Below are 62,513 nucleotides of genomic sequence, written 5' to 3'. Positions count from 1 at the left end.
AGCCGTCGCGCAGAGGAAGAGAACGACGGGTGAGAGTTTCGTTACGGCATATCCTGCAGACGAAGGAGACGAGGAGTTGCTTCAAGAAGAGCTGGCGAGACTGGAGGAGAAAAATATGGAGGAAGAAGTACATGAAGTTCTCTCCCATCCAATATGAAGACCATGACATTTGCAGTGTGTCTAAGGGAGGGGCATTGATGCAATTTACTGTAAAGCAGCTTAGAGCCGTATGTGGTTATTTCGAGCTGCCACGCAAATCTGGAGACAGAAAATCCACTTTAATTGGTCACGTCAACAATATGGTGAAGGAATGTGGCTGTTGAAAATAAGCACGTAGATCAAAATTCACGTAGTTTATACTGTGCTCAATTCTTCCTACCTGTTTACTGTTACATCTTTGACTACGGTAGTGACAACCCAAGAACAGTCCAGGCAGTAAATTCAACGTCTCTGTGTGACCCGTGACCCGTGATGAGCTTTGTGTAACGTATGTAATACTCTATTCTCGAACCCAGCACCGCCCCCCCCCCCCTCCTGACGCATGCGTAGAAGAAAAATTTGAAATGACAACTAACAAACAAATCTTGGTGTTATTTAGTTAGATCAGCTTTTGGAAAACCAGATAAAACTCATTTTATGTTACGCATGCGCGCTGTATCAGTCAATCAACGAAGGTCCTCAAATGGCTCTTACCAGAGGCTCCCCGGGGGGACTGAGGAGCGGGGACGCTCTGGGCTTGAGAGTGGCAAAACTGCACCCTGCGCATGCGTGGCATTTTTTATTTTCTTCTTAGTTTCTGGAGAAGATTACTGCAGAGCCCAATATTTCACATAAATATACGTAATACATGCTATCGCGTGCGCTGCACAGTGAGTAAAATTGCTAGCGGGCTATTATGGTTGCCAACAATATTTATCACATTGTTAAAACAAATTCCAAGTTAAGCAAAGAAGTACAACACTGTTTAACATTGTTGACAATTACGAACAATGTGTGCAGCACAGCAAAAAAGTTCAGGTTGATACAATACTGATGTAAACAAGATTGAACAATGTTTTTCTGCCTACATTGTTCATAATTGTCAACAATATTTACAGTATTGTTTTGCCTGAATTGGGTGTAACAATACTGTTTAATATTGTTGACAACTGTGAATTGTTCAATCATGTTTACATCAGTATTGCTACAACCTGATGATTTTTTGCTGTGTAGACAATAAACTAGTAAAACCACACAATACCCATCAGTAGGACAACTCTATTTTTTTTGCATCAGTGTGATTTGTCATTCTTTGCACCCATTAACCACTGTAAATAGAAGTAATCACCCCCTGCCATTGTTTAAAAACTAAGGGGGGTAATTCTTCTATTTATGGTATTTGGTGAGTGACAAACCATGATGAATCACACTCACACAAAAAACAATGCAGTTGTCTTTCTGATGAGTATTCTGTGATCAGCATTGAATTATTCAAGGCAAAGCTTGCAAGTGTTTATCAATTAAAGAATTTCAATTTGACTTCTTCCATTATGCAAAGCCATTAATTTTAATTGACAACTTCAGGAATTAAACCAAACTGTTATATCAAATCAAGTTAAGAAAAATTAAGAAAAAATGAATTGTAATAATGATAAATATTCTTTGATTCAAATTAATGCTATTAATAAAAGAAAGAAGGAAATTTTAGAAAGAATAACAAATATTATTGATATTGAATGGTCGGGAATTAGTGAGGGTTTTCTTTATGCTGAGATAAATATTTTTTCTGTACATGATATGCCTTGCAATACTTTTTATTTTATCACCCTTGTGTTTTTTTATTTTTCATCAGTTTTATATGTTTAAAATAAAATGGTTTACTGTTCTTACGAAAATAGGAATTCTTCCTCTGATATTACTCAAGAGGAATTTTATATTTTTGAGCAAAATTATTCCAATGATAAATTTGTTTTTGCTTTTAAGGGTGGACATATTGAAAAAGATTTGGGTTCTTATTATTCTCTTAAATGCATTAATCTTGAGTTATTTGGTTGTGAGAAAGATGAAATGCTATTACAAATTTTTGGGATGAAAAATAAATTGTGGTTTCATAAAAAAATTCAACATTCAATATTTGATTGTTAGGGTGGCCAATAGGGGACATGCTTAAAATTCTATATTATTGCTAATATAAACAATCTGTGACAATTTTATATAAAGTTGCTGCAATTTTATGACACTTGCTGCAATTTTAGTTATTGCTGCTGCAATTTTAGATATAACTGCTGCCATTTAATAAAAGTTGCTGCAATTTTAGTTATCACTGCTGCAATTTTAGATATCGCTGCTGCAATTTTATAAAAGTTGCTGCAATTTAAAAAAAATTTGCTGCAATTTTAGTTATCGCTGCTGCAATTTCGTAAAAGTGGCTACTGCAATTTGAAATATTGCCGCTGCAATTTTATAAAAGTTGCAACTGCTGATTTTAAGTACGCTTACAACTGTGCTTCCACTTCCATGAAACGAAAAATATAATTTTGACCCTTCTTTGGAACAAAATTTCCTTGAACCACATCAAAAACATGTTTTCACTTTTGGAATATGCTGCCACACTGTCATATGTCTAGCACACTGGTCTAGCATAACAAAGTAGCACTTACAACTAGACATTTTGTCAATTTCGTGCACAAGATTGATATGTGAGTTTGAAGGGTAGGTACAGGGGCAAAGCGAGTGTGATCGTTTTGGGGTGCTGCATGACTGCATTTTGCCGATAAAAGGGCGTGTCTAAGTGCGTAATTAGGGCGTGGTCGCAGGTGATATATAAGGCAATAACTCCCAAGTGAAATATTTTATTCATGTGACTCCTAAATTTAAAACTTCTAAAACATTGAAATGTGTGTGCATATATGCATATTTCTCACTACAGTATATACAGTTCTGGTCCAGTCTTCTCTATGGAATGGAAATGGAGACCCATCGTTGTTTTAAAGCTGCCCAAGCTGTGGCCATTCGGGAAATGCTTATTTTATCTGTGATATATTTTTCACAAGCCATTAGTAGCAGTTCCTCCAGTTGTTCGTCGTGCACTGGTGCGATAAGATTGATACCTGCATCATCTCTATACTCTTTAAGCGACGACACACGTTTGGTACTGCTTGTGAAAAAAATGTACAACTCCTCGAGAACGTTGAACAGCTCAGTTATAATAGTTATAATAGTACTTGATTCACAACTGTGTTCAATTACTGTATTTGAACTGTGTGCTAAGCATGGAAGCTGTGTAGTCATAGCTTTGGAAGCACAGATCGCTCAAATTAAACCCATGCTTATTTAGTGCCTCGATTATCTTCTCTAGCTCCTCAATCTCTCTCTTGCCTTTGGCTTCCGTCAGTGACATCAATTGTTCCCTTGGCTGACCGTCGGCATCCACATACTGACAAGCAAGTGCAAGGCGATCTTTGTGTGACACATCTGGCATTGTATTGGCCATAACCGAGTACATGTGGGCTTCTTTGGCAATCTGTTTTTGCAATTTGTGGCCAATTCATTGAATAAATTCATTTTGGGAGTGTGCGCTTAGATAGGTAACACAGTATGGTTGCACCTGGGTAGTGCTGAACCACCTCTTCAAATCGGGGCAATGTCTGGCCATCAACATCACAATCTGCTGGAAATTTCCTTCTTTGTCATTTCTGTGACCTCTAAACATGATACTTTGGCGTCTAAGTGTTTTCGTTACATCGAGCAATATCTCAACAATCTTCCTGTTGTGGATTAAATCTTCTTCCTGGATGAGAGCCTGGCATCTGGCCCTAGAAAGCAAGATATTGACATGTCCATACATTTTCACAAAATTTGCATACGCCAGGACCGCACTTTTGTGACTCGTAGATGAGAAGTGTGTTGCTAACTTCCAGGCTTCGCCTTCCCACAGCTCTTAAATTTATGCCATGTGCGCACTCCTACTGTACTCCAAGCACTTTCCGCTTTCTTTATACCTGGACTACTGCTAAACAGAGAACATGCAAAACAAAAGGCAGCATCTTTTGATATGTTATATTCCAGGTGAGATTAATATTTGTACCAAGACAGATTAAACTTGGACTGCTTGTGGCCTTCTCTCATAACATCGGAGGCACTTGGGTTGGTTGAGTATGCCTGTAAATGCGGTTGATTCAGACCGATTTGTATCAGGGTACATTTGTTGACTGTCTGTCAGATGCTTTGATCGCTATGCAGGATCGGGGAAAGATAATCTTTCTCATTGCTATCTTCGAGTGTCATCTTTTCCTTTTCAATGTTTTTGAGAACTTGAGATGATTTTGTAACAAGCTCACTTGCAGTTTCCCTAACTTGATTAGCAGTTTCGACTACTTTGCTCAGAAAATGTTCCTGATTAGGATTATCAGCCGTTGCAACTTCATCCATTATTTACAGTTTGAAACTTGAGATAATGGAGTAACCCTGCGCACTGAAGCCATGTGATGTTACTGTCGCCCTTGTTTACTTTGGTCTCTTCATTTTCGTCTTTGATGGTATAGCTCAACTGTTTCGCGCAATGGTGCAAGCCTGAATCTTCAGAGCTCCAGTCTGAACAAACAACTCATTTCTAGTTTTAGGTCTTTCCTGATGCATTCAAATTACTTGCAGGCGTACGAAATTTCAAATCAGTTAAATTCATTTTATTTTTGTGCCGACAATTGCCTTATTGTGCCGACAAGCATGGCATTGGGGGGTGGTACTTTTCCTTTTGCCCCTGGGTAGGTACTTTTCCTTTCTCCTCCTTAGCCCTCCATATGCCTCCTTTGCCCTCCTTAGGCCTGTTTAGACATCTTTAGCCCCCCCCTGACCCCTTAGCTTTCCTTAGGGTTTTTAGCCTTCCTTAGACCTTCTTAGCCCTCCTAAGGCCTCTATACACTTCCTTAGCACCCTTAAGCCTTCCTTGGACTTGCTTAGCCTTCCTTGGACCTGCTTAGGCCCTCCTTACACTTCCTTATAGTGCCTATGCAACGAAAAAGCGAATTAACTTTTTTCGTTTTAATTAGGAACTATGTAAATATTTTTTTCATAGAGAAAAAAGTTCTAAAAACGACATCAATCATGAGATTTTTTCACTTAAATTGCGATGATTATAGTGAAAATCATTAGACATAAAAATATCAAAAACCTGGGGCGAGTGATGTCATTGGTTGTGTATGCCTCAAGGCAAACGTCGTTTTGTTGTAATTTTGGTCGAAGTTTTCATCACAAAGACAAATAGACATCCGTATATTAATAATTTATAAGCGAAATGACAGAAAGCGATTTGGAATATTTTTTGTCACCATCTGAAGAAGAGCTTGATTTAAATAAAGGATTCGCAGGGATTCGAAGTAGAAAGAATTTGTATGCCATATCAAGATGAATCTATGGCAGACACAGAACCTATCCAAAGAGCATGACAAAGATGGTTTATCTCCTTTAACACTAGAGAGAAGATATGATAGAACCGACCCTGTTGAGTCATGGTATGTAAAATTATTTTTTGATTACTAGTATTGTGTTATTCAGCCGGATTGTCAGTATTAACAGTAGGTTTTGTGTTGTACATCTTGAGATTTTTTAACATGCTCACTGGGCAATAGAGTGCAATAGAGTCTTAAAAGCACCTTTGTATTATATGTTTGAAAGCAATATGTTTGTTGAAATTTTCTTTATAGACTAAAACAAAATCTTTCCTATATTTTATAACTATATGCAAATGTTCCATAAATAATAGAAAACCTTGTATTTAGGTTTTTGTGTGGTCATTGCAATGACCAACATTTGGGCAGTGCTCTTGAGTACAGATGCTGTTAAGAAGTTAATCCAGTTGTCCATTTACTAGGATTTGATGGTAGCTGTGAAAAGGTTAAATGTATCACACAACATCCTGATTTTGGGCCTTTGACCAATAGAGCAGTGCTTACAACTGTTGTACCCATGTTAAAAGATAAACAAGGGAGATGTAATCATCTTCAGTCTGTTAAATATGAGAATTAGTAAGTTACCTTTTGTCTTTCACTATCTTTGCAAGGACTGTGCATGCCCAACTTAGAAGTTTAAACCTTGCTACACAGCGTCAAGATTGTGTCAAGTATTTTTATGTTAAAATTGCTCCTTCTGGCCACAGCATACAGATGGCTGATAAGATGGTAATGTGGCTCTCTAGGGTGGGACAACACTCATGGACAAGAATACATACAGAGAACATAACAGGATATGCAACAGCACAAGCCGGAAGTGATGAGTGACATCACACTTTGTGTCATTCAATAACATATACATATGTATTTAAATTATGTTGTCATAAACGTTTTTACAAATTAAAATATGATGCATTATTATTCTGCATGTATATTTGGCCATTGCAAACCATGCTGAACACAACCAATGTGATTTACTATTGCTTGCCTTGTAAATGAGATACATATTTATTACTTGATCCTTAATATCATAATCTTCTTGGCCAGCTATAGTCATGAACATCGACCAGTACAATATACCATATGACTTACTTATCTAGTATAGTATAACTACATGTACATATAAGTTATTTACTAATTTCATCTGAATGTCTCTCAAGGCACTGGTTTCGGTGATGACACTTCATAGGTTGTTGGCACTTCCTACAATGTTGGGCCTTCTTCTTTGCAGGTAGACCTTCTCATGCATTGTTTTGTTCAATGATGAGCTGTGACTGGAGTTCAGTTTGCTTGTTGACTAGATAAAACAAAATGATAATTTCTAGGGCCAATTTACACTGTGCGATTAGTAGTATGTGGTTCGTAACTTGGCATGTGTAAACGAGTGCTGACGCCACATTCTTGCTCATTCACTGATGGTGAAATTTAAAATCTGACATTTGTATGTGTGTTTATTCAATCACATATGTAAGGTTATGAATCTCATTCAATTAATTGCATAGTGTAAATTGGCCTTTAGTCTATTTGTTATTGTATTTATATTTAATCAAAATACATTTATTACAGTTACCTCCTGGTAATAATTCTGTCTTAAGCTTACTTCTTTCATATCTGCGACATATAGCTTCATCCTTTGACACTCGATCATCAAATTGTCTGTTGAGGGGATCTGGTATCCTTGCCTGGTATTTTTTTAACATCTTCAAATGTTCTTTAGCTGAGTGATTGAGCATTACTTCTTTAAAAGTAGACACATATTCTGAAATGGTTAAACAATTCTATGTTAATAAGAACACAGCAAGAGCTACATTTGTAAAGGATGAGTCAAATGACAGTACTCTATTATAAATATAAAAACAGTCTTTGTATATTTATTATAAATAAAAAAACAGTCTTTGTATATTTCATTTCCAAACTACTTCCTATGTACAACAAATATATATATATAACAATTATAACTACCACGACTGAAGCTCAATTCGTCAGTTGACATTAGCCTGACTAATTGGATGGATTTATTATTAACTAATACTGATAAACATATCCCAAAGGTAACCATTCGTGATAATAGTGACAAGCCCTGTATTGATAAAGACGTCATTCGGCTAATGTGCAAGAAGGATAAACTGCCAAACAAAAAAACTGCTACATCGAAGCAAGACATCTGGGACAGAAAACGCATTTCAAAATGAAAGGTTTAGTTACCATAAAGCAATGTCTTTGCCCAATCCGGGATCATGACCAATGTGAATGTTGTAAGAAGCATGTCCTGATTTGCATGCCTATCAGAATTATTAACAACAGGCTGTACCAATTTGCTGACTTGATCTTCTGATTTTTTATCTGAAGCATTAGAATGCCCAGAGTTAGTAGTTGCACTACAATTAAGTGAAATTCTCAGAAAGTGTGTCAAAGTTGAGCATAATAAGAAGATGTATCTTATTGATATGCCTAATATGGTTGAGATGGAATAGTATGTATATATATATATATATATATATATTATATATATATTATATATATATATATTATATATATTATATATATATGTAATACTTCTTGTATAAAGTTGGAATAAATAAAGAAGATGAGATGAACCATGCCTAAAATAGTATACTACTCGAGCTAGTATGATTCTACTAAAGCCCTTTATATATAGTGTATATTGGTACAAAAACAATAGTTTTTAAAATACTTTAGTCCTTTAACTTTAAGATCAGTAATTACGCTCTTTAAGTAAGTTAGCTTGTAGATACACCACAGTATTTAATACTGCAAAGCTCTTGGTCAATTAACCTGGGCCTTCATCAGTGCAATTGAAAGATTTTGTGGTATGCAATTCTAATTAGATTTCGAGTATCTATCTATATATCTATCTGCGGCCAACGTTTTTGCAAATGGGTGTATATATATATATATATATATATATATACATATATATTATATTATATATTATATATATATATTATATATATATATTTATATATATATATATATATATTTATATATATATATATATATATATATTTTTTTTTTTTTTCATAAAACTATTGTTCTTTATGGTTATGAAACTAAAATACTAATTTTAATATTAGCTAATGGTAAAAATTATATTGTCTAAAATCAACTATAGTTTTCGAAAAACTAAAGTACCTGAATTATAAAACTGTAGTTTCTTTCAGACAACTATTGTTTTCCACCAAAAACTATAGTTTTCACCAACAAACTATAGTTTGCTTTTAACAACAAACACTTCCTACAAATTCACGGCACTGCTATGGGATCACCAATGGCACCTACCTATGCAAACATATTCATGGCAGCACTTGAACATATGGCGTGCCAAGATGGACAAAATAACCAAATGGTCAAATATATAATTCGAATTTGAAATATATTAGGCGAATTCCACATATAAAAAGCGAATTCCACATATATAAAGCAAATTCCGCATATATAAAGCGAATTCCACATATATAAATTGAACTGACTAAATGTTTAGTCAATTTCCCGTATGTAAAACGAAACTAAGATATATAAAACGAAATTCCAAATATATATACAACGAAATTTCACAGATGTATAGTAAAATTTTTGAAATATGTAAAACAAAACTCGGTAAATATATAAAATGAAATGTACTAAATTCATAAAACGAAATTTCGCAAATATATAAAACAAAATTTCCTAAATATATAAAACGAAATTTCCTAAATATATAAAACGAAATTTCCTAAATATTTCCCAAAGATTTTCACATAAAGCAATTTTATATAAAGAAATGTTATTTGCGAAACTAAAAAAATTAACACCGCACCAGAGTAGGTATATATCTACTCTTTAACCACACTAATTTACTGCCAAGATGGCGGCCAACAACAACAACAATTTCAAAGACACAATACATTTACTAGCTATCGGATTCACGTTGTTCGATGAACTTTCTCGCACTCTTTTACTTTGGATAGCCACCTTGGTGAAGTGTTAGTGTGTAGATCGGAAGAGTATGTAAGTGTGCTGGCTATACTTCTCCACATATATGCATGGCCTGACGACATCAGACTAGAATTTGTCACCGTTATAGAAATTGTTCAAGGCTAATCACCCATTTCAATGAACGGTTTGATGAATTTAAGGATGATACAGAATACAGATACAAATGCCCTTGTGAAACCAGAGTTGAGAATGCCGGGGCAGGAAGACCACATTTTTTGATACCACAAGAACAACTCGAAGACCTTCGTTCTTTACATTTTTCGTGGAGCAAGATAGCACATATGCTTTGTGTTTCTGAAAGAACTATTAGACCACAAAGGGAGGAATTTGGTATGACCGTAAGACAAAAACAATTGTACAGTGACATTCCTGATGATTTGGATGTATTTATTAAGATAATTCTAGATTTGTCTCCCCAGTTAGATGAACGAATGGTTATTGGTTCATTAAGATCTCAGGGTATTAAGGTGCAGAGGGAGAGAATAAGAAAATCTATTGGACAAGTTGACCCTATTAGGGGAGAGCTTAGAAAACGTTCAACTATCAATTGTCAGGTTTACAGTGTATCATCACCTAATGCATTATGGTGAGTAAAAGTTTTATACCCTTGGTACTTACCGTAGAGTTTATACCAGTGTTGTTTGCACTGTATATTCACAAATGGTAAATAGTAATGTTATTAGGTTTATTTCCCGTACCTTTTTATTTTTATGAATATTGTTTATCTTTACTCATTGCAATTTGGACTTTTATAAGCATATAGACGGCAACCATAAGCTAATACGTTGGCATTTTGTACTTCTTGGTGCTATAGATGGATTTTCCCTGGCAATAACGTACTTAGCCTGTGCAGACAAACAACAGGTCGACCACTGTCCAGGATCTATTTCTCAAAGCTATTCAGCATTTCCATGCTCGAACAAGAGTGAGGTGTGACTATGAAACCAAAAATGTTGCTGTTGCTCGTTGGATGTTAAGACGACGAGGTGTTGATGCAAAGCCAATTATCACTGGTCTTTCTGTTCATTAACCAATGTATTGAGAGACTTTGGAAAGATGTAAATATTTATATAGTCCAATATTTTAAAAACTTATTATATTATTTTAAATCGAATGGTTTGCTAGATCCAGTAAATGAAGCACATCTACTAGCATTGCATCTTTACAAGCCAAGAATAAACAGAGCACTGATTTCATTTATCGAGCAATGGAACAACCATCCACTTTCAACAGAGCAGAACCAAACTCCATATCAAGTTTGGATGGAAGGATTTTATCAGCAGGCACACTCAAGTCGAAGCATTATAAATGAGGTAATTGGAGGGAATGAGAACTATGGCATTGATGATGATGGACCAACACCTGAAATTCAAACACGGAACAATGTTGTTGTGCCTGAAATAAGAGTTGATCTCAGCAATGAGGAACTGTTATTTCTACAGTCATTGATTGACCCACTAGCTGCAGACAATGATCATGGGAACAAAAATATACATTACTTTCAACCACCCTAAGTAACATTTTAGAGGAGAGAGAAAACTGATTTTCTTATACAACGTAACAAACTATGTTGTCTAACATAGGTCCAGCAATGAAGTGCCACCCAATATAATTCAAATTTCAAACTGTTTCTAAAGTCAATGTTATAATTTAAATTTCAAACTGTTTGTAAAGTCAATGTTACACAATTCAATTTTCTTTAAATTAACCATAACATAATTGGAGATGAACACATTTTATCAGATGCAGTCAGATTCAGAAATGGAACATAAAAGTGAAATGACATCCATGAAGGACATTATCAAAGTCGCCTGAAAAAGTCGCCCGCACACAAGAGCAACTTGCTTATGCCAATGGCCACGAATGACTTTTTGCTAAGCACATAGCTCTAGTGTGCGCCGGCCTTAAATGTTCAACCACACGGATTAAATACATCTCAAATCAAACCACATGAACATGGTCACAGGAACGTCCAACGACACCTGACCCCAGTGACCTAACATACTAACGCGTTTTATGCACACATGTGTAATCCCTGACCCCTTTTCGATCAAGCTTTTTGAACGAATACAAGCTCTGCTGTTAAGCATTTTTAAGCCGATTTCTGGTAATATTCCACTCACTTACTTATTATGTTCCCCTTTTGCCCACATATACATAACATCCTAACCCTTTTCTCTAGTTCGTTTAATTCAGACAGTTGTTACAAATTAACCTATAACTATATAAGAACCACAATATGGTTCCAATTACCTATGTCAAAATATAAAATAAACATTTTGACCATGGTGTGAAGGATATGTTGGAATTTAATAGGCCTAGTAATTTTAGAAAAGGAATTTGGTTTGTCCTAAGTAGTTCAGAATAAACTACATTAAGAGCTTGCTAATGTAATACATAATGCCAATAAATTGACACTGCAGTATGCATTTTTGGATTCCACACAAGGATATTCATTATCTTCATCATCATCATCAGAACCCTCTATCAATTCCTCTTTAAAATTCCAGTCTGGATCTTCATTATCTGTACAACACTCCTCCTCTGTACAGGTATAAGGCTCACTTGCTGTATCTTCCTTTTGGCTCAAATAGTCATCACATGTTGGTTCAGATTCATCCTCTATCATTTCAGTTGTACCATTATACCTGTATAATTGAAGACCATTGAAAATGTTTCTGGCAGAAGCTTTCTCAAACAGTTCTATTACAATAATACTGTATTACATTATCTATTTCACTGCAATCATTTTTGTTACTCTTGGGTGGTATTAAAATAGATTAATCCAAAAACTAACAATGTGGTGGCTGAATGACACTGCATCCTACACTCCCATTCCTTTATTAACCCATTGTAGGTGGCAGTGCACCCAGATGTCCCTTCTAAATTCACTGTGTCTAAAACCAGACAATTTTAATTCTCAGTGGTAGGATACCGCCAGTTCATGGTTAATTTTAAAAATGACACATGTTCATTCTTACCAATTTCAGACACTCTCTTAGATTTTGTGCTGTTCTTCTCAGGTAGCTGTTGTTCTTCTGTAGTAGTCGTATAGCGAGACTTTTCTTGGGCACTTCTCACACAAAAGTGGTGTCGAAAGGGAATCTTTCTGATTATTTCTTGCATTGGGTTGGTCTGAAGTAATCTCTTCAATTATAATATCTGTTGTAGAATCTGTGTCCAGAACACTTGTTGTGGGGCATCCATATTTACCAAGTTGATTAAAGAACTCATACTAACATTGTTCGATGTAGGATTTGTATCATCTGGGGAATTGCACGCACTGTTCATACGACTAAAGCATAGCATTGACATTGGTCCGAGTACCTAAACATATATTGCAAGAATTATGTTATGTTAATTTGAAAAATAAAGTCTTGATATAAATCCGTTCAGAAGAAGCCATCTGACCGCAGGTCATAACTTATTTATTACAGGTATAAATAACTAAATATATTGGAAAATGACTTACCTGTCTCTTAATCATTCTCTTATCTCGAGTCATTAAATCTTGTATATCATCCTGGTTTACCTTTCAAGCCGTGTCAATTGTTGGAACAGACCCTTTGACCAGTCGTCTGCAGCCCTTTGAAATTTCAACATAAACACTTTCCTGGTCAAAGAAATCCAAGCGACAAGTAAAACAATGTTTTTCAAAATGAACCGAACACAACACAGACGTTTGAGATGGCTTAAATCTATAGCCTATGCCTCTGAACAAATTTAGTCCATTTTCGCTTTAAAACGTCATCTGATGGAAACGTATGCATGGATATACCTTCTGTTAAGCTAGTATTGTTAGAGCTTATATTTCCCAGCCCACCAGCGACAGGAAGTGTCTCGACATTTTGGACAAAATCAACAGTTTTTAACCATAAAACCCCTTCCTTACTTTTTTTTAACCGGTACCCCTAAAACTTTCAGCATTGAAAGAAACAGGTTTAAATGTTACTTTCATGTTATTTGATATACTTTGGAATTTTCATTGCATAGGCACTTTGAACCTCCTTAATGCGGATTTCCATTCAGTGCAAAATGTTGTGCGATCGACTTTTTGCAATCGACAATTTAGCTCAATTTCCACTCCTGATGTACAAAAGCGTGGGAAATTTAAAACAAAAATGCAAAAATGGTTGCCATTGACAGACGAGTGGTATTGCGTAGGGTGCGTAGTAGAAAAAAATACTGTTTATTTTACCCTTATGTTTGCCATTGAGAAAAAAGGAACAGAAGTATCAAAAAGACTTTTGGGTAAAAAAGATTTTCTAAGACAGGAGAGAGTACTACATACTGGTTCTGCGAAATGGTGATTTTTGATAAAGAGTATTTTTTTAAAACATTTGTTTGGGTCCAGAAACCTTCGAACGTCTGTTGTCATGGGTGGCTCCTTCATTAGTAAAGTCATCACTTAGACGTAGTGTGGCATCTCCTGCAGAAAGATTATGTGTCACCTTGCGTTTACTTTGCTCAGGTGAAGCTCAAATAACATTGGCGACATGCTACCAAATGAGTCCATCTGCTGTGAGTAGGGTGATTAAAAAAAAACAAGTAAAGTTATTTAGGACAAACTGCAAGAACGCCAACTGAACGTCATAGTTGGTTGCAGATTGCCAATGAATTCGATCACAAATGGAAGTTTCCTCATTGCTTAGGAGCCATTGACGGAAAGCACATCGTCATTCAAGCTCTGCCGCTGTGTGGATCAGAGTATTTTGTTTATAAAAAACACACAGCAGTGTACTACTAGCTGTATGCAATGCAAGTTACGAATTTATCCTAGTAGATATAGGTGATAATGGTCGACAAAGTGATGGTGGGGTTTACACAAACAGCAAGATCGGTTATGCTATTGACAAAAATCTACTACATCTTCCCTCTCCTGACATTTTTGAAAACTCCGGTTCATCAGTAAAATATCCTTACTTGTTCGCACCAGACAATGTGTTTTCATTAAAAACAAACATGCTTAAGCCCTATCTTGGTAGTATCACAGAATTTTCGCAGAGAATATACAACTACAGAATATGTAGGGCACAAAGAGTAATTGAAAACACGTTTGGGATTTTGGCAACAAGGTTTTGAGTATATAGAAGGCCAATAATTGCCAATGTTGACAAAGTACGAAATGTTGTTAAGGCCAAGGTAGTGTTACACAATTTTTTACTTATTACCCAACACAGTCAGATGCATACAATTACTGTCCTAGAAACTTTGCTGATCAAAATGGTTCAAGGGGAAGGGTTTTATTGGGATAATGGAGACAAGAGATGGACTCAATAGCTGGCTTATCAAGGCTTCAAAGACATGCTAGAGTATCAATAATTCTTCAAGATCTGCTCAACAAGTTTGAGATGAATTTAAAGATTATTTCAACTCAACTGAAGGTGCTGTTATCTGGCAAAATGATGCAGTTTTGGCAACAACTAATCCCTTTGATCCATATTAAACCTATTTAGCTTGTTCTGCACTAGTTGAATTTGTCCACACAAACATTTTTTTCGGAACCGTGATTGGCTAGCTTTAATGAAGGGCATTCAAGGGAACAAATTAGCTAATAGTGCATGGAGAACCTAAGGATCTACTTTCACCTAAGAACACGGATTGGCAACTATGATAATAACAATAAATAAAGGCATTAATGCAATTACAATGTTAAGTAGGTATTATACGTATGCAGGCCTAAAATGGTTCAAGCATTATCATCAGAGCCTTCAAGGTCAAACAAAACTTGCTGGATTTTCATTCATGTTTGTCTATTCTTTCTTTGAGGAAGCTTATTTAAGAAGGAATGCAAACTTTTTAAAAACAGAATGTTAGGGTCATCTTCTTTTTCAAGTAGTTGATTATTTTCTTTCTCTGATGATTTCATGTCATCTAGGTACTTCAGAGTTAGAGAATCCACACAATTTGACAACTCCTCACATGCTAATCTTTTTTGTTTAACTGAAGATACACCAATGCCAATCTTATCCTTCAGGAGTTGAAGATTCTGAAAATATTTGCATGTTGGGCAAGGATTGTGCACCTGACCAGATTTGGTCATGCGGTTTCTTTTATCGAAACATCTTTTAAACTTTTGATTTTTCCACTGACTCAACTAAAGCAAAATAAAACTTGTATGTGGTATACATACACTGAAGATGACTTTTAGTCTAGGACCTGTAAAGGAGTTTGTATGCTTTTCGTTTAGGACAGATTATCTCAACTGTTTTAGGGTAAAATGACCATGGCGGTCAACATGGCATATGTGCCAAAATGTAAATCCAGGACAAAAGTCCTGAAAATGACCACACCCAGAAACGACATAGTGGATATAGCTCTAAATCCTGAATTATCAAAGCTACAGTCTTTCTGAATTGTTTATATGGTTCAGAATGGTTGCTTTTAGGGCTGGTCACTAGAGGGTGGAATTAGCCTAAGTTTCATATTTTACAAGAAAATAAATGTTAACTATTCCAGATCAACTGCTAATTATGCATAAATTACAGATTCACCTAGCAAATTCTAATTTTCCCTATTTTCTAAATATTTTTGCCATATGATGAAAAAACATGCTTATTTTAATATATTTATTATAAATTTTCAAGGAAATAACAATGTTTTGTTGCGATACGACATATTTCATTTCATTAGAATCACGCTAAAGTACAATATTTGGATGGTGCTTGCGATGGACGACTTCATGTTTGTCACTCAAATGGTTTCCAAAAATGAGGAACCTACAGGAAGGTACCAGGGTTCTTTTGATTCGACAATTAAACCTCCTACTAAGCTGCCAACATCCTTGTCACATTGGCTGGCATGAGTAATTCATTATCTTATATTTTACATACAGTCGAACGACATGAGTTGTACAAAGTACACAAATATAGTCAAAATTACATAAGGTGTCTTTAAATTTGCATTGAATATGACTTACCGTCCTTTCCAAATTTCGCTGCAATAATACACCAGGCATTTTTCTTTTTTGTCTGGTCCTTATAAGGTCTGAAAGAAGTATTCCCATAAACATGGTTCTTCTTGTACTAGAGCAATAAATACTTCAACATTATACTCAATAGTCCCGGTTTCATTTTGATTATCGTTTGTACTATTTTCTCTCCAGCAGGTTACTGATATTTCACTTCCAACTTCGAAGTCCTGATTACTGCTTTTGCTGTGGTTCAATGTGCCGATATTTTCCATAGAAAACACAGTCTGTTCGTGTTCGCTACACATTTCACTCCTGTCATTGACAGCCATTTTTGTTTGTTTGTAGTTTTTTCAATCTGCAGTGTGATCGCAAAAGTAGAAAGCAATTCTACTTTATTTTAATAAGAGTGCGCAATCTTAAAGTTTGACGATTTTCCTACAACCATGAGTCCTGCGACCATGAATAGAAACAACCAATCAAAACACTAGAAATCTTACCTAAACAATCAAGATGGCCTCCTAGTTGAATCTTTCAGAAGTTCCAGGTAACAGTTTTTCTTGTGATTTTAACGAACAAATAGCTGACAGTCAATTTGAAATTGATGAAAATTTGGCAGAAGAGACCCTTGTCTCGGAAAATGTTGTAAATGCAGACCCTGATGAGGACAACATTGTTGAGTTTGATACAGGGATATTCATTGAGGAAATAAGACAATTGCCTTGCCTATGGAATACCTCCCTTGCAGTATACAAAGATAGAAACATCAAAGCGAATGCTTGGAACAGATTTTCAGTCATGTTCTGTAAAGAAGGTGAGTGCCCTATCTAATGTATATATACTTATAAAGCTTTAAGTAAAGTTATTGATAGCCATTTTGGCATAAGCCCTAACCTGCCTAGCCTTCTATATCATACCTTGTATTAAATATTAGGGACATTCCATTTAATATCTAAACCCCCTGTTCACAATATTTTCCAAGGGTATTCTAGGGTTTCAAAAAATCATAATTTCCTAGGAGTGATAAAATAATTTTGCAAATTTCGGAAGCCGAAGGTGACAAAAAATTGTAAGATCTCTTAAGGTTAAAAAAATTGTGTAAAAATTTCAGGGGTTAAGAGAGTTCAATATTAAGGGGGGTCAATATTTCATGACTTTGTTAACTGTACATTTCAAAGGGCAACATAAAATTTCACAGGGGTGACGTAAATTTCAAACAATTTTCTGAAGGGTAGTGACTTAAAAAAATATTTCCTAGGCGGTGAATAAATCAAGAGCTAGTGAACTGGGGGGTGTAGATATTAACTGGAATGGCCCTTATTGGATTTGGCTTTGCCATAATGGCCAGAGATGGATGCAATGATAGTTTTATTGAGTGATTAAACTATAGTTTTAGTGATTTTAAACATTTCATGACATAACATTGTAAATGGGGGAGAAGTGTACTTTATGGTAGTTTATAGAAACCCTTTCATGCCAAAACAGCCTTTAACATGTTATTCTCTCCAATGCCATATTACAATTAAAATATATGTTTCTATAGTTGAATTCCTAAAGACCCAGTTAAAGTATTCGAGGGATAATTTGAAAAGATTCTTGGGTAGACAAGCCAGGGCAACAAAGTCAGGTGCTGCACAATCCAAAGTTGCAATGTGCAAGTATTATAATGAACTTGCATCTCTTTGTGACAAGACAGTCAACAAGCCCACACAAAGCAATGTTAACATAATCACAGCCCCTGATGAAAGAGTGGACGTCCAATCGTCAAGTAGCAAACATACACAAGAGATTGTAACCCAAGTTGGAACAAAAAAGAAATTTTCAGGAAGTGGTTGATAATAGCCCCATCAACATGAAGTCCAGAAAATCTGCTAAGGAGAGGGCTGAGATTGGTTATGCTGTTGATACCATGCTAGTGAAAACACTGAAAGACATGGAGAAACCCAACATTCCTGCAGTAAGTGAAACAACAGATGCAGACACTCTATTTTGTAAGAGTCTTATCTCACTTTGAAGGGGCTTCCTGCCAAAAAAAATAGACAAGCCAAACACTTAAGATTCAGCAAGTATTGTATGACCTAGAATTTGAGGAATCAGATTAGTTATTGGTTGAAATGCATTTTGAGGTGTATTTGTAAACATCTGTTATAATTAGTTTACAAAATTTTTGTTGCAAAGTTTAATCAGTTTTTGTTGCAAAGTTTAACTCTTTTGATAATTATAGCATTTAGCCTGGGAGCCTCACTCTCATTAATGATGAGCCAATCACCTTGCATAATTTACTAATGAGAGGGAGGCTCCAAGGCCAAAAAGTAGGTCTATGTAATGTAATGTAATGATCGATTAAAATGGTGCTTTGAACATGTTATAATATTAACTGTTAAAATTAATATTGTATAAACATGTAATTTTATTACAAATATGTTTATTTTGTACATGATTAGTGAATCATTATTTATTATTATTATTATTTAAAAATATTTTAGAACGGTAGCTCTTCAGGGCCCTAACTCACCTGATTTTCAAGAGGCCATTCGTTTACAGGTTAAAAACACACTATACTATACAAATCTATACAAATAAGTTACCAGCCCCTTAAAGGAGCAGTGTCAGCCACTGCGCACTGTTTCTGCGCATACATGAACTTGAAAACACCAGGCTGGTCTTTTCAAGTTTTACTATAATAAATTATGGCGTCCAAAAGTGAATGTTAGCACGGCGGAAAGCGCGATAATTCTCGACGAAAACGAGTATTTACGCACAGACAACTGGACAAAGCAACAGAAAAGAATATATTTGTCATATAAAGTATTCTCGGCATGGAGGGATGCGAAAAACGACGCTGGTTACGGGCATATAAGTGACAGCGATTTCGCTGTCCATCTCCTGTCCTTGGAGTATCGAAGAAAGTAAATAGATTTACAGTAGTTTAATTCATGCCAAATCAGTATATCTTATTTATTAACGAGCTGATCTACATAATTCCCGTCAACAAAGTAATGACTATATTAAATTATATCGATTGACTTCAGGTCCTATTGTGATAATAGTGCGAAGGTACAAGGAAGAGAGGCTGAATCACAGCAACCAGCAAGTCAAACGACTAGCCAAGTCAATGTTGGCAAGTATAATTGTGAATATAGTAGATAAAAAATTAGCATGGTCTTGGTGATATGCTGTTATTGCAGACATTGTATAAACACTATTATATAATTGCCATATTATATAATTGTTTGTATATTAATGCCATATGTATAATGAATATAAATGTATTTGTTTAGAAATAGAAACGTCTACACCCTTGAAAGGCAGAGGCAGTACGCTTCTTCTTAACACAGTAACCGAGTCGCCAATCCAGCCAATGACAATAAATGATGAAACTGAAATTGATAGCAACTCATGCATGATGTTACAACCCTCTATGACTTCTCATGGAAGGTAGTTATAGTATACTTTTATGTTGTATATGTGTCTATTACTTTTACATATTTTTGAAACAATATGTCAGTGAATAACAGTTTGTGTGTTTTGAATTTATTGTTTGATTTATTCCTTATTTGTATTCACTTGTTTGAATGTAGTTTAACCATAACAGCTGACTCACTCAATTCATCTGTATTCACTGATGATGAGCCAGAAAGTAGTGATGACAACTGTTCTGACAAAGATAGCAGGTAGTATAAGCTTTCATAGATAATTTTATTATGAAAAAAAGTTTTGAAGTTAAAATTTCTGCTATTAATTACGGAATGAAATAATGCACACTTTATCTACAGTACATACATGCCCCGGGCACTGTGTTTTCTTTTGTATCACAAGTGAAACAAAGTTGTATCACAAGGCCTCTTACACTTCATGGTTCTGTTTTTCTGTCCTTTTATTTTAATTAGTAGATAATTTGTTGTTCAGCAACACACTTTCTTATAGAGACACCTCCCAGTTTGCTATTAGTATACTTGAAGAAAGGAGTAGTGAGTTGGATAGTGAAGATTCAGAAGGGGACATGTATGTTCTGCAGCTTTATTCACTTATAATTTTTATGTCAAGGTTTCAAGGTTTTATGTAGGTGTTATGTATAGATATGAATATTAATGATAGTTAATAATTAATGTCATCAATATTTATTTATAGGTCAATGGAATTTGATGCCATTATGAACAAGTGAGAATATAAAAACAAAAGAATTGTACTGTACATGCAAAATAAGTCATTCACACCTTTTTGTCATGCTACAAAGTATTTCATATAAGAGCTCATGTCATGGCATTTATTGATGTAACTTTTCCTTTATTTTTGTTGGCAGTTCAGCAGGTTCTAGTGATGACATGAGTAGTAATGAGAGTGATGAGGAAACCCATAATGATGAAGTGACCCATTGTCATACCATTTGTCATGGACCACACCGTAAATTGAGTCGTGGTGATAAAGTGTATTCTTTAGAAAGAGAGTTCAAGATGGTGAATGAAACAAAAGTTATCTGTGCTCTTGACTTGCTCATTCGTGTTTTTCAAACCCGTTGTCAAGAACCTGGTTGTGAAAAAATCCCAAGAACCAAATATCATCTAATTGGTACAACTCTCATTATTAATAGCGCATGTTCATCTGGCCACCAGTTTAGATTTTGTTCATCACATGAAGTGAATGGGATATATGCAAACAACCTCTTGGCAGCTGCATCCATTTTACTGTCTGGGAACAACTTCAGCAAAGTGGAACGTATGGCTAATTTTTATGGGCTGACATTTTTAAGCAAATCAAGCTATTACCAATATCAGAAATTATATTTGGTCCCAGAAGTCAATGAGTGGTGGTGTTGGATGAAACGAGAAATTCTTGGTGAATTTGTTGGAAAGGAGATAATTGTTGGTGGTGATGGTCAATGTGACTCCCCAGGTTTCAATGCCAAGAACCTTTGCTATTTTATGGTGGAGTCAACTACGAATTATATCATTGGCATTGAAATTCTGGACAAGAGGCACGTTGGCCTGATATCCACCAACATGGAAAGAGAAGCAGTGAAGAGGGGATTGGAGAACCTACAGGCTGACAGCGTAAAAATTGTGGAATTTGTTACAGATGCCTCCTCTTCTGTTAAAACGCTACTTGGTTAGTATTAGTGCTTATAAATTCTGTCATTTCTCGTTATTTCCACTTAAATCATTTCCAGTTCTTAACCTAATTGATACATTATGTGTGCAACGTCATTTAACTGTAATCATTGATGCAGGAAATGGGGGGATAAGGGGCTTGTGCATCCCAGTTTTTATCCCAGTTTTCGTCCAAGTGCCCTTTAATTTTTCAAGGTGAAAACAATGGTCCTTATGGCGTGGTGCTTTCCCCCCTGACTTTGCATTGCCATCACTATTATCACTTTTGTATCTTTTATTACAGAAATCCAATTTAAAAGTGTTACACATAGTCTTGACGTTTGGCATAAATCTAAAAGTATAAAGAAGTGTCTTGCAAAGGTAATAGTACTTAGCATATTTTGAGATTGTGTGTCTATGATTAACTCTTTTCATGTATATTATTTTGTTCTTATACTAGCTGGGTAAGCCCAAGCACATGAAGAAAATAAGAGATTGGTCCGCACATATCGTACAGCATTTCTGGCACTGTTCCAATATGTGTAGGAAGAATGACTCAACTTCTGACAAAGAAGCATTGAAAGTTATGAAGGTATCTTTATGATTATTCTATATCCATGATTATAGGCACTTTTATACTTGCTCCGCAAGCAACAAACTGGGCCAAATGATGTACTTATTAATATTTATCAAATTATTCTTTCAATTTTATAGGATATGTGGATCTCATTGTTGCACCATGTGTGCAACAAACATGAGTGGATTGGTGGCAAATGTGATCATGAAGATGGGGAACATAATGAATCATTACCCTGGTTTGACTGGAGAGATGAAGACTTTGCTCAGCTGCAAAAAGTCATTCTGAACCCAGAATTGCTCGCCAGTTTTAAATACTACACTCGTTTTAGGTAAATAAAAAATTGCAATTAAGGCAAATTAGTTTTGTTTAATTCATGAGGTGGATTAATGTTATTGATTTTTTTTGCATTTGCAGGCATACTGGTAGCATTGAATGTGCTAATAGCCTATCAAAGATATTGTCCAAAGAAAAAGCAGGTTTTCAAAGGACTTACAGTAAAATGGATATTGAAAACCACTGTGAATACTAATATTAACAAAATAAATATCAAAATAAAATGTACATTGTGAAACTAATATTGTCATATTGTTAACGATCTCTATATCCCATATATATCCCAGTTACAGAGGGATATCGTTCCTTTATCTTCAGCACAACACAAGATGGACAAACACGTCTGTTTCCCTTTCCTAAGTAGCCATATCGTGCTAATATGAACTGTCTGTAGGCAGCTTTCCTGAATGCCCTTGTGCTTGTGTCCTCCCTGTCATTCCTAATGTCTCCAGTATTTCGAATACAGAGTTCCAACACATCGAGGCATAACTTGGTAAATCTTGAAGACTGGGCTATACACTTTTTTTGACCACAGCACTTATTCTCCACTTCTTGTGGCATTGGTCTACATTGCCTACATTTGCACCAGTCTGGTACTTCTGCAGGTGAGTTGCTATCGTGGGATGGGTCTAAACTTGAAGGTGCAGTATCTCTAGAACCATGCATCTCATCAACATTTGGGCCTACATGTTCTGATGGTTCTCCAAACTCACCCATCCTACTATCATTTTCATCTTCGTCATCCAAATCATCCTCCATAATGAGTAAACTATCGATATAGTCCATGCTTCCAATCCCTCTACGAAGACTACGAATGGCTAACTTCCTTATCATCTTTTCATCCAGGGTGTAAATAAAGTCCTAATTTAATAGACATAAATAGTTAAATCCAAACAGGCTGTTTACATAATATTGTTTACTATGAACCAATTATTTCATCAATGTTTTAGGACAACAATTCTTAGGGTTGGTTTCCATATAATTTCGATACAAAACATATGAAGTATTATTCTCATTCAATGACATCATTTCACTACTTTTATATGGCAATCGAGCCAATTCTTGGATGTTTTAAACTATATACTACTCATATTGTTATGTGTATAATAATTCTTACACAAAATTGGGATATCTTTGAGAATAAATAATAAAAAAATGGCATTATATATAAATTCACAAATACAGACATACAGTATGAGTATAACTACAATTTACTGTTGGCTTTCTACTCACTCAAAAGATGGCATACTGTACAGTTTCAATAATTTCAAATACAACATATAAAGCTACCTTCACATCTTTGTGCTCTTTTTCTCTTTGCATGTCTTCTGTCAGTTGTGGCTTGTGACTTAGGCAAAGTCCTTGTTTTGTTTGCTTTTGCTTGTACATGCTGCAAGCTGACTTCCTTTGGCATTCAACGTCAACAGTCGCTCCCTGAAACAAACTCATGTAGACTATAAGCGTGCGAAGGAAGCTTCCGAAACGACGATCTTTATCTTTCCGGCTTCATATAATTACCTTTATATTTTTGCACGGTTTAGCTCGAGTACCACATCGACAACCTTCTCGGCATTCTACATTTCTGCCTTTGCAAGGGCATCCTCTTGTGCCATTTTGTTTCCTTTTCGAAGTACACAAACTCTTGCATTGACAATAGGAATCCTAAGTCAATTACGTAAAATTTAAGCATGTACATACAGTAAGGTCAAAAAGGTTAAAGAGATCCAATGACATAAGTATTTATAAATATGTAAATTTTTTCACTTACCATGCTTGTCATCACCCGTGTAAAGACGTGTATAATTTAATGTTCACTCCTTGAAAGGCAGATTGCAAGAGCCGATCAATTTCCGACAATTTCCGATTTATTTTTTGTTATGTGCAGAAAAAGTGCGCAAATGGTGACACTGCCCCTTTAAGTAAATACAATAGACATCGGAAATGTTCATCATTCTAGAGAATAGTGAGAATAGTGATCGAGAATTGATCTAAACTTCTTGCTACTCAAGCCTGGGTCTTTAGCCTCTGGGGGTAAATTATTCCAGGCCGAAGCAGCTGCATAGCTTATGCTTTTTTTCATGAAATTTGTATTAGGTTTGTCAAGGCTGAAATCTTGGTTTTGCTACGGAGGTTGCACCTTGAGTTTTAATATCAAACATATTCGTTGTGGTACTTGGCATTTTGTCATTCCTAATCTTGTGCGTAAAAATTGATTTCTTTCGTTTAAAGCGTTCTTTCAGGGGTTGCCAGTGAAGTTCTTTTAAAACATCTCGTGATCTCGTTTCGTATGTTTTACCAGTGATTACGCATGTTGCTCTGTTTTGCAATTTTTGTAATTCATCAATTAAATAATCACTGCAATTGTCCCATACAAGGCTACAATAGTCGAAATGTGGTAGAATAATGGCATTGTAGACTTTTGTTAATGTTGTTTTTGGAACTAATTTTCTCATTTTCCGCAACGTGCCAATACCTTTTGAAATTTTTGTTTGAATGTTTTCGATTTGCTTTTCCCAAGTAAGATGTTCGTCTATAACAACACCCAGAGTTTTAGAAAAACTTACTCCTTTGATTTTTGTTTCACCTACGTGGATTTCCGGTTCATTTGACATATTAGAGAGCTTTTGTCTAGATCCAGTTACCATGTATTTGGTCTTCTCCCTATTCAGAGTGAGCTTGTTAGTCAATAGCCACTGGTGTATGTTCTCTAGGTCGTGATTTAGGGAATCCTAAATTTCCATTGCCGATTTGCCTTGTATCGAAATGTTTGTATAATCAGCAAACATGCTAACAGTCGTCGATGTTGACAAACAATTTGGAAGATCGTTTATGTACAATAAAAATAGTAATGGTCCGAGGTTTGAACCCTGCGGTACGCCACATTTAACGATTCTTTTGTCAGATAATATTTGATTAACTTTACAAATTTGAGTCCTATTAGAGAGATAAGACTGGAACCATTTAAATGATTTTTCTCTTATTCTATAGTGGAAGAGTTTCTTTAGCAAAATACTATGGTCATCACAGTCAAATGCCTTTTTTAGGTCAAGGAAGATAACACCGTTCAAACTTCCCTTATCCATGTTGACAAAACCATTGATTTGTTATATTAAGGAGAGAGGTCTGAGTGCAATGTGATTTATATTTTATATAAATTATATAATTATTAATTATGTTATTAACAGATATTTTAATAATAATATTTATTATAAATTATATACATCAGTGTAATATAATATTATTTGTTTGTAATAAATATTGTTCATTTATAATGCAATAATGCCAAAAACATGTTATATAATACTTCTCATACATTTTCATCAAAGGGGATTGTACCAGCCTTAACACCATTTACACTTTCTTGATCAACATAGTTAAATGGGCAATAACTATGGCTGTCGTCCGGTAATATGTTCCGCATTAAGAAATTGTGTAGTCCAACTACAGCCTTTGTAATTTTGTATAACAGTGTCAACTCTAGCAATGATTGGCTTTCTCAGAACTTGAAATCGTGAAGCTGCAATACCAAATGTATTTTCTATTATCCTTCTATCTTGAGGGAGAGATAGTTGAAAATTCTTTGGTCTTCTGGTACATTCTGACCAGGATAAGGCTTCATTAGGCAGGTTTACAATCCAAAGGCATCATCTGCCAAAAATACATAGGGAAATATCTCATCTGAATTTCCAATCTTCTCTGGGTTGAGAATATTTAAGAGGTTATTGTCAATAGCATAACCAAAATGGCTGTTTGTATAAACACTCCCATCACTTTGCCGTCCTGCATCACCAATATCCACAAGCAGAAACTCGTAGTCTGCATTACATACTGCCATCAAGACTATGCTATGAGTTTTCTTGTAATTGAAAAAGTCTGACCCTCCACGAGCTGGGGCTTGCATGACAATATGTTTTCCATCAATAGCTCCAAGAGCATGAGGAAAATTCCACTTTTCTTAAAAAGTATTAGCAATTTTCTTCCAGTCTTCTCCACAATTTGGGACACTAAGAAAACCTTTCTCAGTTAGTGTGTCCCATATGACTTGGCAAGTTTCCCTTAAAATACGACCAACAACAGAAGGGCTTATTCGATAGCTTGCAGCTATGCTAACTTGAGCATCTCCAGAAACTAGGTACCTCAGAGTCACACAAAGTCTTTCACTAGCCCCTATTGGCTCATGCATTCTTTTGTGTGATTAAAGGGCCAACCCAAGACAGTAGCTTTTCATATGTGGTAGTGGTCATCCTGAAGCACTGGAAGAAATACAAGATGTCGAATAACCTGAGGTCTTGCACAAACAAATAGTATTCACCTTTTGAGGTTTTTTCTTGAAATATCTTCCGAACCCAAAAGTCTTTCTTGTACTTCAGCTCCTTTCTTTTAATTCTTCTTCTAAGCAGCAGAAGTATCAAAAGCTTTCTCATCAGAAATCGTTTGTTTACTGCCGCCATTTTGAATGGTTTTTCCACTGCAGAACAATGCCCAAGTGGAAATTACCATTGATTTACGAGTGGAAAATGTTGCGCGGAAAATGTCGCTCTGCGCGCAAATTTCCGCCTAGTGGAGAACTGGCTTTAAGGAGGACTAGTGAGGTCTAAAGAAGCCTAAGGGTGGCTACGGAGGCATATGGAGGGCCAAGGAGGTCTGAAGAAGCCTATGCGGAGCATATGGGGCCAAAAGAGGGCAAAGGAGGAGTAATGAGAAGTAAGGTGTTAAAATATATGTGATACACAACAAAAAATAGGGTGTCACATAAAGTAACTACTATTTCCTTTTGGAATGCAGTTTCCTTCCAAGTGGAAGCCCTGGAAGAAATTCTGTTTTCTGTATCAAAGATTGTTCTGTGACTTTTATTCACAAATCTTACAAGAATGTTTTGTTCAAACTGCGGGACTCCTTTTCATTTGGAATCTTATTATTGCCATTTGTATGGGAGGAATCTTCAGGACGAGCGTGCTGGTTTGTATGGTGAAAATGACAATATAACTGACATTATTGCAAACAATTTTCATCATGGCTATCCATATACCATAATAGTAGAGTTGTTGAATAAGCAAGGTATTGTCATGCACCTGCGGACACTTAAGCAAAAGCTGAAAGATATGGGTTTGTTGAGAAGAGGGAACCGTGTAGATGAGGGGATGTTAAGGAATCGTATTGAAGAAGAAATGCAAGGTGCTGGAGGGCTCTCGGGCTATCGAAGTATGTGACATGCACTTCATTTGAGACATCACATTCATATGCCAATAAATCTAGTTGTTCCTTTAGTCAAGGAAATAGATCCAGATGGTGTTGAAGAAAGAAAGTCTTGGCGTTTATCTAGACGTAGATATTTATCACTTGTTGGCATATCGATGTTATGGTTGATTTATTTATTTATTTGAAAAAATTCTGTCTTCCTGTGATATACTTAACCCCATGTTGTGGGCTATGGCCACTTTCTCTCAAATGCCATCACTCGCATTTCTGTATATGTGGACTATATATGAACTTTACTTTTAGGATATGACAAGCTCACGTCCTATGGCTTTCCTATACATGGCTGTATTTGTGGATTTTGCCAAAAAATATTGTGGCTAGAAGTAGTCAAAAGCAACAATGATCCAAAAATTCCTGGCAGGTTATTCCTGGGTGCTGTTTCCAAGGAAAAAGGTAACAGACTGTGGTACAGAGAATGTTATTCTGGCAGCCACCCAATGCTATTTAAGGTCTACTGGTACTGATTCCTTTCCTGGACAAAAGTCTCATATATATGGTTCATCTCATTCAAACCAAAGAATCGAGGAGTGGTGGTCTTTTTTGTAGCATCACTGAGCTGGTTGGTGCATTGACTTTTTTAACGACATGATAGAATCAGGTGTTCTTATCTTAGGAAACGAGTTGCATATGGGATTCCTTTGGTTTTGTTTTGCTCATATAATTCAAGCAAACCTGGACAAAGTTAAAGAACATTGGAATAGTCATTTCATCAGGAAGTCGCGATTTGACATTATTGCTGGTGTTCCTGACATTTGATAGAACAATAATGTTTACAACTACGTATTCAGTGCAGAATATTTAAGTTCACTGATTCACAAGAGATAGATAAAAGAGTGTTATTTAATTTCACTCGACTTATCCTGTGCTCAAGCTAAACAGGCTTGACGTAACCAACCCCTGGACTGTAATTATGTACTATAGCAATAACAGAAACATTACCATACTACCTGTAAGATGGGCTTACATTTTAGAAGTGTGGTCCAAAGTTAAACTGGTTGTTTAAAGATCTCCTAATCCATGGGAGTCTCTAATAGCTGAGAACAACATATCTGTTATGACGCTTTCACTATTAATGTGGACAAGGATTTTGATCAATAGATCACATGTGGTAACAGTTGGCCTGCACTTGCATCCGCTTGGACAGCCATGAACAAATGCTATGCGAAATTTCTGTGAAAAACCCAGAAACTGGCATAAGATTTTTACCTCTTTCAACTCAACAAATTGCTGGAACTCCTTAAAAGATTCTGTTCTCTTACTGGAAAGACTAAAGTGAGAAAATATATTTCTACACAGGTCTTTGGCTGATTTCAGGAGGGTCTTTGAGGTGTGTTAAACTACATAGGTGAATTAAATGATAGGAGCATTTGATTGCGATAATCCATAGGTAGTCCTTAACCAGAAGCTGGAAAACAGAGTGATTAGCTCCAAACATAATGTTACAGGTATCCGAACAAAAGCCAGCGCAGCAAGTTGTGAGGTAGTTGACTTGTCTGTTGTTTCGTTGATGATCAGAGAAAATTTGTTTGCTTTTAGCTTAGCAACACATTCGTGGATGGAATAAAAACCGAGAACCTGGCGAATCACATTTGTTGCTTTTTGTTTTCTCAAGGTCACTTCATGAAGTGACACTAAATCGTCCACAATGCTAATCGGTAGGTTATTTTCTGCGATTGAATGAACAGAGTTTTATTTCAGTTTGTGCTGCATATTTCACTTGTGATCCTAATAACAATGTTATTGACGAGCTTGCTTGATGCTGAATCTTACTCAGTTCTTTGTGTTTTTTATTTTTTTATGCTGTTTCAGTGCTGTCTTTGCACAAGATAACTTACACTCGCAAAGCTTGCAGTAGAGCACATAATATCTCTTTCGAAGCCAATCCACAAACTCAGGATCAGTCAGCCAAGCATTTAGAAACTTCTGGTCATACTTCTTTTTTTTTCGGGTCAAGTTTACTTTCCTGGTCAATATTAACATCGTTTGCACGCTTCATGAATAATCCATTTCACAAAATTTCACAATAGACTGAAAAGTATGTATGTAAACAATCAAACATGTGGCTTGCCTGCACACAGGCGGATTGTGGCCTTGAAATTTCTGGACGGATTTTAGTCCTAAAAATACACGAGAGCTGCAAAATGTTTGATCTTGCAATAATAGGACCTCATAATTTCGAAGTTTTCCTTTAAACCCATTTCTTGAGTAAAAATTTCTCTAAAAAGGAAATTTCCTTGAAAGTGGAAACCCTGAACAAGATAAACCATGAACATTTGATGGCTTTAGATGTAAATTTTTGAGGTTTACAACAGAGGCTAATGTTGTTGGTATCAGCCGACATACGTAAATATTTTTGCTCCAATTATGTGCCCAACACAAACCCTATATTTTACCCAATTACCAGTTGTGTCTTTGTCACTATGGCAATAACAATTGAAAGTTTTCAAATTTTGTATGAGCTTTCATACTTTGCTTAAAGATATTAAAAAATAGGTACGCAATGCGTACATGTGGGTAGCCTGTAAAACATTATTGATGCGATAAAGCTACTATAGTGGCGAGTAAATATCAACTGATGCAATAAAATATTAATTTCTAGTCTTATGTTGTATTGCCATAGACAACAGAATAAACGCCCTATAGTTAGCTGGTTGAATACAGTTATAACAAAGTCGATTTATTACACAATCTATATATAATATTTTATTGTATTAAATACATTTTACGACAGATCAAAACATATATAAAAGCATTTTTACAAGAGATAGGAAATGAATTTTTTTAAGCAGAATAGGTGAACAGAACAAAAAAAGAGAGTAAGGTTCCCAGATGGTGGCACACATTGTCTGATAACATAAAGCTTAGTTTAGAAGGATAAAGATCTTAACAAAGATTTCTTTGAGGATAAACTACTTGATTTACCAGATCATTTTCAGTCACATAACAAAGAGTCCAAAATTGTTTCAAATGTTTCAAATTAACAATCTTTCAGGACTTATCTATGTATCTGAACAATATTTTAAAGATTTTTGATCAGTTGAAATGCACTTTTGTTAACAGTTTTGTTTTTTGAACTCCAAAGCATTTGGTTTAATAGCTGCATGTCCACAAGTAAGAAATTGAGAAGTGAAATATTGCATTATAATTTATAAAACAGGGCAACTTGTTACTACCATTTGCAATAAGGTAATGTATTTGGTTTAATAGCTGCATGTCCACAAGCAAGAAATTGACAGGTGAAATATTGAATTATAATTTATAAAGCAGGGCAACTTGTTACTACCATTTGCCGAATTATGATTTATAAAACAGGGCAACTTGTTACTACCATTTGCAATAAGGTAATGTATTTGGTTTAATAGCTGCATGTCCACAAGCAAGAAATTGACAGGTGAAATATTGCATTATAATTTATAAAACAAGGCAACTTGTTACTACCATTTGCCGAATAAGGTAATGTTTTATTCATTTTCTATTAGTGTAACTTTGTAGTTGTAGATTCAACGCTCACCGATCACCGCTTTTTCGTCTTTAAAGTACTCAACTTCGCTTTAAAATTTGACAAACGTATTAAATACAACTTCGGTTGCTTCCGTCCTTCGAAAACAACGAAATTTTCCGGAAGTAGAACGTACCGTTCGTCATCTTTCGTATATCCGACGATTGCCGAAGATGTGGCACCCACACAGAAACATACATCCGGACACTTTTTCGACTACATAGTGGTTAGCCGCGCATGCGCAGGCTACCCACAAAAAAGTATTTCTTGTCCAAGACCACCTTAATAAGTATCTCTCCTACTTCTCATTCTACGAGAAGAATATAATTGATGCTTTTATACACGTTGTATAATTAATTATTATTCTAATAACTTTTCAGGATAAATTATGTTAATAACTTTCCGTCTATTTACGGAGGGTAACACTTGTCACCTAAATGTGGATTTTGGTGAGGGAACCTGGAGACCCTATTGACATATTGGGCGGGCACATATATTACAGTATGGTCATCCGTGCATGTACGAACCATCCCCGACTGGACCAACGGTGAGCGGTACCCACTCGCGTACCACCTGTTCTTAACCTTTTTTCAATAATTAATGACATTTTCTTTCAAAATAGAGACGAACAGAACATCCCATTGACAGGGCAACAGTTGCATACAAATGCAGTGAATGTTTTTTGTGTAACATCACTTTAAAGTTGGTTCAATTCCAACTTGCAGTTGAGAGTTTGTCTACAAAGGATTTTTTTTCCAATTATAATTTTTAAAATTCTGCTAAATAAGCGGAATGAACCGACAATCATTCCAATCACGTTTAATTTTATGAAGTAAATTATAGAAATATAGTATATATAGTATATTCCCTCATTTTTGAACTGGCCTTAGGCTGTCAATATGTATCATGCAATAAAACAATGTGAATGTGAATACAAATAATGATTATAAAGGTGAATGAGAATGGAATGGAATGTGAATAGAATGGAATGAGAATGAGTGTAAATGACAGTTTAAAAAAATGTGAGTGTGAATGCAAATGTGTTTGTTCTCACTGACTTGTGGGGACAAGAAACAGAACACACACCGACTGTGGGGACACATATACTTGGGGGGACACTTTTGGTGTCCCTGCAAGTTTAAGAGTCTAGAAAGAGATGAAAGGCATCTGATAAGTTCATTTTTAAATGTTTTGAACATTTAAAAATGGGGTAGTGTTGAAATAAGGGAATTCACATAAAAAAGCATTTTAACCCTTCGTTTACCAGCGGGACTTTAAAGTCCTGCTAATTAAATTAATAATTAGTTGGTCATTAGTGGTCCTCATAGAGCATAGAGGGACTTTTGAGTCCGGCGTGTGATGCCTGTAAAAGTCTGAAGACTATTTTAGGACAAAATTGCTGTATCAGCGGATTTGTTGATTCTTTCAAAGTGGCGTCGTTTCAAAACATCGCATGGTGGACAAGGTCAGTTTTCTTTCATTAATTTAGTAAGTTTAGCGAAAGATTCAAGGAATGCGAATTTTTCTGTATGTAGCTTGAGGTGTAAAGGACATATTCATTTACTTATTTCTTATGTAAAATTTTGTGACAGGAAGCAATAATTCGTCTGGGACTTTGAGGTCTCGCTCTGCTTTTTTGGCCCCTTATAGTAAATTTTGGTAGCTTGAAATGTTACAATATGTTAGAATTTTTAATATTTTTTTAGAATATGGTGCTTTTTATTAGAGTGAAACGTAACAGAAAATTAAATCTAGATGATGTTTTTAAGAATTGGGATACAACACAGATGGTACTTGTGAAACTAATGAATCATCTTCTGAAGAAGAATATATTCCCTCAGATCATGATGTATTCTCAGATATTGAGCTCTCTGCTGGTAAGAGTGATGATACACCTATTGCTGAACAAGCAGACTGTGTTGCTGCTTCAGAGCCTTTGAGCAACAACAGTTCGAGACAGCAAACACAGAAAGGATCAAAGAGAAAAAGAGGTGTTAATATGAAGGAAATGGCTAATGTTAGTCAAGCAAAACTGATTGAAAGTTTTATGTTAAAGAATGGCTTAACTATTCCACTTTCACAAGAACAAGTGAAGCAGATACAGAGACATCTTCTTGAAAGTGACACAGAAAGTGAAAAACCTACTGTTGCAAAGGTCCACCAATAATCAGAAACTGCAAGCCGACAGTGGAAAAAGAAGGAAAAGCCAATGGAAGAAAAACCATTTGAACTTCCTGAGGGTAAGTGGAGTTTTTCGTAAACCTTCAAAACTTAACATCTTATAATCTTTTATTGGTGAAAGATTTTATTCATTCATTATATAATACAAATGATTTCTGTGAGACACTCTGAAGTATATATACATAAAGGCCTTTTTAATTTCATTGAGTTAGATTGTGCATGTACTCAGATGACAGTTTGCCTTGGCTTTATTTCAGGGCCAGCTGAGGAACACTTCACAAATTGCTCTACATCAGCTGATGTATTTATTCAGTATTTTGACATGCCCATAATTGATAACATCTTGTATCGGTGAAATTTGTATATCAATCAGAAGAATCGTTCAATCTCACCTATAACAAGGAGCGAATTTTATGCTTTTCCTGGCATAAATATGGTGATGTCCTACCATAAATTGCCCTCTTGGACAGATTATTGGAAAAGCAATGAAGAATTGCATATTCCTTTCATATCCACAGCAATAACCTGGAATAGATTTGCTCTGATCCTTAGCAACCTGCATGTAAATGACAATGCAAGTAGTGGTGGGCGATACCGATGATACCAAAATATTGATACTTCCGATACTCAGAACTCAAAAGCTAGTATCGATACTTTTGTAAAATATCAATATGTTTCAGTCTCAAAAGTCATACCTATTGCGAGATCTCTGCAGCGTGTTACTGTCGGAATTAGCACCACTATGCTGCTAAAGAAGGAGCTGGTCTCTCAGATGAATCATCGATTTCTTAACATTGAAGTGAATCTGCATCTTGCTAAGTCTACAGTTCTTGATCCTCGTTTCCAGAAATTGGCGTTTCGGACGAATGGAGAGAGACATGGAGTGCAGTCTCTAGTACAAGAGATGGCAGCAATATCAAGCTCAGCGGAAGAGGTGCAGGAGCAGAGCCAAAACGCCACAGATGCACCAGTGGTTGATATCTTATGGGGAGAGTTTGATTCTAAGGTGGCAAGCTCAGCCAGCACAAGCATCAGTGATGAAACGAAAACTAGTGAATATTTCAGGGAACAGTTATTACCAAGAAAAAGCCCACCACTAACTTGGTGGCAGGAACATGAGAAGAAATACCCCAAACTGAGCAAACTTGCTTGGAAATCTCTGTGTGTGACCGCTAGGTCTGTTCCTTCCGAACGAATTTTCTCAAAAGCTGGAGAACTTGTGTCCAATAAAAAAAGCTGCTTGAAGCCCACCAATGTAAATATGTTGCTTTTTTTAAACCAGAACATGTAAATTTAAAACTAAACACAACCTGGGATTAAAAACTTATATCCGTATTGTTGTTGTAAGAATACATTACATTTACTGATAGTATGTGTAATTTTGTGTCTAATGACAAGTATCGGTATCGATACCAGTGGTATCAATGAAAAAGTACTTGGTATCGTATCGAAATCGATACTCACGGTATCGCCCACCACTAATGCAAGCATCCCTGAGAATAACAAGGACAAACTGTACAAATTACGTCCACTCATTAGTGCTTTGAATGAGAACTTTGTGAAGTTATACAATGTGTCAAGAAAGGTCAGCATTTATGAAAGTATGATTCACTTCAAAGGGCGTCACTCTATCAAACAGTGTAACCCAATGAAACCTATCAAACGCGGTTATAAGATGTGGGTTTTGGCAGACATGGGTGGCTATATTTTTAAATTTGATGTATACCAAGGTAAAACTGGTACAAAGACAACAGCTGGGTCGCAGCTTGGTCGCAGCTCGATATGACCAATAGTTTTTGAGATACGGCTTTTTCGAAAACCGGAAGTGGCGTCATCAAGCCCGGAACTGACGTTATTAAACCGGAAGTGACGTCATCAAACCGGAAGTTGATCTCAAACGCCGTAGAATCGCGCTCTGAACATTTTAAGCTTGGTCCCAGCTCGATACAACCAATAGTTTTCCAGATACGGCCTTTTCGAAAACCGGAAATGACGTCATCAAGCCCGGAAATGACGTCATCAAACCGGAAGTGACGTCATCAAACCGGAAATTGATCTCAAACGACGTAGAATCGCGCACTGAACATTTTAAGCTTGGTCTCAGCTCGATACGACCAATAGTTTTCGAGATACGGCTATTTCGAAAACCGGAAGTGATGTCATCAAGCCTGGAACTGACGTTATTAAACCGGAAGTGACGTCATCAAACCGGAAGTTGATCTCAAACGACGTAGAATCGCGCGCTGAACATTTTAAGCTTGGTCGCAGCTCGATACGACTAATAGTTTTTGAGAATGACCCTCTAATGAACCACTAAGTATACTTTGATAACTTCTTTACATCAGTTCCATTGCTTGAGTGTCTGAAGGTAAAAGGTGTGCATGCTTGTGGGACAGTTCGTTCAATTCGTAAAGCATTGCCTGTTGGAATGGAAAATAATCTAACTCGTGGTGAAGCTGATTATCGAGTGTCCTTAGACGGACTCATAATATTTAAATGGCAAGACAACAAACCTGTTTTGGTATTATCTAATTTCCATGGAGCTGAAATGTCTACTGTACACCGAACTCAGAAAGATGGCTCAAAACTTAAATTGCCTTGTCCTGTTGCTGTGAGAGACTACAAACAACATATGGGAGGGGTTGACAAAGCAGATATGCTTTGTGCAATACAAGGTCTAAACAGGAGGTCAAAGAAGTGGTAGCACCGCCTATTTTTTGGAATCCTGGATTGCACAGTGGTAAATGCTCAGATTGCCTACAGAAGGGCAATCTTTGTCAGTTTTGAACTTCAGGAGACAAATTGCCTACGCACTTATTCTACTTGGACGTTCCCCACAGATTGGCAGACCAAAGAGTATTCTGTCGCAAGAGCAGCACGTTCGCCAAACAGAGGTGTGCATTGGGTCACATTTGAAAAGAAACATGGCAGATGTCAGGTGTGCCAAAGAAATGGCGTTGAATCACGGCCGCATAGCAAATGCTCATCATGCCATGCCTTTTTATGTTGTAATGAACGGAAGAATTGTTTTGCAACTTTCCACGAACTATTGTAGCAATGCCCTACAGCTTTAAACAGTTTGAGCAATCTATGTGCATATTTTATTGCTACAACAAGGCTTATTTGCATATATCTATTTTTAATTTTTTCTTGTTGATAGTTTTTAAATTGTTAGTAAATTAATTGTGACTTTTTAAGCATTTACTCGTTTTATTCAAGTGACACTAAAACCCTAGCGGGACTTTAAAGTCCCAGTTTTTGTATTTTCAAGAAAAAAAATGTAGCAAAAAAATTTTTTTATCTATTGATATTTGTGGTCTTATATGGCAAATATAATTTAAATCTGAAAAAATTATCACAGCCTGTTAAAAAAGGGTTAAAGAAATTTCTGTGAATTTTTTCACGCTGTCCCCACAAGTTGGTTGAATGTCAGTGTAAAACTGTCCCCACAAGTGCAATATCAATAGTAAGCACAAAATCAATAGTAATTTAAAATTAACACATCTGTGTTCTGAATGTTTAACTTGACAAACAATTGACCAAAAAGATAAATGTAGCAAATCTTACTATTTTTTCTTCTCAATATATTGGTGTCCCCATAAGTATTTACACACCGTCCCCACAAGTATCGCACACATGAAATGTCCCCATAAGTATTGCACACATGGAATGTCCCCACAAGTATTGCACCATGCACATGGAATGTCCTCACAAGTATTGAACATATATAGATAACATGTGATACAGGTATTTAATGGTGCATGAACAATAACAAACGTTTAAAAATTCAACAAATCCAGAGTACATTCGAGAATATATCTTAGCCTACCCATACACGAACACCACACAATTCATGTACAAGATTTGGAGTGTCGCTTATCGATAATGGTGGAATCATGCACTATGTTGTCAAGCTCGAAGATATAACAGGTACTGGCAGAATCACCATAATACTTCCATGAACGGCAATAAACAATAGCTTAAGTAAATAAATCAGCATTAGTGGCACATTTCAATGCTATAAATCCATTTAAAATCACTTGCAAAAGTCAGTGGAATACAGATTCAAATTCTTATGCCTCATCTTATTATACTAAGTTGGAAACACAACTACTTAAACAAAATACAGGTCATTGAAACAAATGTATGGGCAAAGGACTAAGTTGCCAAGGCAACAAAATATTTAAAATATGTACTGTATCAGCGGACAATTTTGTTTTTCTGTCCAACCTAAACATGGAGCTTGTTATGAAGAAATTCACATGGAGGTATTCAAACAAATAACCGTTGGAAAGGCAAGGAGTTCTAGGAGACTTGGTTCATTGTAATGTAAACAAAGAGAATGTGCAAAAGCTTCTGCGAAACCGAGATTCTTGGTACAAAATCAGACATGGTGTGCCTTTACCGGGAAATAAGAAACAGTTAAGGGCTAGGCTGGAGGTAACATCAATTTAAGGAAGGTGTTCAAAACTTGAAATCCTACCGGAGAAAGGTTGAACAATTTTTGCAACTCAGACCAGGAGAGATCAGAAAATGATCTTAGGATCATCATGGAATAAGACACAGTAGGCATAAGCATATTATCATGTCATCACACATCAGCATGTCTAAATGTTTGGGCACCCATCACGAAACGAGAGGTGACAACAGTGATCAACAGCATGTATGATATCATTGGATTATTGCCTCAAATGATAGTAATTGTAAGGGTGAAGTTCAGAAAGGTTTGTTAGCTAAAGTTTTACCTTTAAATTTTACCTTCTGGCTCCAGGTATTGTGCAAACGTGTCGTCTTTGATCAAAGATTTAGGATGAGAAGTTTTATCACCATGCCCTTTGAGAACCATGGCTTCTCAGATGTGAGCAAAATAGCTGTATGCGCCATAGTGGAGAGCATCAACTATATGAACCAACGCTGGTTCATCATTGCTTAAGCCAAAATCAAGAATTGCCCTTAGACACATATTCCAAGATTGAAGTCAATTTCAGCTTTGAGCCAAATCATTGAAGAGTAAGATGTTGCTCATCGTTTTTCTTAAAGGATTCCAGAATTGCAAATGTGCAATTCTTCAGCACAGTCTATTTTCAAAAAAACAAAAAGTCAGAGCTAGAAAGGCAATTATTGACAATGTCAATGGCGGTTTATATGAGCCAATTCTTTTCTTGCTATTAAGAATGTATGTTAGCAAGGATGATAGTGAGAAGTCAGTTGAAAGAAACTGGAAGAACGACCAGCAAAAATGCATCCAGGCTGAAGAAACCTCCATAGACCAAATGGTGCATTGAGTGTACTACATTAGTAGTCAGACAGCAATCTAGACAGCAAAAAGTAATTTTGCAGAGCAATGCTGTGAGGTGATCGACTCTTATTTCTCATCGATCTCACTGTTCAAAGATAACTCAAGCCCGAAAGTTTTAGTCTGTTGAATCTAATAGTTGCAATCATGAGTTGCATTGCTGCTGGTATTGATCTTGGTGGCATGTGCAGTAGTAATATTCAAACGCTCACCAACATTACGACCGGCGTTAATTCCAGCCAAGGAACTGTGCAGAAATTGTTGTTATATGTTGTCTTTTCTTAATATTATTATTCTTATTATTCGCACCCAACTTGTTCATTTTTCTAACGAATGAATATTCTTTCTAGCAGCACATTAGTAAATGGACGTTATAGTCTAAAAACCCACCACAAAGATCCTCGGGAACAATCATGTTAAGGATCGAAGCACAAGCTATCATCAAAGGTTGTCATCACCAGCTGTTAATTATTGGTTGGCAGTATTTCCTCTCAACCCCTCCTGTAAATCACCTAAGGTTGAAAGGTCAGCCCATATAAATATATCATTTTACTAAAGCCATGCATAAACATTCAACTACAAATCTTTCCACTGCAAAATCACACACTCATCGATATCATCGATAATTCATAAGAAAAACTGTATCGTTGTTTGGACACATGATCTTTTATAGCATAAAATATTGACAATTTCAATCTAAGGGATCTATCTCGTGTTTCCCAAATCTATACACAACATGCACATAGTATAAAACCTTCAACGCAATTTTGTAGAACTGCAGTCCAAAATATAGCTGTATGATAGATAGTCTCTGTGAAAAAATCTTATTTTATACCAGATCATAAAGCTAGTAGAACTTTTTTCCTGTGTTAAATTAGCAATTTCATCTTGAAATTCCAATTAGTTTAGTATAAAAAAATGTTGACATGGGTTTTTATAACGACGAATGACTCAAACCGTATCAATATATTCCCTAAATAAGTTATCAGTTCCGTATTACAATATCTAACGCCAGATGTTGATATACAGAGTAGTCTTGCTAGAAATACTTCCACATTTGACAATCTAAGGGATCTATCTTGTGTTTCTCAAATCTATACACAACATGCACATAGTATAAAACCTTCAGCATAATTTTGTGCTTCATACTTGTTCCCCTTGCTAGACTCTGTTCTTCGAAAGGCTCGTATTGATTTCCATTAAAGTGCCTATGAAATGAAATTTTTTATTTCATATTCGTGAAGTGTTTAGTGTACAAACGACTATGTTGAAGTCGCAAGCTCTACAAATAATTTAAAGAAAAGTTATTGGGGTTTAAACTAGCCGATTTGGCCAAAAAATGTGGTTCACTTTCTGCGCGGTCAAATGGCGTCAAAATACTTCCGATGACGTAAAGAACAGGGCACACACAATAACATAAGCTCTTACTTTTATACGAAATACACGAAATCTCGACTTTTCAAACAGTCTTGTCGCATATTATAAAACTCTAAATAACAAAGAGTCTCGCTCGAAACATCAAATTGAACCTTCGTACAACTTCAATATGACGAAGCGGTTTAGTTTAACTTTTATATAGGCTTGCGTGAATCGCAACATATGACAAGATTACACTACGCGCTAAGCGCATTTTATGATAAACAACTCAGGGAAGTTTTTATACATCAGAACTTGTGCACAAATAGTGGCGACACACAAGGTATTAGCATGCATTGTTTTTTTAAAGATTCGTCTGTACGAAAACATCGGGTCCAATTTGTTTGAATACATCGGTCTGACTTCGACCCAGAAAAATATTCGTCAAGAATATGGTTGTGCTCGGCGCATTTTGACGAGAGTTGCTTCTCTAAACGTTTTGTGAGCAATTTACAAGGCTTCGATAGCAGTAACACCAAGCGCTTTTTGACTCGAGGTTCAAACATGGACCCATCTTGCCAACCACCTATAACCAACAGCACGGATATACCTATATAAAGTCCATTGCTTTTGTCACTTTAAATTCTCACTTTAAATTGCAGAAGCTCAAACTCTTAAGTATTTTATTTACTACCAAACTGAAAAAAGCCTACATGCAAGGAATCTACTTTATCCTCTTGGTCATATTTAGCCTCTATAGAATAACCGGTGTCACGCCATTAATCGATATCAACTTCTTCAGATTTTCCCTTGTTAATATCAACCATTATATCGTCTCCCTGATGAGCTAATGGTTCGTCTTCATATGGCATGTATTGAGAATCACATACATACTCGCTTAAATTGTTTGCATCTGAATTAGCAACAGAATTATTACTGCTATTCGACTACATCGTCCTATATTGTTTGTTTAGAATTTGCGTTATTTGCGTTGTGTCAATTTCATGTGCCCTGCCAGGGCTCTCACATACTATTGTTTTTTAATCCTTAGACTAAGGACAAAAATTCCTCAGATTGAGTAAAATTTCCTTAAATCTCCAGGTTCCCAGATATGAAGCCTGGGACCTAGTGTAGTTTACTAAAAAGGTGGGAAAATTGTTTTGGTTTTATATTAGTTAGTGTAAAAAACTGTTTTATTATTATCGTTATTATAAACAATATATAAATCAAGACAAAGGTTGAGAAGGGAGCATGTCGGACTCGGAGTCAAAAGATGAAGAAATTAGTCCACCTAAAAAAAGAGTGAAAAAATTGTACACATAAAAATTTCGTTCAGAATGGTTGCAGGATCCTGTGTTTAAAGACTGGCTAATTGCACCCTCAAATGAAAAGAGTGAGCCTTCGTGTAAGGTATGCACAAAAAAAATTTCTTGCTCAAAAACTGCTCTTCAAAGACATGGTCTTTCTGCGCAGCACAAGCAAGCATGTCTACATGCAAAAAACCAGCCTTCATGCTAGCATTCAAAAGCAACAATCAGTGGATATTTACAAGGAGACCACGACAGTTCAGATAGCAGCCTTTATTGCCGAGCACAATCTTCCACTTACACTGACCCCCCAACTTCTAGAGTAGATGAAAGCAAGAGCCCCTAAGAATGGAAAAGAGTCGAAGGCCCTTCAAGAAACACAAATGGGGGCCACCAAATGTATGAATGTAATTCGTCAAGGTGTCCGACTGTACGCAAACGAGCTAACTGAGATCCTGCGCCACAAGCGATTCAGCATTATCCCGGACGAAACTACTGACGTATCCACAGAGAAGCAGTTAGGAGTTTGTGTCATGTATGTTGACGAAAAGGACTTAACACCAGTAACCAGATTTTTGGATATAGTTAAAGCCACTGACGCAGGAGCGAAGGGACTATACAAAGAGAGATTAAGGGGATCTTTGAAAAGAAGTCGATACCTCTTACCAACATCATCGGTTACTCGTCAGATACATGCAATGTCATGTTCGGGGAGAATCTAAGTGTTTCAACCCTTTTGAAGGAAGATGTGCCTCATGTTTCAACAATCAAATGTAGCTGCCATATGATCCATCTTTGTGAATAAGTTTGTTCTTGCTCAGAGTTTCTAAGCACTCAGCTACATCGTCTAAATGAGTTTAATACCATGTTCCAGACTACTGCACCAATGTTACATCATCTTAGAGAAGCGGTGAGGAAGCTACTGAAAGAAATTCTCAGCGACTTTATTCTCATGGACGTGGTCAGGACTCAGGATCCCTTCACGATTAGCATTGATCGGATGGACATTCGATTACAGTTAGATAGGATGTACATGGGAATCTTGGCTACATGTACACTGCAAGAATGTATAGATGATCTTGATTCAGTGCTCAAAGTCAAGAAGGCTTGTGTAGAGTTTCTCGTTGAGCTAGTCAAGCAAATACGATCTCGCTTTATGTTGAATGATCCAATTTTTCGCGTAGTAGAATTTCTCATTCCAAGCAACGTCGCCAACAGGGCACATGCTGACTTGGAATGGAGAAGGCAATCTTTGGAGGAATCAGCCGAATTGATGCCTGATGAACCGTCCCATATTTTCTGGCAGAAGAGACTAAACACAAAGACAACCAACGGATCTTTCAAGTATCCAAATCTACGAAAAGTTGTCGCCTGCGTGATGTCCTTGCCGTTCTCAAATGCATCCGTTAGGAGACTTTTCAGTCTATTGAAGTTGATTAAAACCAACATAAGAAATGCACTAAAGAGAGAAACACTGGTTGGTCTTATGCACGCCAACAAGGGAATGAAAGTCCATGGAGTCCATGCGCACCAAGTTAAATTAGATGAAGATTTTGCCTGCATGGTTAAAAATGTGAAAAGTAATCTTAGTTTAAGGAAATTTCCTTAAAAGTGAGAACGCTGTGCCCTGCGCTTTACATCACATCTGTCTGATTTGTTCCCAGTCTCCGAACCATATTTTTATTGCAAAATCGATACAAAAACGTACAAAAACTCATGTTTGTATTTCGAATTGGACATTTTTATAGTCAAATTCAAATTCTCCGCTGTCGAAAGTACCAAATGATTGAATAAAAAAATTCGTTTCATAGGCACTTTAAAAACCTGAATGATACGGGAGCAAAATGAACCTAGAGCAGGAAATCAGAATACAGACGGACCTAGATTGTCCAAAATGCAAATGGCGTGTGGTTTTCAATCAAACTAACTGCTTCGCAATCTTGTTAGTGCGATGATAGAAAGTTTAGCAAACTGCAAACAGGAGTCTAAATGGGGAGTGGCAAAATACACACCTAACTTAATGGTTTGAATAATTTTGTAAGAGAGGTGTAGTATAGTCAATATCGTGTAAAGCCCTGTTCATATGAGCCAGGCTAGCTTGCTTTTCCAGGCTAGTTTATTTTCTTATTCACATGAGGCGGGCTAGCCCGGTAGCATTACATAATTTTGTGTGGTGATAAGTATTCAACAGCCATACGAAGGCATATTCAACAGCCATACAAAGGCAGATTCAACAGCCATGTGAATACATATAAATATATTCATTTGTGTGGTGATAAGTATTAAAAATTCTTATTGTAAATCTTTGTTAATGATATTGTTAAAAGAATTTTATAGCATAAGAATTTTTCTTGAAAAGTAAAAAAAAGTGCATTATATATATCACACAGCTAAATAGAAATACGCTGATGTCATGACCTTACTTATAAAAAATATATATCTAACTAATCTCTCAAATATCTAATATTCTTTAATGTGACTGTATGTCACTAATTCTACCAAAGACAACACCATACAATGACAGTCATGTTCCCCAACACTTTCCACGGCAAAACTTTCCTTGCGATAGTAACTTCTATTTAGTGTACTATATTTGTGATAGTCTGTATAATTTATATAGCACATGCACATCTAAATAAAGTGATTATTTTAAACCACCCGAGACTGAGTATATTATAAGAGACTATGTCTTTTTTTAACTACAAATGACTCAAAAACTTATCTATATATACTGTACGGCACACCATTAAAAAACTTAAAGGTAACTTGTATAATAATCAGAAGAAAAACACAGTAAAATAAGTATCCAATGAGATAGCATAATAGAATGCTATTAAAGTTATTTTCAAATTCGTGATAGCGTAATATGAGTAGCGTAATAGAATGCTATTAAAGTTATTTTCAAATTCCCAGGAGCAGACAATCTTGTGTACAAACGTCAATTCATTTTCTAATGTATGCATGCATGCCATCAATATTTAACGCACTACGGTTCAGCATATGTGCAAATGCAATTGAAAAGGCATTTAAATTTTAACAATAGCTTGATTTCTAAAGGTCTCCTTTTTTTTGATGCACCCTGTATATCAGACAGGCATATAGTAAATCCCAAAGGATAATTTTATGCTCCGTACATGCAGTCCAGAGGAATTCTGGACTGCATACCTACATCATGAAAACCTAAATGATCAAGAAACAGACATGAAATGAAAAGAAGCTATAGATTCAGATGATATAAAGGTAGATGATATGAATGAAGCTAGATTGTCCTGGAAAAGAATGGGTTTTAGGGACCTCAAGCTGCCTTACAAGATTGTTCATGCAGCTAGAAATAGGGAGTTTTAGCAAACTGCATACTGCAGTCTAAGAGACATACATAGCTAGAAAATTACCCTATAATTATTAGAACATCTTTTCAGCTGCATTGATGGAGTGGTTTCGCTATTAAATTGGATCATAACAAAAAATGTTGAGAGGTTACTTTCTGTTACCAACTGCTAATTTCTGCTCCATTGACAGACACACCATCTCTCATTGCTCCAATCACGACGCTTGGGCCAAACTTGTACTCCACTGCCAGGCAAGACATCAACCTCTGCGCCAACTCCTCACCTTTCATGGCCTTTGCAAGTATTTCTAAACGTACGAGGTGCTGAGTGGGTTTAAAGTTGTCTTGTACATAGCGAATAATGATAGCAAGCGCTTCTCCCAATCTTGCAGTACCATCAAAAATTACTGAAACTTGCTTGACACCTTGGAGTTCGTCCTTTAGTTTGTTCTTTTCTTTCTCAAGTACCAATGGGATAACCTCGTTCATGTGGGAACGGCTTGTTAATCGGTGGCCATTTTTTTCTAACAATGGTCGAAGTTCATCTACTTTCGCCAGTGGTATTCCGCTTGAGAGAAATGATTCAACGACTTCAAAATGGAAAATTTGCATATCAGCGGGTAAAGTTGATCCAGCGTTACTCTCTTTGTTATTCCTCCTTTCAAGACATGCCACTATCGTCTGCTTTTCTGTTTTGTTCTTTGCAATATCAGCCAATCCCTTCTTGTGCTTCTTCGATTTGACAAGCTTTACGATAGAACTTTTCTTCTTAGATATTACTTCTTTGCCAGTGTTACACCGCAATTTCTGTGAAACTACAGCAAAATTATCGTTCGGGAATTTTTTTAAACGGTCCCAGGCACTTGTACCAACACTCGTTCATGCAACTGTATTATTAAACCTTTATTACCATTTTCATTTTGTAATGCATTTTTTTAATTGGATTTTTTTAGAAGGAATGACCATGGAATTGATTAATATTGATGGTATGTTGGTTAAAATAATTTAAACAATACAAATACAGATCTCTGATCCCTTGAAGAGGAAGGCATTTAGGCATTTAAATTTAGTATATTTGTTCCATTTAGCTTGAATATTGAGGATTTTGTATGAATATATCTGGATTATAATGAATGTAAAATAGGGTTGTGTAATATTAGGGTGTAGTAATGATCAGATAATATTAAAATTTGTAGAATTACACTGAAAATCAAAGGAAAGCCAGTGAAAAGGCCTTAAGAAGAGGTGACTATGTAGTGTTTTTCAAAGTAAGCTTTTTTCAATTAAAATTAAGTGGAATTGCCATATTTGTGTTTTTTTACACTATATGTGATGTTTATTAAAGTTTATATTTTTAGTTAAATAAAGTATGTGGTTACTGCCGCTGGTTATGGTTCTGCGGACGCAGGAGACAAAAAAAGAAACATTGCGAACATGTTTTTTGTTTTTTGATCTAAGTCTAACAAGTTTTCTACCCTTATAGCTTAAGTTTATCGTCGATATCAGAAATAAGTTACGTCATGATTATTTTGCGCACCCTTTTTTATACAATTTTAGTTGTAGTTTTAGCTCTTATTTACATATTCTTTGTATTATTCATAGTTTTTACCAGTCTGTTTACGTGTACCTTTTTCAATAAATCAATGTTAATAAATGGAGTGTTGTGCACAACTGAGTGGTTAAAACATGCGAACTTGATGCATCAGCAACCTCGTGATGTGTTGAAAACGCTACAGTAAAAATTCTGATCGTAAAGGATAAAGAAATGTTGTATAGAATGTAAGCCAGACCTTTACATTCATACGATCATGAGTAACCAAGGTAACAAGCACTTGTCTGAGCCCAGTCAAGTACAAAACATAGTTTGTGGAGATATGGAGAAACAAAAGAGGACAATTACTCGGTCAAATAAAGTGTTCCAAAACACTGTCAACGACAAACTCTAAATAGCTATTTGTAAATGCAACAAATTAACTGCATTAGTGAAGAAATTCGAAGAATACGAAGACTACATTACTGAGAAACAAATAGAAGATCTAACACAGATAATTGAGGAGTACGAACTCATAGTAAGTGAACTGAGATGTTTGTTTGAGCAAGATAAATATGGGATTTTTAGAGAAGAAGCTGATTGGTTACAAAAGGAACAAAACATTACTAAGCATATAGTATAATTACTAAGCATATAGTATAATTAAGAAAACAAAGACCATACAATCTGATAGATGCTCGGTAACCCCTTCACGTCGCGCAAAATCTTGAACGCACCGCAGTTCGCGATCATCTTCCTCATCAAGTATCCGCACTAGTTTGGCTGCCTTAGCTGAAGCAGCCGCAGCTTGTGAAAGTGCAGAGTATGAACAAGTTATAGAAAGAAAGAACTATATATCTATATATCTATATATCTATATATCTATATATCTATATATCTATATATCTATATATCTATATATCTATATCTATATATCTATATATCTATATATCTATATATCTATATATCTACATATCTATATATCTATATATCTATATATCTATATACCCATATATCTATATATCTATATATCTATATATATATATATATATATATATATATATATATATATATATATATATATACATATATACATATATATTTATTTATTAAAAGACTAGCTTACTAGCTAAGCTAGTCTTTTATTAAATAAATATATCTTCGCTCTGCCGGTAATGGTATTGAGCGCTCTCCAACCATTGTCAAGTTCTGTGAACTCTTTGTTACAGTCAATTCTTTGGATATATCTATATATATCTATATATATGTATATCTATATATATCTATATATATCTATATATATCTATATCTATATATCTATATATATCTATATATATCTATATATATCTATATATATCTATATATATCTATATATATCTATATATATATATCTATATATATCTATATATATCTATATATATCTATATATATCTATATATATCTATATTTATCTATATATATCTATATATATCTATATATATCTATATATATCTATATATATCTATATATATCTATATATATCTATATATATATATATATATATATCTATATATATCTATATATATCTATATATATCTATATATATCTATATATATCTATATATATCTATATGTCTATATATCTATAGATCTATAGATCTATATATCTATAGATCTATATATCTATAGATCTATAGGTCTGTAGATCTATAGATCTATATATCTATATATCTATATATCTATATATCTATATATCTATATATCTATATATCTATATATCTATATATATATATATATATATATATATATATATATATATACATATACACATATATATTTATTTATTAAAAGACTAGCTTACTAGCTAAGCTAGTCTTGTAATAAATAAATATATCTTCGCTCTGCCGGTAATGGTATTGAGCGCCCTCCAACCATTGTCAAGTTCTGTGAACTCTTTGTTACAGTCAATTCTTTGGATATATCTATATATATATAAAACAAGTAAAAGACATGGTTTTCTGTGGTTTATTGCATACAGTTCTGTTTCGTACAGGACTAGCCTGCACTCCTCAGTGCTATACCAGAGTTATTAACGTCACGGGACTTTTAAGACAAGCTTTTACGGCATCATAATTTCTAGAAATACATGCATACAGCAACCCCTCGCCATTTCAAACGAAGCAAAATATTTCCTGAGCTAGCCAGACCTAACCTTCAATCATATGAAATGTCCTAAATGTAAAGCCGATAGCTGATGTTTCAAATTTTTCGGAAACCAATACAGTCGTAAAGGTGAAGTGAAATCACCCGTTTTCCTGCTGCTTTCCGTTGCATTAAGTTATAGACTTTCACAGTTTAAGTGAGAGTTAATACTCCATTATAGCTAAACCTTCAAAACATCAAAACAGCACAAATAATATAAATAACCAGGCAGTGAACGTCGAATGTTGTGTTTCGATTATTAAATTCATGCAGTGATTGCAGTCGACTCTATAAACCTTTAAAGTGATATTTGTTATATTAAAACTCCAAAATACACTTTTAAGAACTCTTTTTGAAGTTAAAACGATGATGTAAAGCCTTAAATAGTCGGTCACGTCTTCGCAAAACCAAGCAAAACGACACACTGTACCAAGCTCATAATAAAAATGTATTCGTACAGCAAACATGAAAGAAACCTCGAAATAAACAAAATAGACTCCTACCATTTCAAGGATTATAAACCAGTTGTTCCTTTTCATCGCTAATTCTTCCAGTTCTGATAATATTTTAAACTTTTCCCAGTGTTTTATCTGTTATTTGATTCCACATTTCATATTGTGTTTTCGAAACATTTATTTAAAAAAATAGTTTGCAAAATGACAGTTAAATTGCTGACGTTGTTCACTGAAACACGAACGTTTCAAAGTCTTGGCCAATCAGCAAGTTGCTAATTACCAGTCGTCACACGTCAAATTTTGGGCATGCGCACAAGTACCATGACCATTGAACGTCCATGACATTTGGGTGACTTTGGATTTCGCTATGTTCTCCCGGGTTCCGGGTGTAATTCCAATCTCCGGGCGGAATTAGTACCCTCGCACAGTGCTCCGCACCAGCTCGGGGATTAACCCTTTTAAAGGTGAATACTTTTCAAGGTCACCTGCATGCAGGTGAATTTATTTGAAACAAAGTGATTTAAAATGCGACTTACTATTAAAATGCCTAAAATTGAGTTATAACTGTTTACAAAGGAAAGAAAAATTAGTTCAATGACTTGATTAATATATTTCCCATCCACTGGAGTTTATTTATGATAAGTATAAAAGCAATCTCCCTTGCACAAGCCAACTCCACAATCTGAACACCATGTTGTTATGCGTGTCCCCTTGTACCCTTTGTCTCGATCTTGGGCGCACAATGCACATTTCTTTCGTTTCTTGTCCGGGATAACTTGAAGAAAGTGCCTTTGCAGTTTCCTGGCTTCAGGAGAGCCAAGGCTTGGCCTACCTACTTTCTTTCTCGGTTCTTCATAGCCACCAATCAGACCCTGTACAAGTTCAACCAAAAATTCCAGATGTGTCTTGCACTTTCCTTGGATATTTGGGTTACACTTGTAGCAGATATATGAATTAGTTACAGTTCTATCTATCAAATGGAACACTACCTTCTTCCAGCATTTTACTTTCCTCTTTTCGCAAGCATATTGATCAGTCATTTGGTCAGAAAGGTCAACACCACCCATACCTTTGTTGTACTCAATGACAACATTTGGCACAATCCTTTTAGTACCCCCACGTCCTTCAACTTCTGTTGTGCTGGCTGAAGCATGGGTAGACAAGAGACGCACTTGCTTGCGGTCCACCCAACTGACTGCAAGCAATTGTCCTTTCCTTGCAGCTACCATATCACCTTTCTTCTTTAGTACTTTTTTATATCATCAGGCAGCCCTACTCGATTGCTTCGGACTGTGCCTGTAACATAGATGCCTTTTTTCAGCATCTCCTCACATAGAGCAATACTTGTATAATAATTATCTACCACCAGATGATTATTCTTATTGCCATGGCCTGTCATAAGTTTATCACAAACATCAAATGGTTGACCATATTGGCTAACTTTCAAAGATTTTGTGTGATACACAGTTTGGTGACAGTATCCAGTCTCTGCATCACAAAGATTGTATTCTTTGGGTCCCCACTGATGATGTTTTTTTATTTTTATGTAATTTACTAGATGATGCCTCCCTTTGAAACCAACAATGGTTTCATCAATAGAAATGTTTTGTCCTAATTCAAACTCTCGAGCCCAGGTAGAGTTCAAATGTTCCAGAACATTTCTAAATTTGTATGTTAAATCATAGTTAGCATCACCTTTTTTGGGTTCTGAGTCATTGTCCGATGCATGAAAAAAACGCAAAAGAAGTTTGAATGTGTCTAGTTTAAATACTTTCCTGAACATTGGAGTATCTTGTGAATAGTCTTTGCAGTTCCAGTACGACTCTATAGTATGCTTCTTTACCAGCCCCATATTTAGGATAATACCAATAAAAGCTTTCATCTTTTTTACATCAACATTCTCCCATTTATGTACTTTACTTTTTGGACTGAGAATAGGGTTTTTACGCACATAATGTTCTTTATACTTGTTAGTCTCCCGAACTAACAATTCCCAGAGAGACTGGCCCTCTTCCTCCACAGGAGCAAAAAAATGGTTGAAATATTCAACAGCACAAGTGTCCTCACTAGGAGTATAGATTGGTCCAGTGGAGCATGTAAATTCACCAAGAGATAATGCAGAATCGTTTTCCAAATCTGAAATAGTTTTCCACTTTTCTTGAGAGGGTCTCGCACTAGTATGAGGCACAGTTGTGTCAACATCAATAACATTTTGTACATTAGCATCACAATCAGATTCATCACTAATATTAAGCTCAATATCGCTCATATTCAGGTCACTACCACTATCCGAGTCAGATTCTTCATTATTTGTATCATTGTCAAGACCCAATAAGCTAAACACGTTATTAGTAGTTAAATTAGATGATCGTTTACGTCTTGAATTTCTACCTTCTTCTTCAGACGCCATCTTGAATATTTTAAACATGTGTGCTCCAATGTACCGACGATTTACGAGTATTTTTTACGTGATATACCGACCATTCAAACCGAATTACATATTTAAATTATGTTAAAATATGCTAACATAAAAAATCATCAAAATTATACTGCCTACCTCCCATTCTGATTGATTATTAAAACATATAACCGGAAGCGACATTAATGTCGCTTTCCCCAGTTAGGGAAGGGACAAAAATGTCGCTCTCCCTTCCAAAGGGTTAAAGAGCAAGTTGTCATGGTCGCATGGAATTACTTTTGTGCAGACAGGAAATCCATCAAATAAAAAATCCTTCCAGTGCTTATCTTTGATATCGTCCATGGCTTGATTGAATATAGTGCCTTCTTTTTGTCCTACTGTGGCTGCATCAATACCACTTTGAAGGGCAGGCGCAGTTGTATCCCCATCGACCAATGGGGAAAAAACAACACCAGATAACCGGTTGCTTAGAGGTGCCCATAGATGCTCAATCGGGTTGAAAGCAGAATATTTTAGCTGCATATGTCATGACTGTGAGTATGTCAGCATCAAGTTTTTTAAAGAGGCGGTAGTAAAATAACTGATTTGCGATATGGGAAGGGTTAAAATCTGGACCACCGTCACCAAGGCACATAAATGTTGATTTTTTTCCTCGGACCGGTTCTAGCATTTCATACAAATCTGTAACGTGTGTTGCTACAGATGTAGCATTATACTTGTGCGAATGTATATAAACGTCAGCAGTTCCAGAATATGGTGTTCTAAGATGAGCACGCCCGACCCCATCATATATTATATCCTCAGGTGTAAGTGGAATATCTTTATATTTTTCCAACGTTTCTCGTTTGAAAGTTACAGAGCACACTTTAATTTGCCCGTCTTCTGGAAAAATACCGAAATATATTTCGGTGACTCAAAATTGCTACAACATCGTCCTTCAAAAACTTTTGAACTGTTATTTAGCTTATTCAGTTGCACTACTTGACAGTGAAAAATGCTGCTCAATCCACTTGATATTAAGTCCAGATGTTCTTTGCAAGTATGCAGCTGGTCATCGATGTTCTTGCACATTTCAGTTATAAAGTTGGCTTCCATTTTGAACTTTTGGCAGTAGAACCCAATGTTGTGATCGATTTCTTCTAGAATGCTGTAACAAATTTCTTTTTCAGTAGCTGTAATGTTCAACTGTTCTCTACCCTGGGAAACCATATCACTCCAAAAGTTGCTTGCTTTCCCAGTTCTAATATTAACACCAAACGCATCTTCAATCCTGTCTATAGCAACACTCGTTTGAATTGTCTCAGATGTTTTATCGTAAGCGTTGTCTTGAAAATGGTTATCTACATTGACATTCTCCTCTAAAATCGGCTCCGCCACATTCTTTTCTTCGAGGAACATGTATCCTAAAGAAGATTAAGCCCTATTAGTAATCTCCAGTGCTCTCATTTCACAAGGAAGAGCTCTACATTTACCCACAATATTCTTTTTTGGCATGCAGCTTCATGTAATTTAGTTTAATGAATAACTTTATGCGTTTTTTCCCCTGCATTTCAATCACGGCTCCAAGATGCTTATTAGGCGGTTACGCTAGACAATTAAACTACTACTCATCTGAAGCAGATAACAAGTAATTTGGCACAGGGAAATCATGATCTGCGTAATTTGGCATATCCATTGTAGCGCATAGCCGCCGCAATTGGTGATACAGAGAAACAGCGGGGGCACCAACTTATATTTTTGCCATTTCATCCATGCTTACTATACATGCTTCTGATTTAAATAACGTGCAGAACTCTCTGCGGTGCTTGTTTCTACTGAAAAGGTAATGGTTATCTGGATGAAACTCTTGGTAACGGTTTGATTTAGTGGCGACTCTTGCATCAACCAGACAATGATAACGTTTACTGGCACGATTTCCCTTATTTGGTGCTTGAAATAGTCTTCGTATCTCGTTAGAGATATGCCATGCTCTCTTAATCCTGGAGTCTCTTTGAGTAGATGCTGTCGAATTTCCGCCACTGTTACACCAGAGGAGTACCCAGTTTCGGTTCTTCTCCGGCATTGAGCGGAAAATCTGTGTTGTTTCACAAACTCAAAAGCTGCATCGACCAAATCAGGGAACCTGGAGACTAATGATGGTTGTTCACAGGATTTAGACGAGACACGAGACTTTTCAGTCTTTACAATCATGACTGGCATGTGCCTTAAAATTTGGTGCAGACAGTCATTGTTCATGACGATTTCAATTTCAGATACAGTTGTCACAATATTTTCAGATATTATTTGCCCAATCTCGGTCAACTGCATTGTTGTTAGTGGTTCATGAAGTGCAAGGTTGGAATTTTCATGGTCCAAGAAGACATCGAACGTGTCTTCCCACGATAACTTAGAGTTGTTGTAGCAAATGCACTTATGAAGTTCGCCAGACTTACGCGATGTAGAGTTGTTTGCCTGTTGCTTTAGTCTTCTACAAAGGTTAGACAAAAGATCTTTCTTAGTAATTTTCGTTTGTATGATCCCTATCATACAAATCAATTCTTTGATTTTTTCAGCTTTTTTAAGGTACGTTTCACTGATCAGGGCAGCCCTCATGGTAGGATTTGTGAGCAGTTTACATACTTCGCCAAAGATCATAGCAAGTTCACTGCATTTAATATTGATTTCGCGCAAGTTAGACTTTATATTTGAGTTGATTGATTTAGATAACTTTTAGGGAGTGAGGAGAAAGTTTTCCAATCAAAGGAGATGGAAGCTAACGTTTTCACTAGCGAATCCTCACTGACTATATCGTCAGTAAAGAAATCGTCAAGTCTTTTGAATGCGATATCAGAAAGAAATGCTTTTATCATCTGAAATTCTTGGGACAATAGATAACTTTTACAAGATGATGTGGGTACATTTAAAGTTTCTGCTATGTTCATTCTAGGAAGCCGTGTTGTATTTTGTTTTCTCAAAACAATAGCCGGTTTTGAAAGCAAAGGGTTGATAGGTCTTGACATGGAAGTAACTGTTGGGGGCTGAAAAAAACGTTCATTTTCAAGGTATTTTACAAGTCTCTCCTTGTCGTTTTTTATTTTTTCCCACTCAACAAGGACAAATTGAAGAAAGTTCTGCTTTCTGCCAAACCTTTCACTTGACTCGCTCCATTTCTTATTAACAAACCGTTCATAATCACTTTTTGATTCGTAAAGTAGGAAGCAGGGACTGCCCTTTTTCCAAAAAGAGTCAGTTGCTTTGACATGTCTATATACAATGAAATAAAAAGTGCATGGAATAAATTTTTTAGCGAGAATTTCAACTGACATGCAAAAACTTTATAAACTATATTAAAGACAGTACAAAAATATAAATCTTACCTTCTGAATTCTTCTTTTTGAATAAAACTTATTACAAATTTATAATGCTGCCTTCTTCCACACAAAACACTTTAAATAATAAAACTAAACTTTTAACATCTGAAATATTATTGAAAACTTGTTAAAAAATTCTTAAATATATATATATATATATATATATATATATATATATATATATATATATATATATATATATATATAATATATAAAAAAATATATATATATTTTAAAGCTATACAAAACTTCTCTTTTTATGCACAACTTGCAAAAATTCCAAAAAGGCAAAACAACATTTTGCAAAAAAAACCGTCATCGCGGGCTCAGGTGAAATTTTCGAGTATGTGCCTAATTTGGTTTTGACTTTTGATGTGTTTACAAAACAAATAATAGGTGAAATATCGCCTGTGAAACAAAATTTATACCTTATCCATCGGGTTAATAAAATATGTAGGAAACATATTGCTGTAAAATGTAATCCCCGAGCCGGCGCAGAGTGCCGTGCGAGGGTACTAATTCCGCCCAGAGATTAGGAATCACACCCGGGACCCGGGAGAACATAGCGGAATCCAAAGTTGCCAAAATGTCATGGACGTTCAATGGTCATGGTACTTGTGCGCATGCGCGAAATTTGAACAAAGAAAGAACGGTCGTCTACGACTTGCTGATTGGCTAAGGTAAAAAGAGAGCATGCATGATAGCGTCAGCATTTTAACCGTCATTTTTCAAACTATTTTTTAAAAATATGAAATGAAATCATGAAGTCAAATATTTAAACAATAATAAAAGATTAAAAGATTATCACAGCACAGAAACAGTTGGTGAAATTAGATTGACTCGTAGTTTATAATCTTTGAAGTGGTAGGTGTCTATATTTTGCTTATTCAGTGTTTGCTGTAAGAATGCATTGTTATTCTGACAAGTACGAGCTTGGTATGTCGTTTTACAAGGAGCTAACCGACCGTTTAAGGCTTTACATCATCGCTTAAAAGTTAAACAAATACCACTTCGCAGCTTAATTATATAGTCGCTAAAATAATTGAATGAAATAAATAATCGAAAACCTGTCCATATGCCTGTGACAATTGGGCAACCATGACAACCATTGCTTGCCAATTGGGCATGTCATTTTACTGCCTCTTTTTGGATGGATTTAAATGTTAGTTTGAAGTATAAGAAGATTATATTTTCCAGGTCCTATATACTTCCAGGCCCTATATTTTCCAGGCCTTATATATCCCTGTTTGATGACAAGTTAGTTTTGTTGAGGGCAACCAGTTTATACATGCCCGGCTTGCCCATTCATGGCTATGACTTATGGTATATAATTACAAATCTAAGTGCACAGGCATTTTACTTGCCTATAGCCAGCTTGCATGTTTTCATCGGCAAAAACGTTTCTTAATATGTAGGTTATGGTATCTTTACAAAGAGGGCCTTCAAGAAAGGAGAATTCCTCCTTGAGTACAAGGGGGAATTAGTCATCAAAAATGAAGGACAAAAAATGGAAAAGGAATATGACAAAAAAACTTGGAAGTTTTTAGTTTTTTTTGAGATTCTTTTTGGTGAGTAAATGAAAAAAAGGAAGAATGGCACTGTGTATAATCACAGTTATAACGGAATATATATGGTTTCGAAACAAAATAAAAATTCAATACAACTCATTAACTATGTTATTGTCCAGGTTTATGCAAAAAATGGTCCTTTCTTGTCATGTGTCTATTGTATTTAAGCCAAATGTACCAATGGCATTCGTCTTGCTATGCTCCTCAACCTTGACTTGAAAAATATGTAGGATTTTTATTGGTTTATCTGTGTAAAATACAATAGACATGTGATAAGAAAGGACCATTTTTTGCATAAATCTACCTCAACATAGTTAATGAGTTGTATGGTAGTTTTATGTGGTCTCCAAACCATGTATATTCTATTAACTGTGGTATAATAGACTGAATGGTTCTGAGATGTCACAAAAATAGACTAAATGGCACTCTTAAAATGGTATAATTTTAAGTATCTCAACATACCTTTATTTTGTAACATGAAATGTGATTATGATTTTTTTTTGTAATTCTGTACCTTCATGAAGTGTTGATGCAACATTTTCAGATGGCTTTGGGAGAATGGTGAATGACATTGAATCTAGAAAGGCAAATTGCTATACGAGCAAAGTTGTAGTCAAAACCAGCCTCACTTGGTTCTTCATGCAAAGAGAGATATCACCAAACATGAAGAACTAAGATATGACTATGGCTTGAAGGATCTTCCATGGCGCTGGATAAAAGGTAGTTAATCCTAAATTTCCAGGTACTTCCAACATTAGGCCAATAATAAACCCAGGACTATAAGCATAGACAACACTGGAAGTTCATGCCTGAAAGAGGGTTAGAGAGGCTTTTGTGCATTGGTTCAGCTCAAAACATTTGGGGACTTGATAATTAAAAATTTCCCAAATTATGCAGTAAAAGATACTTTAAAAAAAAGTAATTAAAGTACTGTTTAAGGCATTACCAAAAATTTACCATTAGTCATTACATCTCACTGGTAAAGTGATTTAATTTGAAAATCTCACAACTGAAATTGGATATACAATAATTTCCATTCTAGCCTGATGCCTTCTTACAGTTTAATAACCAGGTCTTAGCTACCATTTGATAAAGGTTAAGGCTTTTGTGTTTTCGTTTGACAAACAATGAAATGAGGTTTTATTTAAAAAAAGATTATTGCTATATAAATCTATGATCACCAGAACAAATTTTAAAATGTTTTGTCGTTTCTTTAGAGAAATATTTTTCACACAAAAAAGGTTTATTTGGCAGTGACATTATAAAGAAATGGACGGTTTTTACCGTGTAGCTTCGTCTTTCTAGCGTGCTAAACTTGTATATGCCATCTGACTCAAACGCCAAACAGAACTATAAGCAATTGTACGGTGGGCCACAACGGCAACTGCAAACATGTGTGTTTGCTTAACATACATGTATGCTATACAAACATATGTATTTTACTTGCTGCAAACATATGAGTTGCTGCAAACAAATGAGTTGCTGCAAACATAAGAGTTGTTGCAAATATATGAGTTGCTGCAAACATATGAGTTGCTGCAAACATATGAGTTGCTGCAAACATATATGAGTTGCTGCAAACATATGAGTTGTTGCAAACATTTGAGTTGCTGCAAACATATGAGTTGCTGCAGGAAAATATTGTGCTTGAATGTGACGAAGACAAACAACAATCCTTCTATCACAGAGAAAAATTTTACTTGGATTACGTGAAAGCTGTACGTAGTTGCCCCACTCTTCTCTGCACTGACCCTGGCACTGAAAATGGCATAATGGCTGCAATGCCGTGTTTTCTTCGTTCTGATGATGATGATGACCTGGCTGGTACTAATGCACATAGGTGGGTAGTGTTGAGAAAGATGGGAAAGTGATATTTTATATAAGCATGTTAACCAGGTAAGTTTTGCGTGCCCGATTCTCATGAAATGAATATCAGTGAGCTTTTGGAATTATAGATATTGCTCTTCAAATCGCAACCAAAGAATTGAGTGCTTTTGGTCATCATTGAATTAGGGAAGATCTTCTTGGTGGATAAATTTTTTTAATGCTCTGGTTAACCAAGGTGTATACAATCCAGAATATCCATTACAAAGAGAATGTATGTGGTATTTCTTCAGTACCGTAATTATTCGAATAAACGCCGCGGCGTTTATTAAATTTTAAGCAATTAGGATGCGGCATTTATTCGAGGGCGGCATTTATTCAAGGGAGGCGTTTATTGCAAACTGGTAACAACTCTGAATTTCAGTGTGTAATTTAAACTAGCGTTTTAACCAATACAATCAATCCCCAAAAAGTGACTAAGTATAAAAGTTATGTGTCTTTTCTATTTTAATAATTATATAGGAAAATTGAACTGTGGTTATAAATAAATGCTTCGAATAAACGCCGCAACGACGAAAAGGTTGCGGCGTTTATTTGAGGGCGGCGTTTAATGATATTTTTGCTTGTCCCTATGGCGTTAATTCGAGGGCGGCGTTTATTCGAGGGAGGCGTTTATTCGAGTAATTACGGTACTGTCCTTCAGATGGAACTTGACAATTTTAACTGTTAATACATGCAGTTTTTACGTTGGCGTCTCCTGTGCAAGAAGCGTGGGCGTTGGGGTTAAAAAGGTTGTTAAAACACTTGTTCGAAAAAGAAAAAATATAAAGTTCACGTTTTGTCATTATTGTGTTAATTTTTGATCATTTTGCGATAAAGAATGTTGCGTATAGAACCAATGTAGACATGTTTCAAGTTGGGGAAACAAGTATGGTTTTGGATCTAAGAGGCGTTAAAGTTGAATAAGTCACAGGCCGAGGCAGCAGAGCAGAGATTCGATGAAAAGGATACAATACAGGACTTTATGAACAGTCAGAGAAAAGAGGAAAGTTTGAGGGGACCTCCAGAATGCAAAAGCAGTGAAAGAAGTAGTGCTTCAGTCAGGCTTAAAGGAGTGGAAATTCCGACCTTTACGGGAGATTATAAGAGTGGTTATGAATCATGGAAGGCGGCGTTCATGTCGGTTGTTGACTGCCGCAACATTCCAGTTAGCGAAAAAATGCTGAGGCTGTTAAACAGCTTGTCAGGAAAGGCACAGTTGTTAGTTAAAGACCTTATATTTTCAGCAGCGGCATACAAACAAGCAGAGGAACAATGGGGCAGCCCAGAAGAATAGGGAACCATGGTTGGAAGATAATTGCAGTTTAATAGCGCTGAAGGGCAACACTTACAACAAGGCAATCAGTTACGCCCCGACGTTTAATCAACCGAATGATCAAACAGCCACAGAGAGAGAGGACACAAGACAGGAAACTCTGACAGTGTGTCGTTCATGGTATTATAAGTAATGGAAATCAAGAACTTAGAGTTAATGTCATGTTGGACCCTTGTTTGACAAGCTCATATGTGTCAGGAAGTGCTGCTGAGGAACTTAAATTGCAAGGACATCCTACAAGTCTTACAATCTCAGCAACTGGGGGAACTGAAATAACCTTTGAACCAAGTTGAGTGGAGTTGTCTGTGAACAGCATCAATGTATAATTTTCTTCAACATTACAAGCGCATGTTCTCAAGGACATTGCCAGTGACACGCCTGCCATAAAATGGTGGAGAATAAAGGAGAAATGGCCTTATCTGTGTGACATCCCCTTTGAGAATATTTCAAAATGCAGATGGATTGACGTAATAATTGACAGCGACCACCCCCTGTTCCACCTTGCATTGACAGAAGTAGCTGGAGGAAGACCGAATGATCCTATTGCCCATCTGACCAATTTGGGGTGGGTGTGTTTCAGGCCTACGTTGGTGCAAGAGTTCCAACAAGATACACGGACACACTTTACTAGGACATTTTGTTCTCACCATAACACCTCTGACCAAGAACCCCCACCTGTTGATATTTTGCGCCAATTCTGGGAATTGGAATCCATCGGCATAAGGGAACAGGAAGACCAACCCATGACCACAGAAGATAAAGCTGCTGTAAAACAAGTGTCTGAAATGTTGAGGTTTAAAGATGGACAGTACAAACTTGGTATGCCATGGAAGGATGGGAGCCTAAGTTAGACAATAACTTTGAAGCTACCATGCATCGCCTCAAAAACCAAGAAAAGTCGCTGAAGAGGAAAGGTCCAGAGCTCATGCAGGCTTATAGCAAGATTTTCAAAGACTACGAAGAGAAAGCATATGTACAGGCGGTTCCCAAGACAGAAGCGTCAGATCAATGGTTTTTACTGCACTTTCCAGTGGTTCAACCAGACAAGAATACTACAAAAGTCTGAGTTGTGTTTGACGCAGCGATGAAGTATAAAAGAAAGAGTTTGAATGACGGAATGCGATCAGGACCAAAGCTTCAGAGGGAGATCGTTGACGTTCTAACCCGTTTTCGGCAAGCACCCATGGCACTTAGCAGCGATATTTCAGAGATGTTCCTGCAGGTGGGCATACAGGAGTCAGATAGAAAGTACCACAGATTCGTTTGGCGTGACTTTCATACAGCGCTTAAGCTGACAATCTACGAGTTTGAGAGATTGGTGTTTGGAAATACGGCATCTCCTTCTTGTTCACAGTACATCATTCGAAGTCAAGCTAAAAAACACTCAACAGAATTCCCCGAAGCTGCTGATTCCGTGTCCAACTCAATGTATGTCGACGACCTACTCAACTCCTGTGAAACTGTGGAGACAGCTCAAGATTTACAATGCCAACTTACGACCCTTCTAGGTTCCGCGGGCTTTCGTGTACGAAAATGAGCATCAAACGAAATAGCGGTTATTGAAAACGTTCCTGAAAGTGAATGTCTTTTAACCTTAGACTTCAGCAAAGATGGTGGAATGAAAACCAAGACCCTTGGCATGATGTGGGAGGCCAGGGATGACATGTTTACCTTCCAGATCAAGTATCCAGAATCGGCTGAACCCTTAACGAAGAGCACTGTATTGAGTACCATTGCAGCAATTTACGACTCGCTTCAATTTCTTGCTCCATTTATTATTCATGCTAAGATGTTAATGCAAAAAATGTGTTTGGCTCGACTAGATTGGGATAATTTCTTACCAGACGACCTGGTGACAAAATGGTCAAAATTACCGTTCTTGTCGCATTTGGCTGTTCCACGTTCCCTTTGCCTTGCAAATCCTGTCAGTGTTGATATGCATCTTTTCTCGGACGCTTCCAAAGATGCATTTGCCGCAGTTGCATATTTGGTGAGTTTATATCGAGTCGACGATATAACCTCTTGTCTTATTGCGTCAAATTGTCGTGTTGCTCCTGTGAAGTGTATGACCATACCTCGTCTCGGGGTGCTGTATTGTCTTGTCGTCTAGCTCGGAACCTCCTAAAAGTGCTCGAAGTGGAAAGGGTATTCTTTTGGACAGATTCTGAAAATGTTTGGTATTGGGTGCACAACCAAAGAAAAGAGTTCAAACCATTCATAGCAAACAGAATTGGAGAGATCCATCGCACCACAAATCCAGAGCTATGGCACCACGTTCAAGGCACGAACAACCCAGCTGATCTGGCTACAAGGGGAATGACGGCTTCTGAATTGCCCAAGTTGGAGGGCCCAACATTTTTAAATGCCGGAGACTGCATGACCTACACCCTCGAACCCAAACCGAGTTAATGCCACGAGAGACGGGCCTGCCAGACTCACAAACTAGCACAGGTGATATTCTCGCCATCGATCCACAGCGTTTTTCAAGTTTCAGGCATCTTTGTCGGGGTGACAGCATGGATATTACGTTTTGAAAGAAATACGAGGATACGGTCGCAACTAGAGTGAAAGGACGCAAATGTTTATGTTCGGAGATCGCACAAGCAGAGAAAGCTTGGATAAAGCAAATACAAAGTGAAGCATACCCTCAAGCTGAGAAAGACCCTTTGCAGGTACAACTCAAACCTCCGAAAGACCCTGATGGCCTGCTGCGACTGGACGGACTTTGTGCCTTGCAATGGTATTGCCTTACGATGCTAGACACCCTGTCATTCTACCTAAGAACAGCTCGGTTACCCGACTGATTGTGCTCGATGCTCATGAATGCTTAGGACATGGCCCTGGTGTTGAATTAGCCTTGACACATTTACGTTCTCTGTATTAGATTGTAAAAGGTCGTAAGACAGTTCGAAATACAATTGAAACTTGTCCCGAACGTCGGCGACGGTTTTCGATGAAGACGGCAAACCAGATGATGGCACCTTTTCCACGACCCAGATTGGAGTCATTGTGTGCATTCAAAAAGGTTGGAGTTGATTACGGAGGACCCTTCCCCACTTGACCTCAGGGGTGGGGACAAACGAAGGCGAAACATTATCTATGTTTATTCACCTGCTTGCCTACAGGAGCCATACATTTAGAGATGGCGTACTTGTTAGATCACACAAGAGACCACTGTTCACCAACGGATAGAATGGAAATTTAACCCACCCTCCGCGCCACACTTTGGTCGCATATTCGAGGCATTAATTAA

General features: G+C 36.2%; 3 protein-coding genes across 3 annotated transcripts; all 3 read right to left on the bottom strand.

The window, feature by feature from the left end:
• Nucleotides 1-22,587: 22,587 nt before the first annotated feature.
• LOC114518723 lies at nucleotides 22,588-23,781 on the bottom strand. Its single transcript, XM_028538723.1, has 2 exons — nucleotides 23,623-23,781; nucleotides 22,588-23,193 (listed from the first exon to the last, which is right to left on the bottom strand). The coding sequence occupies exons 1-2, from the start codon at nucleotides 23,779-23,781 to the stop codon at nucleotides 22,588-22,590; spliced, it is 765 nt and encodes a 254-aa protein (XP_028394524.1).
• Nucleotides 23,782-24,431: 650 nt separating this feature from the next.
• Nucleotides 24,432-24,944, bottom strand: LOC114518722. Its single transcript, XM_028538722.1, has one exon. The coding sequence runs from the start codon at nucleotides 24,942-24,944 to the stop codon at nucleotides 24,432-24,434; it is 513 nt and encodes a 170-aa protein (XP_028394523.1).
• Nucleotides 24,945-49,967: 25,023 nt separating this feature from the next.
• On the bottom strand, nucleotides 49,968-51,134 carry LOC114518721 (piggyBac transposable element-derived protein 3-like). The gene has a single exon (XM_028538721.1). The coding sequence runs from the start codon at nucleotides 51,132-51,134 to the stop codon at nucleotides 49,968-49,970; it is 1,167 nt and encodes a 388-aa protein (XP_028394522.1).
• Nucleotides 51,135-62,513: the final 11,379 nt, after the last annotated feature.

The sequence above is a fragment of the Dendronephthya gigantea genome, unplaced genomic scaffold, assembly GCF_004324835.1.
Source record: "Dendronephthya gigantea isolate DGI-Jeju-01 unplaced genomic scaffold, DenGig_1.0 000011F, whole genome shotgun sequence".
Lineage (NCBI taxonomy): Eukaryota > Metazoa > Cnidaria > Anthozoa > Malacalcyonacea > Nephtheidae > Dendronephthya > Dendronephthya gigantea.
This window is presented reverse-complemented; position numbering and strand designations above follow the sequence as displayed.

What these genes read in the sequence shown, in the direction of transcription:
- LOC114518721 (XM_028538721.1), bottom strand. Translation starts at nt 51,134, where the DNA reads ATGGCGTCTGAAGAAGAAGGTAGAAATTCAAGACGTAAACGATCATCT.
- LOC114518723 (XM_028538723.1), bottom strand. Translation starts at nt 23,781, where the DNA reads ATGAGTTTGTTTCAGGGAGCGACTGTTGACGTTGAATGCCAAAGGAAG. An exon ending in AAGAGCACAAAGATGTGAAG is followed by an intron (nt 23,194 to 23,622) that starts GTAGCTTTATAT and finishes CTATTAAATTAG; the next exon opens with GACTTTATTTACACCCTGGA.
- LOC114518722 (XM_028538722.1), bottom strand. Translation starts at nt 24,944, where the DNA reads ATGTCAAATGAACCGGAAATCCACGTAGGTGAAACAAAAATCAAAGGA.